This window comes from Anopheles arabiensis, chromosome 3, assembly GCF_016920715.1.
Source record: "Anopheles arabiensis isolate DONGOLA chromosome 3, AaraD3, whole genome shotgun sequence".
Classification (NCBI taxonomy): domain Eukaryota; kingdom Metazoa; phylum Arthropoda; class Insecta; order Diptera; family Culicidae; genus Anopheles; species Anopheles arabiensis.
Genome location: NC_053518.1, coordinates 43,447,280 through 43,505,253, shown reverse-complemented (window position 1 = coordinate 43,505,253; position 57,974 = coordinate 43,447,280). Strand labels below are relative to the sequence as shown.

The following is a 57,974-nucleotide window of genomic DNA, read 5'->3' as shown; positions in this document are numbered from 1 at the left end:
TAAGATTGGCTTATAGAGGTTTGGTCAGCTCAAGCTAAATTCAAAAGGCATTATTTCATTGATAACTTTACGATCTCTTCTTCTTTAAAAACAAATGAGGATGTAACTAAAATCTTCATGTTCCTATTTTGCGCAATATTCTTATTCGGTCTAATCCTGCCTAAGCCATTCATAAGCTTGGCTAACTGTGACTTGGAGTAGTCATAGCAGGAGAGTCAGCTCAGTCCAAAAAGGGCTTGAACCCATGACGAGCATCTTGTTAGGCACGTGCGAGTTGACGGTTACTACTCGAGACCGGCCTACTCATCCTGCATACTGTTCCATTCAATTGGTCTACTATTACTTTAATTACTTCAACAATTCAAACTTTTGAGTAACCTCGTCACTAAATGTCATGCGAGTTGCTCTTCTCTACTTTGAATATGTAAAAATTACTCATTCGAGGTGGTTCCAACAACAAAAACTGAATTTAGAAAATCCTGCCTTATCCGTTAAATCAAAGCTTGCACTCTGGAATTCAAAATCCCCCAGCGATAAATACCATGTGGAACCGGAAGCTGGAAATATCTCCCCATCTGTGCCGGTATCTCCAGAACGTCCCAACAGCAGAATATTTGGTCTGTGCTTTTCAGCCCCTATCTAGATGGGCAATTCTCACCTCTCATTGCGTCAGATCATCAGCCGGGCGCCGGTGACCCATGTCGCATAGCATTACAACTGCACGAGTTGTATTACATTTATCGGAACCCCCCCGAAAAAAAAGCCACCCGTCATCCACCACGATGACGCTGAAGATGATGCTGGAGCCGCCCGTGTAGGTGACAGGCGTGACTCACCAAGGCGCTGTTTTGCCGTTTTCCGTACATTAGCGGTAGCGAATTTCACCATCCCTCGTGGAACATGCTCGCTCGTGTTTGCTAATCTCTGCCGCCGGCACACTCGACGGTTCGCGAACGCAAACAGACTTATAGCGAGAGATAGAGGGGACACGCACACCGGACGGTCATACCGTGAGCGAACCTGTTTGAACGAGATACGACGACGGTTTTTGCGGAACAACACAACAAGCGGCGGCAAATCGAACCGAACACACACACAAACCGTCAAACACACCTCCCCGGGGGGGTAACCAAGAAGATGATGAAAAAAGTGATAGAAAAAAGTGTACTGCACGCTGTTTGGGTGTGCAAGGGGGGGGGGGGCAAAAAAAGCGATAGAAGAAAAAACTAACATACACACACAGAGTCCGCTCACATTCCTATACACTCATCCATTCCAATAAGCAGCAGGCGAAACCGGACGTAACCTAACTATAGCCTGGCGTCCCATTCATGACAGCTAGCCATTCGATCTCCCCTCCCCCCTCCTCCCAGCGTTTGGTACCCTTTTGCACACACCCTTACCCACAGCCTGCTGCTGCACACCGTTATATGAGGTGAGAAAGCGGTGCCAGCCTCAAAAAACAGACAAACAAAAATGTGAGCATGAGTGCGACAGAGCGAGAGAGAAGGAAAGCGCTCTCGCGCAAGTGCGACGAACCGAATAGCAACGCAATCGACGATAGAAGCCGCCGGTGACGTCACTCACCCGCCCGTGTTCGCACAGTTCCACCGCGCGGTTCACCTTGAACTGCCTTGGCGCGATGCCGGGCGACGACGACGACGCAACGCTGCCCGAGCGTGCCCCGCTTTGGTCATCCGCTGTTCACGTGAACACTTGCTGATGCGCGCGCGTTGTAGGGGAGAGCGGGCACTGGAGAATGTACGGGAGGGGCGGGGGGATGACGGGAGCAGCAAGGTGGTTCCGATTTGCTAGCGTTTGGCCGCACCGCGCTCTGCTCTCCAAACCCGCCCCGAAGCAAACCAACTCAAGCGAACGTTGGAGAACGACGCGTCGACCGACCGAACCGAGCCCCCTTGTTCCCATTGGTTGGATGGCTGCTGTCATTCGACGTTGCCGCGCGCTTTACTCAGAGAAACTACCCGCCCGGCAGGGGCTGCTACACTGTGTCAGTGTGTGTGTGTGTGTGTGTGTGGGGTAGTTGTGTTTACGAATGGCAGCCACTGTTCACGTGAACAGCGAGTGATGCCGGTCGTTCGATGCGTGATCAGTACGCCGCACACTGCACGTACCTCCCGCCCGCTCGCTCTACACTCTCTCTCTCTTACATTTTCTCTCTCTCTCTCTTGCTCTGTACTTTTGCAAGCTGCATTAACGTTGGTGCGGGAAGGGTACGTAAGCTTGGAAGGAACTTCAGTGGAATGCCGTCTCGAAAGGTGTCGACCGGGGGATGACGAAGCGAATGAACGACCGTCACACAGTAAACCGTGGGGTGTGTTTCCTCGAATTCGCTTCCCACCACAGCGCACACACAGACGCACACGTGGGCGCACCAGACGCGCGCGCGCGCACACACACGTACACTACAGCCGGTACGGAAACGGAGACAGAACAACGCTTGGGCCGCGCGCACAACCACCACCTCGTTGCGAAGGTTCACGCGTTTGGATGAGCGTGCGCGCAGTCTCTCTCTCTCTCTCTCTCTCTCTCTCTCTCTCTCTCTCTCTCTCTATCGTTCTCTTTCCGTGGCCGTCTGGGAAGAATCAAAGAAGAAACGAAACAAAAAAAAAGCAAAAAAGCAGAACGCGCCGTCCGTAGGTTGCTTGGATTAGCTTACTTTCAGGCACAGCATGTCTGTACAATCGCCGCATGGAAGCACACACATAGGCACACACCACACCAGAAAGACACCCTTTGGAATGTTTGGAATTGTTGCTCTCAGCGCCACAACCTGGCGCCCGTTTCGGAAGGATGGACTTTTGAAGCGAACCCAACCGCGGTGAGGTGCCTTTTGTTCTGATTTCCTTCTGCCTGTCTTGCTTCTCCCGAAGGTACATCCACCCCGAACTCCCCGAAAACTGCAAACGCGTGGTCGTGGTGACGTTTGGGGGAGTAAAGTGTTTGACGTCACATTGGATATGGCTGCTTGGATGGATGTTGTTTTTTTTTTATTATCAGTATCTATGCCGGCAAAAACTGACGTCCACAACGGGTTTATTGGACTGCGCAAACACACAAAAAAACCTTTCTTTTGTGAGCTTCAAAAGGAATTAGGGGTGAAAAAGTCGCGAAAGTAGATTAATGTATTTAGACGCGTTAGCGCAATCTAGCCTGATTCGTGTCATGTGACAACAGTGCGTAGTCCGTATATGTCTACGACAAACACGTCATTGCAAGAAAAAAAAGCCTTTTATTTTTTATCTTCACTAGACCAAAGTCCAATCTTCAATCTTAGAAATTCCCTTGCCTTGGGCCAGTGAGCGAGACTCCCCCTAAACGGGGATGACGACATCTGGCGCGCGCAAACACACACACAGGGCTGCCCCTGGTTTAAGCCGGTGGGCTTTAGTCTTCCCCCACCCCGAAACCGGGCGACTGTGAGGCCTAAAAATAATCTTGCAGAACCTCCCGCCGTGTTTCTGTGTGCGCCGGAACCTTTTCTCGGAATTCCCGTGCAGAGGGGGTTGCGCATACCCTTTTTCAGTTCGTTGTGTACTTGCTACAACCTTGCGCGTTCGTCGCGTGCAAGGGTTTGGTTACATTTGAACCCGTTGCCTCCCCCTCTAAAGCCATCAGAGCGAAAATGCACACGCGCGCGCCTACTTTATTTGCAATTCGACTCATCCCTGTGGGCAGATGAGCTCACAGCTTCCTTGCAACCCACCCTTCATTCTTGCCTCCCCCCATTTCTTCACGCACCACACCCCTACGTCGAACAAAACAACGCACAGCCTACACGAATCGCATTCCCGCACACACAGATTCTCCCAAACACACACACACACACACTCACACGTACGCGCGCTCGCCCTGATAGCAAAAGTTCGTCGATTCTCCATGGGGGAGAAGGCAAAGCGTGCGCGTGCGCACACACGTTCGCCTGCAGCACGTTCGTTCCGTGTAACTCACCCCGTACCCCACTCCACGGTTTTCGTCATCACCAACCGAGCCCTCTTTTCTAACCTCCCCTACTCACACACACAGTCACAGTTGTGTGAGGAGGAGGAGGAGAGGGGAGAAACGGGGAGAAGGGCGTTCGAGGTACGACGGTGAGTCCCCGTAGACTCCGGGAATCGCAACAGCATCGTTCGCCGTCAATCGACACGACGAGCAGCAGCAGCAGCAGCAGCGTGCCATTCAAGAGTACAGCGAGCCACAAACAAACCGCTTACAAAGTGTTGTGCCGCCGAAGCGAACGGACGTGTATCTCTGTGCGAACGGGTCTCATTCTCCTGTGTGTGCCTCTTTGTAAACCGAGAAGCAGCAGCAATCACATACTGCCAAGTGAACTCCAAACACACACCCAACAGTGTCGCGAGACTTAGAAGGAGTTTGCAGAAAGGATTCACCTGAACCTTTAACAAGAAGTGCGGAATAAAATAACCGTTTTGTGTGTTTGTGTGCACATTGAAGGCGGAGTGAGTGAGTGATTGAGCATTTGTAACTGCAACTTGGTGCCATTTGTGCAGAGCGGAAGTTTGAAAGTTGGTGTAAAGAAAAGCCACGTGAAAAGCAACGTCTGGGCAAATACCCCCCACCAGACAGTGTCAGTGAGTGTGAGACAAACGGAAAGCAAAAGACGTGAAAAATCAAATCAACCAGCCAGCCAGACAACAAAGGGTTGTTTGTGTTTTTGGGAAGGTGGAGAAAAATCAGAAACAGTGTGAAAAGCAGGCAGCAGTCGTGTGAGTCGTGTGTTTATCACATGCAAAGTGCGGTGAAGTGAACTTGCCCGTTTGGAAAACGGAAAGTGAAGTCTTGACAGTTATTTTTAGGGCCAATATCTAATAGGCCCGGAAAAGTGAGCAAGTTTTTGAGTTTGAAAAAAGGGTCAAATCCAAAAAAAAACAGTGCAATGGAAAACACAGCGGCAGTGTTACTATCGCCACCGGCAACGCCACCATTGCAGGATACCAGCCAGCAGCAGGACCAGCAACAGCAACAGCAGCAGGATGATCTTGTGAAGGTAAGGATTTTTCATGAATGGACACGTTTCCATCATAGTAGTCGAGGACAACAGAAGGGTGTCAGTGGAGGGCAGTTCCTTTGTGTTGGGGCAGTGCAAAACAAAACCAGTTCATAGTGCGATGGAAAAGTTTTCGAGTTAGTGACTAAAATTCTCCTCTCCACCTCCCCCCAACATCTTGCTAAAAATGCGAACAGATGATGGTCCAACGCGCGCGCCCTTCCAGAAAGATCAGCCAGACGTGAGGAGCAAAAACCTGTCTGGGGTTCGTTGTCACCCCCAGCGAAAGAACAAAGTGACCGTGGCTCTGGGCTGGGGTTGTTAGGTAAAGTGGTGAAATGTGTGTGTGTCTCTTACCCCTTCGCACGAGAAAGAATTGTGTGTAGGTATGTGTTGTGAGCCAACGGATTTTGTGGGAACAATTTAAGAAGTTTGGAATTTCACAACTCGTCATTCCATCCCTTCCACTGCCTAGAAACGTGATTCATTGGCGGTAGTACGCAAAAAATGGGGTGGGAATCTGGACGCCTGATAAAGATTGGCTCTCAGCTCAGGCGGGTCCCCCGAAAAAAAAATTGAGGTGCACGTGTCAGACACTTTTTTCCTCAACCGTTTGCTGCTCTATTTGCCCCATCAAAGAGCGTTGGGATGGGATTGGGATACATCGGTGGGGTTCGCAAAGAGTGCATTGGAACACGCGTTCTCAAGCACCGATGGGGAGGGGGCAGGCAGATGGGCAGCAGTCCAAGGTCCCGCTCGACTTTGCCCCACATATTCGGTCGAGAAGGCGCTGGGCTAAACGCTCCGACAATTCTGGTGAAATCTGCTTTTTACTATTTTTAAAGCACGGCAAACCCCCTTTCTTCGTCTTCCCTTTTTCGCTCCCTTTCCTCGCTTGTTGGTGGTCCGCCTGATGCCAGATGGTTCCCCTGGTGTGTGTGTGTGATGCCTATCACGCGCCACCATCGTGATCATTTAATTCTTGTGAAATTTCGGCCGAAAACAAATCTTATTACACCCTCCAAGGGGTGGTGCCATTTTTTTTTTGTTTTTTTCGAGCGAAAGATAAATTGATGTGCTTCCTGGGGTAGTGGCAGCAGCAGTAGAATTAGCGACCATCAACCCCCCTTCCCCATGACAAGCAAAGCAGATGTTATGACACATGTGGGGCGTGTGTTAATCGGGGTGTGGGCGCTTTTTTGCAGTGCCGCTCGTCGGTGTCAAGTGCATTCGAGATGCACTAGAGTTTGGGGCGTGTGATTGTGCTGCTAAAAATAGAACACATGCTCTGTGCAAATACACACACAAACACACACAGTTCATTCCCTTGTTCTCAGCTGCCCCAACCGAAGAGAGGGGTGTGTGCGCAGTGTACTTTGATCGGTGGCAAAAAAGGTGTGTACAATTTTATAAAACCGCACCGCTGCTGTTCTTCTCGAAACTCCGGATGTGCTTTTTAAAAAATGTTTTTTTTTCTATTTTGCCCCCTTTTTTAATTTCAACACAATTACCTCAATTTATATAATGTTGAGCAAAGTGTTGTTTTTCAAAGAGAAATACCGTTTTGTAAATGCCGCCACCCTCCTCTGTACGCAGGAATGGGAGAAAAGATTGCCTCCCTGCATGTGTGTTTGTGTATGTGTGTGTGTACGCGCGCGCGTACGTCAGCAAATTCCAAGCCTCCCGCATCGCGAGCGTGACGCGCCCAAACCGCGCGCACACCAAGCCTGCAAAAGCGCCAAGCCCCAATGGCCCTCGTGCACGCTGCGAGGCCGTCCCGCTCCCGCGCCCAGCCAATTTTGAACACAAACAGCGTGCCGTCGCGCTCGCACACGGCGATCACGCTCGGATCACGCAGCGACCCGGCCACAATCAGCTGGTGTTCACGTGAACACTCGCCCGCCAAGCGAACTTTGGACCCGCGGGCTGCGTGCTACGGTGCGCGTACGATCTCTCTCGCTCTCTCGCTCGCTCTCACTCACTCTCTTTCTCGCTTGTTTGCGCTACCGAGAGATGCGGGCGCGCACAAACGCTGGTGTAACGCGCGCGCCTTTTACACTCGATGACGTCTGTGGTTGGCGGCGAGACAAAAAGAGAGAGATAGAAAAAACACACACACACAATCAGACGCAGCGGTGTAAGGTGTGCCCTCGTTCGCACCCTTCCGAAGCGGAGCGGCTGTTGTTGGGTCCGGTGAACCGGATTTTTTCGCTTTTGGCGCGCTCACGCTACATTCGCTGATGATGATGATGATGATACAGCACCTCCTCCACCACTACAGCACCAGGTGCTCCACACCCCTGCAGCGAATTGACGATGAATAATACCGAACGGTGAACGGTGTGCGTGTGTGTGTGCCAATGGCAAGATTGCGTGTTTTATGGCAGCTCCTCCAGCAAAGGACGGTCAGGAGCAAGGAGGTTGGGGGATGGTATGTGACGCACGGGGCTTTGGTGGGAAAATATTTGACATTCACGCGGCCGCACGAGCCTCTCTCGGATTCCCCATCCCCTCCCCTTTCTCAACGCTCAACTCAATGTCTCGTGCGCTGATCGGTCTGATAAGCAGAGGGAGGAAGCAGGCGGCCCTGTTTCTTATCACTGGAGCTGAAGGCAAAACTGGTTCACATCACACACCCTAATGCTCCACCCCACGATAAGAGAAGCTTCCCAGTAATCTTGCAAATAGTACTCAGTGTCCCGTAATAGTTGCAAATGACTCGAAAAGTATTTCCAAAACTGGGCCATTTTCTAATCAAACTTGTTTATGTTCTCTTTCTCTCCAATAGACAACAAATGCCATTCGTCAGGCCCTGAAGCGGAAGCTTGCAGAAAGCACGGCAGAAAAGGCAGCCCCAACAGCGGCCGGAGGTTCGTCGCCACCGTCGTCCAGCGGCAGCTTCGTCACACCGAACCATTCGGACGCGTCCGAGGATGAGTCCGATCTGCCGCCCCGCAAACGGCAGTACGTGCGCAATCCGGATCAGCTGGAATCACACGCCGCCCTGCAAAAGCAGCTGCACCAGCTACATCACAAGCAGGAACAGCGACAGCAGCAGCAGCAACAGCAGCTTCTCAACGGTTCCGGTGCCCCAACGCCACCGCCGTCGGAGTTTTCCGGCTCGGAGGACGAAACTACCAAGTCCGGCTCGGACGAGGAGCGCTGCTACTTCCAGGGTGGTGCGCCCCCGCGCGAAAGCGTCATCATGCGCATCAACAAGGACGGTTCGTGCACGAAGACGCCCGCATCCGGGGAGGAGTCGGCCTGTGCCGGAGCGCTCAACATATTCCGCAGCTACAAGTTCAAGATGGGGCCGCGAATGTCGCCTCCGCCACCGACCACAGTATCTCCGCCGCCGGCATCCAGCATCTCCTCCTCTTCGTCCTTCTCACCCGCGGACACCAGTGCCAGTGAAAGCCGAATGGTGCAAGATCTGTCCACCAGCAGCAGCTGCAAGTCGCCGGCTCCAGTATTCCCGCCCAGCAGTTCCAACAGCGCCGGCAAGCGCAAGAAGAAGGAACCCACCAGCGCCGCATTCAGTCAACCGATCCTGCCGAAGGCGGTGCTGCCCTCAACCCCCATCCACCCCACCACCACCCTTCCTGTGATAGCGCCCAAGCTTACCGCCAGTACCGCGCCCGCACCCGCCCAATTCATCCTGGCCACCCAGAACGGGTACATCATCGTGCCGCAGCAAATGTCGCACAACCTGCTCGCTGTCTCTACGGCTACCGTCCCCATCCCGCCCAAATCCACACCAGCGGTCGGAAAGGAGGACAGCAAAGCCGCCGAGCAGCAGCAGCAGCAGCAGCAACAGCGTGCAGCTGGCCCGACCGCGGCCAAACCGGAACGCCGCCGCATCTACGAGTGCGACCATCCGAACTGTGGCAAGAACTACTTCAAGTCGAGCCACCTGAAGGCGCACCAGCGCATCCACACCGGCGAGCGTCCGTTCAACTGCAAGTGGCCCGACTGTGGCCGCCGGTTCAGTCGCTCGGACGAGCTGTCGCGCCACAAGCGCACGCACACCGGCGAGAAGAAGTTCGTCTGTCACGTGTGCGAGCGACGGTTCATGCGTAGCGACCATCTGTCGAAGCACGTCAAACGGCACAACAAGGACACGAGCGGCAAGGTGACGTCATCCGCTGGCCAGTCCGGTGGACGTCGGGCGGCTGCGAATGCACCGACGACGACGACGACGACCGCCATCCTTCCGGCGGAGGGTGCGGCTGCGCGAACGGGTGGTGCCGCCCTGTACCACCATCATCATCCACAGCTGGCAGCCGTGTTTCAACCAGCGGCTCACCCGTTTGCCACCACCGTACAGCAAGCCTCGGTGTACTAAAGAGCGCGGTGACGGCGGTTGAGGAACGCACCTCGGCTCAGCTTACTTGTGTCATATGGACAGTCGCACGGTGGGGCTGCCAACCATTCCAGCTATCTGAGGGGAAGAGAGGAAGGGTCAAAGAATGAGAGAGAGTGAGAGAGATTGAGCTCAGAGAAAGAGTGAGAGAGAGAGGACAACGTGCGTTGGCGCCCTCAGCGGGACGGGATCCGTTTTATGAATTTTCCTCCTTCTCCAGTTAGGTTTAAACAATTCTTGCGCGTGTGGGCGTCCCCCGGGAAGCGCCCTTTGCGCCCCACTATCTGTGATCGTTTTGTCTTACTAAACTACCGGACTACAAACTCTACGAACTGCAAACAAGCAAACATAAAAAAAACACGCAAGGCAAGGCTAAGCCTAATCCCTTCTCACCCTTCTTAGCATACCCCGCTTAGCGTTGTAACTCTCTCTTATCCTTGTCAAACAATCACTACTATATCTAGATATACTCTAGCAGTAAGGGAAGGGAGCTAGCAAGCCAGGGCTAAGGGAGAACAGTACTAGGAGAAACAGAAAAGAAGACTCACCGCTTGGTTCTACTGTCTGTTGTAAGATACGTTTAGTGTTTTGTTTTTGTTTTTTTTCTATTATTTTGTTTAATATTTGTTCCATGTGTTTTGTGATGATTAGCACCTACCTGTTAGCACGCACGTGATGCATGTTGTATCTCCCATGTTTGGAACTACGAGGAAAAATCGCGAAAGCGTAGCGCATTACAACTTAGTGTAGCGGGGAGCTGGGTAGAGCGCGAGTAGGACTTATTTCTTTCGTTTTGTTCCATAATAATGTGTTTCGTTAATTTATTTTAGCCCTTAATAATCGTTTCTAGCAGTGTAAACACCGAACAGAAATGCCACAGTAAGACAGGAAATGCATTGTTAACAAACAGAGAGAGATAGTGACAGACAGAAGTGCGATGCAAAGCGAGAGACGAAGAGTGAGAAAGAGAATGACGATCAATTGAAGAAAAAAAAGAGGAGAAAGCTGAAAATGTGTTAAATAATTAGTAGTACCATATTACTATTATCTTGTATCTATACACACACACTCTCACATACTGAATAATGCCAAAACAAGATGGTTAATGTTGGATATGCAAAAGAAAAATGAAACAAATCAAATGCAATTGCAAACATCTACATACAAAAGAAACAAACAAATCAGTAATATACATTCTTCTGAATTGCTCTAAAATGAACCTTTACCTGTGTGTTGGTGCGTTTTATTTTTGCTCTGTGAAAAAAAAAACTTTGAAAGAAACGTATTGGTTCCAAATCGATGCGCTGCGTCGTTTGTCCACTTTTGTCCACTGTTGTCCACGTTTCGAGTTGCTCGCAAACTTTGCCCATGTTATTTTATTTTTTCAAAGACTCAATGTCACACAGAAAACACCACTCCCTCGCGCGTCGATAGATGAAACACACGCAGCTACACGCAGCGCAAGGGCATGCGCAAACATAAATACCGGCACCGGGAGAGAAGCTACGGGCGCGCTCGCACACGTTCACGTGCACGTTGTTGCGCAGGCACGGCCAACAGTGGAAAATTCCCCACCGGTTGGACGGTTGATAAATTGTTGGCCAAAGGTTACATGCGCTGTCGGTGTGTACTAATACACACAGTTTCATGTAAAATGTTTAGTATTTATGAAAGGAAGCTACCCTACCCAAGGCCCAGCTTAGCTTCAACGTCTCGGTGCGCATTTCTTCGGCCCAATCGTTCAGCGGGGGAAGGAAGTGCAGGGAGACGGGCACACCCCCGTGACATCGAGTCACCGACAAAACCAGCTGCGATGGGATTTTCCCAATTGCCCGCTAATGGACAATTGGAGAAACTGGTTTCACTAGCATGCCAGGGCGCTGGGTTGCGCTACCATGAGGCTACAGATGCGTTATGCGTACGCACCTGGGAATGGCCCACATTTTTGCGATCGAAAATCCCCGGCCGAGTCGGTACCGGGCCGAAGATTACCACTCTAGCCGGTGGGTGGAAAGTCAGTGACGCAGCCGGGTGGCTTGCTTCCAGGAAAATGTGGTTTATTTTTTGCGGTCGTGTTTGTGGATGCAAAACAGATCAGCGGACAAAATTCCGTGAAACATTTGCTGTTTGGATAGTTTGTTTTGCCAATGAATTCATTAAAAATACATTTTGAAAACAGAGTTTCAACAGTGATTTCCTCAAAAATATTACAATAAGATAGTAGAAAAGATAGTTAGAACAAGATAGTAGATTAAATCAACGAGTCGATTTAATAGATGATAACACGCAGCTTAACCATTCTAGAAGATGTGATATTGATTTATTAAAACTAGTAATTCAAACAATCAAACTTGTAGAGGAACACGGGGCCAAATATGATCCCTTTATGTATTCATTTAGACTCAGGCAATCTTGAAGACTCATAATGTATACTTTAGAGTGTTATATTAACACCATGTATGTTTCATAACTTGTTATCCAACAAGAATCAAGTAGAATACGAATTTATATTTATACGAATGATTTTATGAAATAATGTTATTATTTTCACCATTTCGAGAATAAGATTGAAGTAATATTGCATGAATACGTGGTACAATTTTGTCTACCCATGGTACAGTCTTTTCCCGAGTAACGCCAATTTTGTAACTCGGATTTTCGCGTATGTCATATATCACGTTTTACAGCCAAAATATACTCAATTAATAATAAGTTTTTGATTGAATTTAGTTCATTTGTATTTATGTTTAAATGAAATTCGTAAAAAATCGGTTATTTATGTTATTTTAGTAATTTCAAACATTTAGCAAAACTGCATTTTATTTGGAATTTGGTAATTTTAAGATTAAATTGTTCCAATTTAACGCATGAACTGTCAACACTAACTTGTATTCGTGAAACTCGGGGAAAGACTATATTTCTATACAATTTAAGAGAGTAAGATCATTTATACGTTTATTTAATAATATAAAAAATAAAGAAAATAAAAAATACATAATGCAAAATATACATGCATTAGCTACTTCTGGCATATGGCGCTTGATGAGGTTATGGTGTTGTATTTGTCTACACAATAAAGCTGACTAGCTCAGTTTCAATACATCTGCTTGAAAACATTGTAATTGAATCGTTTAAAAGGTGCTTTAGTTCTGAGAGGATTTTTTTCAAAAATGTAATACAAAAGCAGAACATTGGATCATATTTAAACATTTCCGATCGCTTGGATAAACGCTGTAGTAGTGGCCCTTTTTACCCACAATGTTTTGACGTTAAATTTGTTGTTGCAGTATGCCTGGTTTTGCTTATTGATGTGTCCATTTTGCCCAGCATGACAAATTAGCATCCTGTGAAACATCGAATTTTATTTTACAGCTTTTCTTAAGAATCTTAAGAATTTGGTATGAAGGTCTTTTATTAAATTTAATTCGTATATAGGTAGATTAACAGTACAATCAAACGAAAACGTATTTTGTGTTTAGTGGTAAATTGGAAAATGTATTGATTAAACTGCTAAACATATTCGTATTGTCCCCGTAAAGAATACTCATCAACAGAGAAAGAGAAAAACCCATTCCTCAGTCCCGCTCAAGGAAGTGACGTTTCCCGCACTTAGTGTTTTGGCCTCGATCGGGTCGAGTAACGCGCACGCGAAAACATGTTTACTTCCTGTTTTTTTCGTGCCAGTTCGTGCCTTCCCAAAAACAGTCCCCAATACCTTGAAGAACGCCACCACAATCAGCTGCCGATCCCACTAAATAAGTCCGGAAGGTCACAAAATATTGGTTTAAAAAAAGAACCGGCCCTTTGATACGCGTCCATCATACGCTAGACCCAACCCCCTCCGGACTCACGGAAGCACACACTCACAGCCTCCCTTCATACAGTGTGGCAAACAAACGGCAACAGCGAAGATACGCGATGAGCGATCACGCACTCGGTTCGTGCAGAAAGGGCGGAAACGTTTCGACCCACAAAATACGGCCCTCGCGCAGGGACTTTGAACGGGTTAGTGCGTATTAGTGCACATGTAGATGGTTGTTGTGACCAAAAACCGGTGGAAAGATAATTGTTTACCAGTTTGCAGGAAGAGGCATTCGGGGCAGTGACGCTTCGAAAAAAAAAGCAAAATAACCAAATCAAGGATCATTGGCATATCAGATGGTCAATCCGGGCAGCGCTTGGCTTCAGTTATTCTTTCATGTCCAGTTTTGTTTATCAACGGTTCAGTCCGGTTTTTTTCCTTCCCCACTCTCGCAACACCAACCAGTCCACCCCCCATCAAGCCTATCAGCTGATTAGACGCAAATAGCGTCGTTGCATTGTTTACCTTCCTTGAACCGCCTTCCCAGACCGAACGTGGGCCAGTTTCCCTTCACACCTCTCGTTGGAGGGCGTGTGACTGTTTAGACTGGATGATATGACAGTATTCGCGCAAGCTCATCGCCTATCGCAAAGAGAGAAGGGGAGCGTTTGAGACCACGACTAAGTGTTTCATACGAACATGCAATCTCCAAGCAAGCGAGGAGAGAGAGATAGAGGGAGAGAGAGAGAGAGATAGAGAGAGAGAGAGAGAGAGAGAGAGAGAGAGAGAGAGAAGGCACTCCGCGATATAAACACCACACTCACGGGTATGATAACCGATCACGCACCGTCCGGCTGATGTCTTCATGTTGACGGAGTTTGGCCAAGTAACCAAGAGAAAAACGGTGACCTTCTAAAGACTATACCTGGATCTGTGCGAGTGGCGCCTGGATAAGATATGGAAGGGTAAGGGTGGTAAATTAAAAAGCGACACGCGAAGGTCCTAAATATAAATATTGTTTACAATGAATAAAAAAAGTTCTAATTTTTTTTCTCAACTTTTCTATGAATATTTGTTTATTATTAGAGGTGAAAGAGAGACTAAGAGATCTAAAACCTATATAATCATGTACACAACAATAACATCTGTTTGTTATCTTGGAGTTTTCACTAACACTCTGTTGATACTATGGTTCACTGGTACTAGCAAGTGGCGCTTTAGCATATATACAGGCACAAGTGAACCCTAATCGCAGTGACCCAATGGTCTAATAGCTTACGCGTCCGCTCCAACAACATCAGACAAGGATCGTTTCCCATCTGATACATACTCCAGTAGCGGTAAGAGATTATGTATTATTGATTAGTTTTACGGGTTAAAGTTAAGTATTTTATGACTAGCGGTGGTGATCTTCCAATATCATACTACCAAGAATATAGGCAGATTATTCATAGGGCAGGTATGTAAGCGTAAGTGGGGTTTCTCTAGTCGTTTTTACGGTTCTAACAGTCATGAAGAAGGCATATTATTCAGCTACAGTCTTGTTTACGTAATATTGACCTACATTTTGTAATGTAGTTGGTAAATGTAAATGTGTGTAGTTGGTCAAATATTTAATAAGTTTAGTTAATAGGTATGTTGTTAAGAATTCAATTCAGACAGCAGTTAAGTAAATAAATAAAAAAATAAATAAATAAATAAATAAATAAATAAAGAAAAAATATGCAGTTACACTGGGCTTACACAGGCCTCTGAGATTTACTTCCTATTTGGAGTCTGTCTTTTTGCTAGATAGTGCATATAGTAGTGACATATATTGTACTTACAGAACATTATTTATTTTTCCTTTTAGCAACTCTACAAAAAATAGTTCCTGAAACTTGGTGTACAAGAAATAATCATTTCTTAAAGATGTATGATTATATTTATGTAGTGTTGGTTGCCTCTGAAAATAGGCTGCGGTTAATAAAATGTCTGAAATTCAAAATTACATACAATAAGTTAAATAAGTAATGGAATAGAAACTTCACATTGTGATTAAAATTGTAAAAATGTATGCAAAATTCTTTGAGAATACACACAAACTAGACTAAAATATTGTTTTTTATTGTAAAAACATTTACTTTCAATTATTTCTCAGGATCCTGTCAGTATACAACGGCAAACAGCTCATATTCCTCTACTGACCAACAAGAAGAAACCCCAAAATTGACAATGAAAGAGGTGTGATAGAAGTAAACATGTCTTTTCACGATTCCGATCCTTCGAGATCATTCGCTAGATCGCAACACTAAAAATTCAAGCCAGATGTTGCTGCCCTCCAGCACATCTGAATGCGATTTTTGCAGCGCAATTTCTTGACGCGCTCAAACAAACACGGCGCGCATCTCACTTTCCCTCTAGGATTCGTGTTACTCCCTGCCGGGCGTTGCATAATTGCCGATGTAAACTACCGATCGAGAGCCGGTGGCCGTATGACTAATGGTTTTGTTTTTCTAGTACAAAGCTGCCATTTTACACAACTCTTAATCAGCAGTTGAGATGGTGAAGAGCTTTCCAATACGCAGTTAAGTCTCGTTCCCGCCTGCATTGACCTCTACCGTGCAAGCAAACGGAAACGGTTATAAATGTGCAGTAACAACAGCATACACAAGCACCCATACATACATACAAAAAACCCCATCTTCAACAATTGCAGCATGTGATAAAAATAATAGCCCGCAACAAAAAATACCCACCGCGGGCAAGCCAGGGGCGTCCAGGCTGATAAGCGCGGAGTAAAAGTCACCCCAGCAAAGTTGCAATCGCCTTCACCACCATACAGTGTAGCTATCGGGCGAAACCAGTCGTAACCAGCGCTCCATCGATGGAATGGATCCACCAGGGCTCGGTACGGACGTGCCAAACAACATAAACAAATGGGCAGCATCCACCAGCCGGCCGGTACCGCACCGACTTACCCCCCACATGGGACTCTGCTACTTAGAACCGTACGGCGGCTACTGACGTCAATCGGTCGGTCGGGACCCACGGTTCACCCTGTGATAGTGGATTGGCCCCGGCCCCAAAAGCGTGCACTGGAAACGGGGGCGGGCCATTCCGGCTGAGGATGGAGCAGAGCCTTCACCACTAGGTAAACGCGTGGGAAAATCAACCAATAAGCTGGAGGATTCATGCAGAGGGTCGGGAGCGGAGCGAAGGATCGAGTTCGTTCGGGTCGAAATAATAAGCTGATAGTGGTAGTGGCAGACAAGCGGACCAAGCCGTGTGGCTAGAGCGGCAACGCAATAGAGCTCGCTCGGAGCATTACGCTAAACGGGCCCCTGATAAGCGCCCGCATGGAGGTACATCCAGCCACCAGGTGATCCCAGAGGATAGTGGGTAAGGCAAGGAAGGTTCCTTGCCAGTTTGTTTGCAAAACCACTCCTGCTCCGGTTTTCCAACGCGTACAGAGTGGAGAATGATCGACACAAAACACCCGAGCTCTCGCTGCCCGGGTTCACATTCCTTCGATGGCCTACGCGAGGTCGTCGGTTCGCGAGCGGCGAAAGGTGATGCAGCTGATATGTAGAGGCGGGTGGTGGATGGCCACCCAATGTCCGGCTAGTAGCGGCGGAGTGCACGAGACGCCGCCGATGAGTCGACTACCGTTGCGCGGGGGAAAGTGGACCGCACAATCGGTGCTGGGGCTCGAGCAGTGGTAGCAGCTTGTGAGCAGTGATAGCATCGTCGTCGTCGTCGTGGTCGTCGTTGAGCCCTACATTGCTCCCGTCGAGGGTGAAGATCCTTGTGCGGTGATGATCACGCGTTCAGCACGTTCCCGGAGCGTGCTCGATGACACTGAGCGCAGAGACAGAGCGCTTGCTGGAGGCCCCCCAACCGACTGACCGACCGATAGTGGAGCGTACCGAGTGGAGATGAATGCGAATCTTACTACCAAATTGTATACAGCTTGCGGGCAAATTTGAGCTGGTACAGCGACGGGTGTCTGTGTGTACTTGACCCCGGACGCAATGTTCCAAAATATGGAGTACAAGCGATACGACGGGTGTTGAGAATTGTTGTGAAATATATTTTTATTTAAAAATTCAATACTTGAAGGTCGGTAGATCATTTATAGAATGAGATAAATTTATATAGTTCGGGCGAAATATTGTGTTGAGCACCGTGAGTCATACTTTTTTTGGGAATAAGGGTTATCACCCAAGGACGGACTTATCATTATTTCAGATATGTTCTGACTTTCCGGAAAAATCCTGGAATCACTTATCGGAATACATCGATAAAGATAATCTTTAGTTATGATATTGGACAAAAAAATCGGAAAAGTATCTGAGAAAAAACTCATGCAATCTCGTGCATGAGTGTAAAAGAAGGCGTGTGACGCCAACAATTATTTTTTTAAACTGCCATGTAGCTAGCAGTTATGAACCAACATGGCACTGACATTGAATTATTCAATTTATTAGTCATTAATTGCTGCTACATAAATTTTTAATTCAATTATTATTTTTACGCTGCTTCGGTAGCTTATTTGCGTATTGCCTAGCAAAGTCTAAATCAATAGCATCAGTTTCGAACCGTATGAATATGTATAGATCAACTTTTCCCAGAATCCCCCAGAATCTTCAATATTTAGATCTATATTTTTGCTGTTATTGAGTATCCATAGTATCCATACATTCATTGCATAGATCAAGAGTATCCCCATCGATATGTGAAGGCGATACTCCGATGTGTGGTTCCAAGAGCTGTCCAGAGACCAGAGAGACCACAGAGGTAGTACAAAGCTGTGGTAATATTCCAGCAAAATTTTGATGTTTAACTTTGGGTCATCGCCAACATACATTAGCAATTAGTGATGGGCAAAACGGCTTTAAAGCCAGAGTCCGGTTTCAAACCAACGACACCGTACCAACAGGCTCCTGAGTCAGGTATAACACAACGCACCAAAATCATTAATTTGCAATGCATTTTCAAACGGGAAGTTAAATACTAAAAGTGAGACTTGGTGTAATATCTCGGCCGGTAGTGCCCGGAACCGTTCGGGCTCTAGAATATACTGTCAGCTGTTAGCTTCAACACTCACGAGAAGATAGATTGTTTTTTTGCCTTATATTTTATCCTAACTTCGGACATTATGCTTCCTAAAAAGTTCCCAAGATCACTAATCATAAGATATTTATACTAGATTTACTTAAATTGCAATGATGAACTTCTACACGTCTACTTGGCGCAACGTCCTACGTGGACATGTCGGCCTATACAGGCTTTCGAGACTCATTCAGTACCACGAAGAAGGATGGTCCTGTACGACGGGACTGCCCATTTGGACCTGCTAAACTTGAATTACGTTCTGTACTACGCATTACGCAACTCGGCCAATCGGCCAAAAATGGCAAGCTGTGTAGCCATTGCAAGCTAACGAAGGCTGTGGACATTGAGTGGTCGTTATAAATTTTACGTCTTTGGTTTTCCGAGATTTTTTAAAGACCGATCTGAGCAAAACAAAAGTATCCTCAACGGTATAATAATACAGTTTTCCGTGAATTAGTTTACGGAACTACTCGGGAAGCCATAGATCAGAAGATCACAAGATTAAATTGATGGTACAGTAAAAAATTGTCGAACTTGCAAATATCTTGATTAACCGGTTCTAAAGCTAGTCTGAAAGCTGTCTATTCTATAGATAATCTTTCTGCGTATTGATTTGATTTCTAACATGAAAGGTTATCATTCTTTGTCCATTACATTTAGTGTTCTTTGTCCATTAGCCAAGGTGTACAAAAATGCCTTAATTTGAAGTCAAACTCAATGTGCCACATTTGTGGTCATAATGACCTGCTCATGCTTAAGCTTATTTCACGAACAAACAGGGCATACAGGCTCCTCAGGCTACATATGAGGCTACAATGAAAAAGGTCTATTTTGATCAATCGTTCTTTACAAGAATGTATACGAGCAGGAGTCAAAAGGAAATAGTGGTAAATTGTCCTATGCCATACACTCGGGCCGTTGATTCAATTGACTACAGGAATGAAAATATAACTTTTACAAAGAGTACAAGCAGAATCCCACTGAGACAGCACAGCACTGGCTGATAGCAAACATAAAACCACTGATAGTGTGCAAGAGGAAATTGACACACTTTTGCAATTCCAAAAACATCTTGGATCATGATGACTTAAGGTGAATGTAAAATTACCCAGCAAGATACTGGTTGCTGGGTTGCTGTCCAAGGTGTATACCCATGCGCACACTGCAAAGAGGGGGTGTGAACCTGCAGCTGAAGGATACGCCCGCGTTGAAGGCCACACCGACACACCGGGTTCAGTGGAGAGGATGGTCCGATTCAAGTACTTCAACGCGGTGGTCCATTCTCTTTGTCATCGGAAAGCCCCTGTTCACTCCCAATGGGGGATGTACTGACACAGTGAACTTGCCCATGAACAGGGTGCATGGAAGCTTGAGCTATCCAAGGCGTTCATCGACCGACCGACCGACCGACCGACCGACTGACTGACTTTGATACTGCTGCTAACTCAAACGTGTAGGATGAAGATCGTGCAAGAAAGCGACTCGGATCGACGACCGGCGCCAATGACAAACCCAGCCCCCGTTCAAGGACTTCTTTCGATTGGCAACCCTCTTCCAATGTTCCGGAAGATCCCGCCAACGCGACAGAGTGAAAAAGAGATGCCAATGTGTGTGTCTTTCTCTGGGTGATTCGGCAACCCACTTGCTAGTCGGCTACCTTGGTGCTGGTCATTACACCCCGTTTCCGCACTCATCGTCATCGGGAAGCGATGATGGAATCGAGTCGCGTACATGCCCCTCCCGCCTGGTGCACACCCGACACCGGAACCTAACCTTCGGGCGTCACAATGCACCAACCTGCCCCAGCACGCGCGCACACGCCCGCCGTATGTGTGTGTGTCTTTTAATGGGATGGGGGTCCGGTCCGCTTGTATCTTGCGACGTTTCTGCGTGAGCGAGGATGTGCACACGAAGGCTTCCCCCACCTCTTTCTTCTTCTACTGCCGGCTGAGCAGTGAGTTCGATTTCAGCGAACGTGAACGACCTAGAAACGGGCGCACACCTCGCGTGTAGATAACCGCGAGTGACTTTTGCGCAAGTCCATCTCCCCGAGGACCGGACCCCAAAAGAAGGCCAACCCGCAAATCCCCGTACTCTCCTCTTTCCCGTGAACCGATATAACGTGAAGGCCATGAATTTGGGTGAACCCGGCCCCGGCTTAGCACGGTGTCGGTGATTTCGCACGATCTTGCGTCTCGTGCAGGGAAAAACAGGGGAGTAGATTATTATTGCTAAGTAGCATAAGAGGGGTTGGAAAGGAAGAACACAACATTCGGACACAATCACGAGGCTTGCGGGGCAGATAAGATTGGTCCCCGGGCGTACGGAACTGACAATGTCTGCCGACAAGGCTGTTGCTGCTGCTGCTGCTGCTGCTCCCAGTTTTGGTGGCATTGGGCCGGCCAATGGTCTAGCAGTAGGGCAGTGGCTTACGCGTGCTTATCAGCACGCTCCGGTACGGACCGGCGGATGACACTGAGCAAACTAGGGGCGAGATTTGAGAAATTACCTTTACCAGCTCACGGGGCACGTGCATGGTCACTTGCGCTTGTAGGGGAACTGGGGGTAGTTTCGACACCTTAAGGGTTTCTGATTGCAATACTTTTGCCAATGTAAGCTTATTAGCAGACATCGAAAGAGCTTTTTTGATTCATTATATCCAATCTCATGAGAAACTACGGTTCCCGGATTGATTTTGATAACATTTTGATATAAAAAACGTGTTTTTTGTTGCATCAAGACTGCAGTGCGGGTAAGATCGACACCATGATGGAGTGATTTTGACACATTGGTTATAACTTTAAAAAAAAACTCGGATGTCCGATTGTTTTTTATTGAAGTTTAACAAAGTGTTTCGTACCAATTTTAAGACAAATTGACATTAAAATATTAGTGAAACATGCGAAAGAAATGAAGTTACAAGCAAGAACAAAAAGTTTCGTTACAAATACCATGGAACCAGGCTCCACATAGTAGGAGCTGCGGAGATAGCATCTGGTTTACGGAATGAATTTCTTCAGTTAAGCCTAAACCGGCCTAAAATAAACCTAAAATACGTGCGAACCGTAATAATATTAATTTTAAAATTCCTAAACCAAATTTTAAATACATTATTTATGTCCGAGTTTGGCTGACGTTCTATGTGATAATGCTAGCAAAATTCCATAATTATAAGCTGTTAGGTTTGTGGACATCTCGGGTTTTGTAGCTTCTGATGTATTTTAATTGAGTCCAGCGTTTACCGCATATAGTTACGGGACATCTGTAGAATATAAAGGCTCTTTCAGATTACGATATAGATTAAACGTTAACATACTACAAATAAGCATTTAACTGTTTTAACCAAGTGTGGAGTCGATTTTACCTCAATAGGCCACAATAGTTTTGGTGACATTTTATACTACATAGTTTAATATCAAAATTACGCACTTTGATACAGAACTAATCGATAGTGCTTATAAAACAATACTATTAACATGGAAACTGCAATTTAGTTGAACTTACGCCACAATTCCGTAAGTCCCAGAAGTAAAATTTTACATCGGTTGTCAATCAGAACCATCATGTGTTTATTTTGTTGTTTTTTGACAATTGAAAGTTTTCTGATCAGTGAAATGTGACTCAAATATTTGAAACAGTTAACATAAATAATGTGTACTAGTTTTTTTTCTTTAAAAACTTCTATAAATACAAAAACGGCAAGGTGTCGAACTTACCCGCAGTGTCGAACCAACCCTGACTTCCCCTACCTTTTTTGCCAGCGTAATACGCGGTGGTGATCGAAGCCCGATCAACAACAATGGCCCTTGGATGAGGGTGCTAAACACTATGGACAACAAAACCGTGTTGTGGAGGTTGTATGTATGTGGAACTTCCCTTCGATGCCAAATGAAAACGGTAGAATCGGCCCCCGCAGAGCCCATTTCTTAGTTGCGTAGTAGCCCGGGGAGGCGTAGTGTACGAGCGCGATAAGCAATCCAAGCAATCCGGAGGGGTTATTTTTAGAAACTGTTGTGTTGCGCCTAGCAATGCCGTGGCCGTTGTTGCTTGGAGATTTGGTCACTACAGCTTGTTGCTTACTTTGAAGGGAGATGTTTGCGAAGCGGAAATAAAGAGGGAAATTTTGGACCATTTTAAATCCCACCTTGGAAACTTTCCTTTTCATCGGACAAACAACCGACAGACCCCCCCCCAGCACAACTAACCACAAGAAGCCGGGCCCGCTCTGGCCACGGTGCGCGGTACCGCCAGTCGATGGACGACCTTCGCCTGCTGAGACCTTGCGCCCGAAGTTTGTGCCGCGATGTGCCGACGTGCGCCACTCCACGATGCCCACGCGTTCGTTCATCCGTGCGCGCACACTGCACCAAAACAAAGAGGAAGAAAGAAAACAAAAAAACACCGATACCCAACCCCCCCAATTGGAAAGAGCGCGCGCTCCCACTACACGCAACCCCTGCCACACGGATTGACACTACTTCCGCTAGACAACACACAACCGCGCGACGCAACCGGTTCCAAAGATGACGCGCTGCTACACCCCTCCCTCCGTTGATCTACATAATGGCGGGCGCTTCGAGCGCGAACTGGCGCGAACCGGGTACGACCCTGCCTACCCACACACACACACACATACACACACCAGTCGCAAGCTGTCGACTGTCAGGGCGGGGTGCAAACACCCATTGCCGCATCAATTGCATCCACTCGAACCTACCCTGCCGGTCCCACTGTGTGCGAACTATTTACGAAAACAACAACCCCCAGCTCCCTCCACACTCTTCTACCCCATTGCGGGACGTTGCCGACGCGTAAAAACCACCCCGCGATGCAAAAGACCATGAAGAAAATCGAATTAAGCCTGGCGCGGGTGATGTGCGGCATGTGCTGGTGTCTGTGTGTTTGTGTGCGTGTGTGTGGGGTCGCACAAATTGATAGCACGGAACAAAAATAAACGACTCCGTCGTACCGTCCCCTTCCATACCCTACCGGTGTTCCCCACCGGGGGGAGGGGTTGTTGTGAGCCGGTTCGGCGAACCAGTGCGAACCGGTTCGGTGTTTTTAAATCGTCTTCATGTTTGCGGCGCGTTAGCCCACTTCCTCCACCGGCGTGAGAGTGTTTTTCTTGCGTGTTTTTGATTTTTTTTTGTTGGATTTGTTTTGTTTTGTTTTCGTTGTTGTCTGCTTTGTTGATCCAGCACCCGCACACACACACACATTACGTCTATGGGAAGGGGGGAGACTTTGTATTTGCGGTACACTGGTTTCGCCGGGGGATTTGTTATGAGGGTGGTAGCAAAGAGTGCGATTAAGCATTTGCGTAGCTGCAGTGTCTTGGAAGCATTTTTTCGGCATTGTGGATTTTATATGTTTATAAAAGATTTCTTTCAATTGCTTACAAAATGGAGACGCATTGAGAATCTGTTTTAAAATAGTTACTTCTCCAATTACTTCTACTTCCAGGCCACTTAGATTAGGGTACATGTCTACTCTGAATCGTTACGGCGCATTTTTCAAACAACTGCCGCGAGGAATGGTTCATTGACCAGTGTGGTTGTGGAATCAGTTGCAAGATCGAAGTAGGTGCTGTATCTGTTCCTGAACCGGGACAAGTGCGCAATCCGTTCCATGATTCATACAAATTAAGAGTTACAATTTTTGGGCCGGAGTAGAAACGGGAAAAGTTTACGGACAACCATTGGTTCGGGAGCAATTCCAGGAATGATTTAAATACGTTGTTCCAGAAACGTTATAGATACAAGGGATATGTTCCAGAACCGGTATGATTTCGCGATCAGTTCCAGGACATATATGTGATTCGGGATAGTTTCAGAACCGGTTAGGGTCCAGTACCCCGGAATTTAGTTATTATTGTTGTATATCTTTGCTGGAACTCTGGGGTTCCATTAGATACATCGGAAATCATTTACCTAGAAGTCGGACCTAATTAACTAGTTTACAGTATATTCTGAATAAAGAGCTGTGTAACCCGATCGTTCATATTGAATAAAAAAAGGAATTAAGGGTTACATTCACGGGTTCTTGTCATCGAGATTGTACTGAATTGTATTTTTAAAGATGTAAAGATGCATGTACATGGAGATACACTTAACTTTCATTACCAAAGGCGTCATCCATTAAATACGTAACGCTGATAGGGGAGGAGGGAGGGGGAATTAAACTTGTATTACGAAGGCAAAATGAAACGTTTGATTTTTTTATTAACAAATGAGCAATAACAAACGATGATCAACCCTAGTGTCAATGACTGAATACCTCGGTGATTTTTGCAATTTTTATTTCTCATTGTCTTTTGATATATAAGTCGTACATACTTGAAATTCATAGAATAACTGGAGAAATATGTTTTACACTACTTTTTAAATATTTGTTAACTTTTTTTTTCTTCGATTTGTGCTCTTTACATCTAAGACCGCCTATCCGTGTAAGACCATACATTTTGTATTGTAGATTGCAGTTTTTCGGATTCAAAAGGTAATATATTTTTAACTTTTTATTCATCTTCTTCTTCTTTGGCACAACAATCGTTGTCGGTCAAGGTCTGTCAGTACCACTAAAGGGCTCGGATTTGAGTGACTTATTGATTCCCCCTTATAGCTAGATAATCAAGTCCTACGAATAGCGGCACGGTCCATTCGGTGCTTGAACCCATGCATGTTGTTAAGTCGTACGAGTTGACGACTGTACGACCAGACCGGCTCAATTTTTGCCGTATAGTTCATTCAATATTCATTTAAAGTAATATTAAATTACTATAAACTCAGAAATAGAAAAAATATTATTTATAAGACACTTATCAACGATATCTTGGGTCTTGGATCTTGGATCAAAGGTCACCAACGACAATAGCATGGTAGCAAAGTTGGGCGCAAGGATGCTGGCTGCCAACCGGTCATTCTGCAGCCTGAAAAATCAGTTTACCTCAAAGAACCTGTCGCGACGGACGAAGCTGGGACTATATAGTACTTATATCGTACCGGTACGCCTCTGAAACATGGATACTGTCCAAATCTGACGAAACCCTCCTAGCCGCGTTCGAGAGGAAAATGCTCAGAAGGATACTTGGTCCCGTATGTGTGGAAGGACAATGGAGGAGCCGCTATAATGACGAGCTATACGAGATGTACGGCGACCTCACTGTCGTACAGCGTATCAAGCTCGCCAGGCTCCAGTGGGGGCTGGTCATGTTGTACGCATGGAAACGGACAACCCAGCCCATAAAGTCTTTTTAGGCCGTCCACAAGGACAACGGAGGCGTGGTAGGCCCAAACTGAGTTGGCAAAATGGCGTGGAGGCGTCCGCCATTAAGGCCGTAATAACGGACTGGCAGACGAAGGAGCGGTTTCGGACACTCCTGAGGCCGGCCTAGACCACAAAGCCGCCGGTTGTAGCGCCTGAGAAGTAAGTATGGAAGTAAAGATAAATGTACGTGTAGATAAACTTAACTTTTATTATCAAATGCGCTTCCTTGCGTTCAATAACGCGCAGTATACAATTAAACGAAACTGACAAACTAAAGCCTCTTTGAAACTGACATTTTTAATGCAATAAGAACGGCCGTACAGCTTTGGAGCCAAACATGATTCGATAAAAAAAACAGTAAAATACGAGACGAGAGGCATCAGTGACACGATGCACACATTTATTTATACAAAAGACAATGCGACCACCACATATTGGGCCCTTGCGAATGAACACCGCACATATTAAAACTGAAACACCCAAACACACATGAACTTCTTTCCCAACCATTTACACAACCAATATGTACGACTTGTTCGTTCGGGAGATCGTTTTAAAGTCATAGAGTTGGCCACCGAGGAATCTACTGCATGAAGGGAGGGAAGATTGGTTTCAATTTAGGCTACCCATATACCCATTGCATCGTTACACTACTTTCAGAGAACATACCGCGCGCGCGCTCGAAATAGTATTGCCGGTTAACATCCAGTACTAATCCTTCGGTTCGCTGTAGTAAAAATCATCCTCGTTTCACCCGGCCACTTCTTCCGTGCCCGGTTCGAACTCGAGCTTCATTTCGCTGGAAGCCATTCCCTCCACGTCTGCCTCGTGTTCCTGCGTGTTTAGCCGGTTTAGCGTCATCGAAATGTCGGCCGGTTGGCAAAGCAACCCGCTCGACTCGGTATTATCGTCCTTTATGACCGATTCGATCACCATCGGATGTGCAATTACGGTAGAGGAAGGAACTCCCTCCTCGTAGTGTGCAGAGGACGTAACAATGATTTGCTGCTGCTGCTGCTGCGCTTGTTGCTGCAGGTGATGTGACTGTGTGGAAGTGGGTTGCGTTAGCTGCCTGACCGGTAGGCCAGCATCTTCGAACGCTTTCTTCTTGAGCGTGTGCCGGATTTGCGATCTAAAAAATGGTGAAGCATGTGTGCGCTGAGTTAATGTGACTGTTCCAACATACACCTTGCCAGCGGTCGGATCAGATGAAGAAACGATCATGCCACCAAAACCGGAAAGCGACACACTTACACCGTACGGCCTTTGATGCGCTGACTGATTTTGCTCAAATCCTCACTGAACCGTGTGACTGCGGACCGAAGCATCTCTATTTCTTCATCTGTCCATTTGCTCCTTGAGTGAATGGTAGGGGTTTTAAAATTGGGCCACTTTAATACAATTTCACACATTTTCTTATCATGCAAGCGCTCGCACGCTGCGAGATCTGCTTACCCGGTTGGAGAATCGGACGAAGGGTGCAGTTGCATCGTTAGCTCTCCCAGGCTGTTGAATGCAGCACCGGCAGCGGTAAAAATCTCCCCTACCTAAGAACGAGCAGAAAGCGTGAGTTTCACTGTGAGCCGGTAAAGGAATGTGCACTGTCGTCGCTTACCTTAGTGGCAGAATTCATGGTTAAACCTATTTTATGATGGTTTTTGGGCAGAATGTTGATGCAGCACGGAATAGACTCGTTTGTAAACAACGAGCTGTGCCAAGTCAAATGTCAATTGAAACTGAATGGCCTCTACTGTTTGTGTCAAATCGTTTTAAAAATACGGTTAAAAACAGGGTGACCATAATGTTTACAAATGAGATTACATCAACAATAATTAATGGATGATAAATCCGACCATTCTTCAGAACATACGCGTTCATAGGCAAACAAAACTACACATATATTTGTAAGAGCGTAATTTAAACACACAGGATACCGCTCTCACTTTCTGAAAGCGAAAAAGCCAATTTTTTTGTAATGCAGACGTTATTGACCTCAAACCCAAGTGCCACAAATCCACTGAACGACCACTAAACGGCTTCTAAACGACTCAAGTTCTCTACCTAAACGGAATATAAAAATACTTCGTGTAGCAGACGACAAAGAACTCTTACTTACTTACTTATCCGGCGCTACAACCGCTTTGCGGTCTTGGCCTGCCTCAGGAGTGTCCGAAACCGCTCACGGTCTCGCGCCTTCGTCTGCCAGTCCGTTATCCCGGCCTTAATGGCGGACGCCTCCACGCCATCTTGCCACCTCAATTTGGGCCTACCACGCCTCCTCTGTCCTTGTGGACGGCCTAAAAAGACTTTACGGGCTGGGTCGTCCGTTTCCATGCGTACAACATGGCCAGCCCACCGGAGCCTGGCGAGCTTAATACGCTGTACGACAGTGAGGTCGCCGTACATCTCGTATAGCTCGTCATTATAGCGGCTCCTCCATTGTTCTTCCACACATACGGGGCCAAGTATCCTTCTGAGCATCTTCCTCTCGAACGCGGCTAAGAGGGTTTCGTCAGATTTGGACAGTGTCCATGTCTCAGAGGCGTATGTGAGTACTGGTACTATATAGGTACTATATAGTCCCAGCTTCGTCCGTCGCGACAGGTTCTTGGAGGTGAACTGCTTTTTCAGGCTGTAGGGTTGGCAGCCAGCATCCTTGCACGCAACTCAGCTTCCATGCTATTGTCGTTGCTGACCTTTGATCCCAGATAGGTGAATTGTGGGACGACTTCAAAAGTGCGTTCACCTATCTGCACATCACGCCTACGTAGATTCGGATTATTTATTGGTAGGTCCGCTGATGTTGCCACCATCAGTTTGGTCTTTGCCTCGTTTATCTGCAATCCGAGGTTCTCTGCCGACTGCTCAATCCCTTGGTAGGCTTCTGCTACATAGGAGAGCCGCAGACCAATGATGTCTATATCATCAGCGTATGCCAGGATCTGGGTTGACTTATAGAAGATGGTTCCCGTAGTCTCAACCCCCGAGTCGCGGATGGCCCTCTCTAGCGCCAAGTTGAATAGGAGACAGGCAAGCCCGTCCCCCTGGCGCAGACCCTTGGTGGTAGCAAAAGGTCCTGAGAGTTTTTCTATGGATATTCAATTTTCCAGTCGTTTAAGCATAATGTGTAGCGCTTGGGATGGGATGTATTTGGGATATATGTAAAAAAGGGATTTTCTCAATGAAATCAATCTTTCTAAAAATGATTATAACCTCGCGTTACCGCGCGGTTACATGAGGTGAAATATACAGCGAAATGAACTATTTGACAGGCGAAATATCTGAGGCCGCGGGGCCATGGGGCTTTCTCAAGCTGAGAAAACATTCTCAAACACTCATTTAAGTTTCTCAAGCACTCAAAACTTGTTCTCAGACGCGAGCTCGTGGCCGTCGTCAATTTTTCTTACTCTGAAAAACTGATAAAGCCACTCAAATTTTATTTGGAGCTTTAAATAGAAAATATATTTTTGGTTGCATGTTTTTTAAACTTTTTCAATTATAAATATTGAATACATTTTCCAAAGTGATTATCGAAAAACAAATAGCACAATTGCTTATATTTCAGTAAGCCGATCGCTGCATCGTCAACTTTCTCAAAGATTCTCAAAGATTCTCAAAACCGATTTTGTTCCGATTCGACAAACGCTGAGAACGAGGATTTCTCAAAAGCACTTATGAGTGCTTGAGAAAATGAGCGTTGAGAATCCCCATGGCCCCGCGGCCTGACAGGTACAGCTAAAGGGTCAGTGGCGGATCTAACGGTAGGCGGACTAGGCGGTCGCCTGGGGCCCCGCCGATTTGGGGGCCCCGAAGTACGCCGTATGGACAGAGGAATAGCGACAAGGGCCCCCGGAAGGATGGCCGTTGGGGCCCCAAGGCTGGGGAATCATTTGCACCCCCCCCCCCCGTCAGCAAAAAATTTTATCCAGTGACTGATGATCGAAGGGGCCCCCGACTGCTCAATCTCGCAACAGCACGTTTAGTGCCCCCCCCCCCGCCACAACAACATTTACCATTTACAGGGGGCCTCAACACGTCATTCCGCCTAGGGCCCCCGATACCCTTAATCCGCCGCTGTAAAGGGTTGGGGGAGACACAACACCCGCCTTCGAAATTCTATCAAAAATAATATCTTCTTGAGCAGAACATACCCTAATTGGAAGAAATTGTGAACTGTATATTTCACCTCATGTAGCCGCGCGGTTAAATTTTAAAACTATTTCCTTGTCCCTCAAACGTAGCACCATCTGTCATAGGTCATCCCTGACATTGCATAAACTCCCCAAGATCTATTGAATAGTCTTGTAACCGGGCCAATTTAACTAGTAAATACAAATACATTGAGACGTGATATGTGTAACTCGGTCTGATGAATTCTTTTGATGTATTTTCAGTTCTTACAACTTCATGACGAGCAGTTACTGTAACTCATTGCAGTTCCATTAACAATTCAAATATTCTCAGTACGTTCAGTCCAAATATGAGCATATTTCATGATTTTGGAAGCATTCAGGCATGTCAAGTTTGCTCAGAATGTCATAACAAATAACAAACAATAAAGTAAATTTGTAATACAGCAGCAGTTCCCTTAACAATTCAAATATTCTCAGTGCATTCAGTCCTTTTTCAGGCACTCCTAAAGCGTTATTGGACGAATTCCAAACAGCAGTTCGAAAGCTTGTTTCAGTTTTTTTCCCGTAATCTTACTCTTAGCTGTTAACACGTTGGTTATTCGTGTTAATGCACTTAATGCATACGTATTTTTGACATACAGTTCAAATAAACAATAACGATAACATATTCTTAGTACACAGATTTTCCATGAAAATAAGGCACCGAAACGTCGGTATTGAAATGCGAAGCACATTTAGGTCAAGCGAGGAATTTTCTTTCCTTCCCCAGCTTTGTCGCTGTTTGTGTTGCGCTTCAGCTCGCCGGAAATGATTTGCGATATGTCGTCCATGTTAATAAATCGCAACTGTTCCATCGGTGCGTCAGCAAACATGAGATTGCTTTCAGAACACAGCGGCTAGAAGTTATAGAAAAAATATAATTAAAAAATATATATTCAGTCTATTTACTCCAAACGAAACATTATCCATTAACACTCTCAGAACTCGAGTTCTAGTTCGGCTTACGCGCTACACACTGTCGTTTCGTCTAGTGATAGAGGTTTGGAATCGTACCGTCACAACCGTCGGTGCTGTTGGAGCCGTTCGGACCAACCTGAAACCATCGGAACCGTTATAACTAACGGGGCTGCGATGGCTTCAGGCAGCTTCGAATGACTGCAACAATATCGCAGGCGGGTTCCAACTATCACTAGTTCCATCTCAGTTTATGTTTACGAGAGTGCGGACTCCGATTGTTAAGGGGGCACAGCGTTTGAAGACACTTTCATACCGGATGGTGTGTGTGTGTGTGTGTGTACGTAGGTTTGTGGTTTGGAGCGTACAACACGCGTGCTTAGGAGAATGCCATATCTCCGCATCGCTCCCTGCCTCACAATAAGGGACATCCAAGTAGTCTTCGCTGTTTCGCCTCCCTTAGGAGTCTGACGCATCAATCTCGAGTGAGGACTGTACATGAGAGGAGTTGAGTATCGACAGGAGCGGAGCAATACCATTTGCCTGCACAGTGACCGTTAGTCGCATGATGCACAATTTGGACAGCTTTGGCATTGAATCTCCATCGGAGTGCGTTCGACTAGAATAGCTATGGATCGGGCAATCAAGTCTCGTCTCGGTCGGTATGCTCTTACTGCGAATATGTATAAAGATTGTTAATGGAATAGAATTGCAAGAAGAGCAAGCTTTTCTTTTATAATAATATCTGCTTTGTAATATTATATTTATAAAATTATTGTATTTGAAATGTTTTGGTTTTGCTATCAACTCAACCTACCTTACAATTGAGCATTCGAACAAAATAATCAACCACATTGCTGTAGAATAATTCGCCCTCGCCGAAGATGAAGCAGTCATAGTCCGGGTTTACCAATTCGAAGGTACTCATGGTGCTGCCCTTGATCGTTTGCATATTGCTGTTGGCGATCGTGATTTTAGCCTTCAGCCCGAGCGCCGTTGCAATCTTGTAACACTTTTCGCGCACCGTTTCATTCTCATTCAGCAGGAGCTGGCGGGCCTCGTCGATTCGTTCCTGGGGCAGCTCGAGGAAAAACGAATGCCTGTCCGCAATGGAAACTCCAAGCTTTTTCTTATTGTCCGATTGGGTGTACTCGCGGTACGTTCTTATCACATTCTCGTTGTTGTCCTCCGCTTCTTCAATAGCCTGATCCAGTGAAAGCACCTGCATGCTGTGCTCCTCAACCGGCATCTATAAAGGTAAATAGAGAGAGTAAGAAAGAGAGAAAAAACAGGATTATTGAAGGAGAAGCTCCCAAACCGGATACTACGGCCAATTCAAGCACAACCTACCGATTGCAGTGTTTTAATCATCTCTTGGCAGGCAATCTGCTTGGCTCCCTTTTTGGTAGAGTGCGCCCCACGTCGTACAATCTCCCGGATGCGGCACTCGAACTCGAATACCGGCGCATGAGACGGGCCGTAGCTGCGCACCTGCACGATTTCGGGCAACGGGAAATTTCGCTGAATGCAGATGTCTCGAACCTGATTGACGCGATCGGTGCCAATCTCTAGGGCCGCCAGCGAACCACGCTCCTCGGCGGCGGTCGCAACCATCTCGTCTTCCTCGCCGGCCGGTAGCTCCAGTGCCAACCGGATCAGTTGCCAGGCGGATTCGTGTTTGGCTTCCTGCTTCGATCTACCAACACCCGTAGCCTGCTTTCCCAGGGCCGTCACCATGTAGGAGAACAGCTTCACATTGACACTGTGGGGTGAACATTCTTCGCCCAGAAACTGATAGATCGGCAAGGTACTTTTCACCTTGAAGCACATCTCCTGCAACATGGTAATGGGCATTTTGCCCTTCAATATGTCCGCCTTGGACATGGTTCTGCCGTTTATCGTACGATGCTTTATTAGAAGTCTTATAGAGAGATTTGTTTCCGGTAAATCACTTTGCATTCGTGTGCGTTGAAAGTGCTACAATGTTGCAATTCCGATTGCATCAGCAATATCACAGTATGCGCTTTGTTTACAAAAGACACATTGCTACAGTATCATCACGAGATACGCGGATTCAAAGCAACGCGGTTTTCATACACAAATTGCCTTTTCAATTAAATTTATAGATCATAAGACATGTGCATCATTTTTACAAAATATTATATGCAATAGCTTATGTTGCGTCCTACTGGAATTTATCTCATGAATTTAATTTTTTAGTTAAAGATCGCGTTTTCCTATAAACGCTGACATCTTCGAAAAAAGTTAACTGCATAACTCGGGAATACACTGTACCATATGGTACGATAATGTTTACACTGTCTCATCCATTACTACACAGTTAAGCACAACATTTAAAATGAACGTTTATGCAATTATTTTAAAACATTTTTAATTATGATAACACAGGAGTAGCGCAATTCCCTATCTGAATCGTCCTTTCCAACGCAGAAATTTATAATGTTGTATGGCTAAACTAATCTGTTAGCCTAAGCACAATTAGTTAGTAGCTCCAAGTACCACAAATCCACTGAACGACCACTGAGGGCCTGTGTTTCATCGCGTGTGCTGTCAAATGCTTTTTCGGTTCATATTGCGATTATTTGGATGTTTAACAAGAATAGTTTAACGATTATAAAAAAAATAAGTTGAGTTTGTTCCTACAAAACAACACACGATTAGCTTGACAGATAACATCGGATGCGGCGTCCGACGAAATCATTTTTTATTCCGTCGTTTCAGCAATTCCGTCACACGTTCGACGTTATCGGTCAAATCTCATATAAAATGCTCTCAAACAATTCAATCACACCAGAAAACAGATTTTGCATCAAATCGATAACATCTCTATTTGCTTCCCGTTTTTTCGTACCGGCGAGCACGATTTGTTTACCAATAAACGAGTTTGACATTTCGGTTTATTATTTCGAAAATATTCCCCTTTTCGAACATGACATTTTGACAGCTACTCCTTCGGCAATCTTCGGCTTCTCTGTGGCTGCTTCTCTTTCCCACCTGCGCCTTCCCTGTCACGCTCTGGCAGTGCTGGCGATTTGACACAGCAGAGTGCGTCTGGGCTTTTACGCTCTCGGTGTAGAGTTTTATCACAGAAGCAAGAAATGAATTGCAGAAGCTACTAAGTGCATTTGAACGTTAATTAAATCGCGTAGAAACGTGAAGACGAGTGTGTGCAACTATCCATCTCCATCATCATGGCCGAGGACAACTCCTGGAAGACGAGCAACTTTCGCCAGAGCGTCGTTAACAAGATGTACGTACGATGCGGTGTGCGGGGTAGACCGCGCGGATTGGTGTCGGTGGGACTTTCGCGTGAACGTATTTTTCTCTCTTTATCCTCTCCTTTCCACTGTAGCAATGAGGCCATCCAGCAGACGGGCATGACATCGTCGAAGAATGGCATCGAGATGGAAAACCATGTGTTTCACAAGGCTCGCAACAAGGATGAGTATCTCGGGTTTGTCGCCCGCCTGATACTGCACGTACGTGAGATGAGTAAGTGTCATTTCTTGGGTGATTGAACACACACACACACGCGCGGTTGGTCATTTGGGGACCGGACGGATACGCTAGCCTGTGTTTTGAAGTTGCCGCTTATTGGGATTTGCTTTTTCTGTTGTTCATCCTCTATCCCGTTTAGACACGAAGCACAAAAACCAACAGAATGCGGCAGCAGCGGCAGCGGCGGCCGCACAGCAGGCTCAGCAGGACGGTGGAGGCAACAGCAGCCAGCAGGGCGGTGGTGGTGGAGGGGGCGGTAGCGGTATGCCCGATCCCATCAATGCCCTGCAGAACCTTGCGTCGCAGGGCACCCGGCCACAGATGATGGGGCAGATGGGCGTAGGACCGGGCGGTCCCATGGGCGGACAGATGGGCGGTGCTGGGCAGGCGTCCAATCTGCTGCACTCGCTGCGCCCGCAGATGCAGATGGGTGGCATGGGTGGCCCGATGCAGGGTAACCGGGTGGGCATGGGACCGGGCAATCAGATGGGTGGCATGATGGGTGGCCCGAACCAGATGCAGGGTCCGGGCGCCGGGATGGTCGGTGGAATGCCGGGGCAGATGGGTGTGGGGATGGGGCCGGGCGGCATGAGCGGTGGCAAAATCGTGGGAATGGGCGGCCAGCAGCAGCAGATGGCCCAGCTGAACGCAATGCAGGTCAACCAGATGCAGCAGGCCCAACAGCAGCAGCAACAGCAGCAACAGCAGCAAGGTGGCATGTCACAGCCGCAGCAGCAGCAGCAACAACAGCAGCAGGGAGGTATTGCCCAAGGACAGGGCGGACCCGTGCAGCAGATGGGCGTAGGCCCCGGCGGGCCAAACCAGATGAACCCGATGGTGATGGGACAGATACAGGCGCAACTGCAGAATCAGAACGCAATGGGTGGACAGCAAATGGGGTCGGTTGGCGGTACGATGAACGCCGGCAACCAAATGGGCCAGATGGTTGGTGCGAACGCAGGCATGAATCCGCAGGCAATGGGAATGGCCTCGAATCAGGTGGTTCGCCAGCAACAGCTACAGCAGCAGGGCATGGGCCAGGTGCAGATGGGCCTTGGGCCCGGCCAGATGGGCCAGCTGAGTGCGGGCGTGCAGGGTGGCGTTGGACACGGAGGCCCCGGTCCGAACATGGGCCAAGTCCAACAGCAAGTAGTCGTGCAGCAACAGCAACAACAGCAACAGCAACAGCAACAGCATCAGCAGCACCAACAGCTGCAGCAACACCTGCAGCAGCATCCCCAGCAACATCAGCAGATGCAACAGCATCAGCAACAAATGCAACAGCAGCAGCAGCAACAGCAGCAACAACAGCACCAGCCCCAACTGCAGCAACAACAAATGCAACAGCATCAGCAACACCAGCAAATGCAGCAACATCAGCAGCATCAGCAGCACCAGCAACTGGCCCAGCAGCATGGACAGCATCCCCAGCAGCATCCGCAGCAACAGCAACAACAGCTTCAGCAGCTGCAACAACACGGACATCCACAAATCCAGCAGCAGCATCAACAGCAACAGGTGCTGCTGAATGCAATGGGACAGGGCCCGGGCGTTGGTCCAGGCGTCGGCTCGATTAGCGGACCGATTGGTGGTCCCGGAGGTCCGGGTGTTACGCTGCAACAGCAAGCCATGCAGCAGCAGCAACAGGCTGGCGGAATGGGCCCTGGTGCCGGCCCGAATCAAATGAACCCTGGTGTAGCGATGGGCCCTGGCGGAGTGGTGGGCCCTGTCGGCGGTGGCGGTGTGATGGGCCCCGGCCCGAACCAGATGCTCGGAGCGGGTGGTGCCGGCGGACCGGGAGCGGGCCAGCAGGGCAACTTCGTTGGAATGGGAGCGAACGCGATGGTGCGCAAGCCGCCGGAAATGATGCCGGGCGGAAACGTGTACCCGGGCAGTGGTGGAGCGGTGCGCAGTGTGACGCCCAATAACTTCCTGCGCCAGTCGCCTTCCCCGTCCGTGCCGTCACCGGTCGGTCCGGGAGCGCACGGTCCGCCGTCGCACCCGGGACAGATGATACCCTCGCCGGCCCTGATCCCATCGCCCAACCCGCACATGGGCGGGGTGGCCCAACGTTCCACGATCGGCCAGTCGCCCGGCGGCTCGTTAAACACGCCCGGCCAGCCGGGTGGCGCCGTGCCCAGCCCGCTAAACCCGCAGGACGAGCAGCTGTACCGGGAGAAGTATCGCGCCCTCACCAAGTACATCGAGCCGCTGAAACGGATGATCGCAAAGATGGAGAACGACGATATCGATAAGATTGCGAAGATGAAACGGTTGCTAGAAATTCTCAGCAATCCGAGCGTTCGCATCCCGCTCGAGACGCTGCACAAGTGTGAGGCCGCGCTAACGAGCCAGCTGGGATCGATCCGCGAAACGCCAACGAACAACCCGCTGGTCGAGGCCGTCTCGAGCAGTCTGCAGGCTGCCACGGGCAACCACACCCTGCAGCGTACCTTCCGCCCCTGTCTGGAGGCGCTGTTCGGGCCGGACATTAAAAATTTGCCCCCGCCGGCAAAGCAATCCCGACTGGCGCTGGACGATACGGGCGCGGCCGGTGGAACGGGTGGCGGAGTGACTACCGGTGGTGCGACTACCACCACCACCAGCACCACGACAGCGGCCGCTACGACTGGAAGTGCATCGTCTACTACCAGCACCACCGCCAGCAGCACCACTGCACCGCAGGAGATACCGCACATTCTGCAGGGCGAAATCGCTCGGCTGGATCAGAAGTTCAAGGTATCGCTGGACCAGTGCGCCATCAGCGGTACGCGCACGATCAAGCTAATCTGCTGGCTGGACGATAAAAATCTACCCTGCGTGCCGCCGGTCGCCGTCACCATCCCGGAGGACTACCCATCGACCGCCCCGAGCTGCTCGCTTATCGAGCAAGAGTATAACGCGACGCCATTCCTGATACTGGTGCAGAAATCGCTGATGGCGCGCATCTGCAAGCTGCCGGGACTGTTCACGCTATCGCATCTGCTCGACACGTGGGAAATGTCGGTCAGGCAGGCGTGCTCGCCGAATCCAACGATTGTAGCACCCACCGGCACGAGCGTACTGCTGGGCATGTAATGTTAAGTAATGAAGCCGACCGCCGAGCAGGAGAGTGCACAATAGAAGTGAATTTTATATTACCGCCCACAAGAATACGCAAGTGTATGCAGCCAAACGGATTTATTGTGCATGTAATATAACCGATTGAACCATTTTTAAATTAATATCGACAAAAGGTTAAAGTAAAGTAGAGTGCATTACTTAAACGGAATAGCTCTAAGTGAATAATATTACTACAACTACCTTCTAGTTAGTTTAACATGGGGCTCGTCACACTGGCATCGGGTCCGTAAATCACCTTCCATAGCTCCTGCGCCACTCGGCCCTTGTGCTGTTGCTCGTACTGAACTTTGCACGCCTGGAAGATGGTTTGCAAATTCTTCTTCTCGGCTCTAACCTTCTGAATGAACTCTTGATCGCGCTGTGCAGCTTGCATTCGCTTCTGATTGAGGGTTTCCTTTTCATTACTGCAAAAAAGGATAAAGAACATACACACACACACACACACACACACACACACACACACACACACACACACACACACACACACACTGTACAATGAGCCGATGTTGGGCTAATGGCATTAGATGCTTACCTATTTCTTATCATGGCCATCATTTTACTATAGAGGATCTCAAGCTCCTCTTCCAGCTCTTTCGTTCGTGCACATATTTCTTTGATACCATTGTACTCCTTACAGTTTGTGTTTTCCAACGCTTGCGCTTCGTTCAATGCTGTGCAGATTCGTTCACTGTTGTAGCGCCGGAGGTCTACGATGAGCGGCTGTACTTTTGATTCGATCATCGTCTGTACTGTGGTGCACGCCGGCGTGGTCGTCGTCGGTGTCCGGTCAGCGTTTACGGGATTTTCATAAACTTCCATTCCCATCTGTATCGTTTCGTCGCCGTTCCTGTTCGACGAACGTAAGGGGGATGCAACAGTTTCTTGCAAAACAACCGCCGTCGGGACAATGGAAGAGCAATGAGTCGGTGACTTGTGTGCAGTAGGCTCACTGCCAACGATTCTCTCGGAACAATTGAAGCTAAATGAGTTTGCCATCCCGTTCGTATAGGAAGACTCCTGTGCCGGTTTCCTTCCCAAGGGATGTTTAACTTCTCGGCTTTCTAAACATTGTTTTCGCGAATCGTTCAACTGTGGCTGTTTGTTCAGTGTGTTTTCTTTCCCGCGGTTGGGTTTCATACCACGTGAGGTTGGATTTTTTTGGGCTAAAAAACAAAGCAAAATAAATTAGTCTTTTTGTGTGAAATCCCTTACTAAGGCATCGTTCACTAACGTTGCAATGTGTTATTAGCTGCTGGCTGTTTCACGTTCACGTCCCTAGCTCGCCCAGACATTTTACGCGCAGCAGTCATCGATTGTTTACGCATGTTTTCTTGCTTCTTGCTCCGGTTGCTTTTACCAAGTCCCGAAAGCATGGCGTAGGCTATGAAATCGCTATCATCAGCGTCCGAATGGGTATCATCGCTTATGCTGTAAATTGTTGACAGTTCTTCCAAATCTTTGGGAACTGTTTTCATCGCCGTTGCGCGGGTGCGTTTGGTCGGGGTTGACGATTTCATGTACGCTGGACGCTTCTTACTATGTATCTTGGTACCGTTTGTCGGTTCCTCAGCTTTCTTGCTATATCCATTCGCCTTTCCAGCGCCTTTAACGTTCTTGTTTGTTGCCCGCTTATGCGCACGTTCTTCTTCGCGTAGATGGGCAATGTCATAAGGGTCACTGTTTGGAGCAGCTTTCTTATGATCGTCCGAAAGATCGATCAATTTGAACGGCCATTTGGCGGTCCTTAATGGTACGAATTCCTTTGATTCCGACAAATTAGAAGTATCTGCGACGCCATTGTACACCGACGGAACTGCCGACACAACTGGAGCCTCCAGTTCTATCTCCGGCTCTGTCCGACATTCTGGTGTCCGAGTTCTGTCTGGCGTTTCGTTTCGAGCAATCACCTCGCCCGTAACACTGTTTTCCTTCTGCGGCGATGGCGGTGGCGGTGACGGCAGTGACGGTGACGGCACTGGCGGTACCGACGGTCCATTGTCCGTAATGTCCTTCGTATTGTAAAGTTGCTCACAGCGAATGAAAACCTCATCTTCCTCGGCGGCCGGGCGCAGAGGTTTGTAGACAAGTTTTTCTGGATGAATCATAGTTTTTACCAGCTGTGCCAACACACCTAGCTCTTCGTTGTTCAACGCGTTAATATTCAAATCGTACGTCACGATAGAATCATCCGTAATTTGGATCTTTTCATAGGAACACTCCACTCGCGGTGCATATAAATCCCTAGGTTATAAAAAAATTGATATATTACTCCTGTCACGTTCCTTTTTTTTTTATCAAAAGCTTACTCAACAATCGTTAAACTTTGAATATCGTTTAGCTCAATACTCGCTTCGAAGGATCTGTTCAAATTCTCTGCTAACGAAGCTTCAAATGAAAGCTCTGGTGGATTGGAATTCCACTCGAATGAAATAAAATTCTTGCCCTGAAAGCACGGTATTTCTCCATTAGCGAAAATGGCAACGATAATTTCAACGGTGATATACAATTACCCCTAAAGGACATATGGCGTTGCTGCCAATTGCAGCCGAAGTAGCAGCTAGTGAGTAATATTTCCTTTCCGGAATATTGTTCAAAAAGGTACGACAATTCTAGTGCATAAAGGAGATACAAAAAAAAAAAAACGATTTAAAAGCTTAAAAGTTAATAGGGTTAAAAGATTAAAAGTTAATAGGTAACACGCGAACCACGCAAGGCATATGTACTTACCATCGTAAACGATTCGGGCGTCCAGTGTATTATGCTGCCCAGGTTACGCGATGGGTCGGTAAAATCTTCCATTACATCCAAAAACACATTACGTCTATCCTCGCTCGCGCACTTGTGCACATATTCATAAAGAATTTTGACAACCGCGCGCATTATTGCGAAATGTTCCATTTCACAGAAAAATTGGCTAAGATAGGAACTGAAAATAACGAGCAAAAAATGCACATAAATCCACGCACACATTCCATGGTGTAAAGTTGGAAAGTAATAGCCTATCCTCCTCCATTCCACGCATCGTACTCACAGCTTGTTTTTTATTTTATCATGCATACTCATCACCTCGCTACGGTCCAGATTGTGGATGATCGAGTGCAATGTGTGCAGGCACGATATGACTACCTTTTTGCACACACACGCTAGCTTCATAATTTCCAGCACAGTTATTAAAACCTCGTCCACGGAGCAGTTGGCCCGCTCGGCCACACTGCATTTGCTGATGGCGGTCTGGAAAAAAACAAAATCAAGCAGTTTATGTAACGTGCGGAGGGACAGGACACAACAAATATTAGACGCTGCGAGTTCAACGGATTAGGAAACTAACCTCACAAAGGTACAGCGTTTGGAAAAGATGCTCATCGTAGGAACAGCCGAGCGAGAGTAGATGGGGAAAGTGCGTCAGAATCTTTCTGGTCTGCTGCACCAGCGACGGCATTTCCTCCGTCGCCCCTAGTTGGTAAAGCCGTTTTTCCAACGACTTTTTGCGATCCTTTTGTTTGCTCATTGTTGCACAAAGTTTTTGAAGGTTTTTTTTTGAAACGATTTGTCTCTGTATCTCTTCCTGTGTAATCAGCGCACTAAGAACACCTGTTTAGGTCGGCTACAGATTTTCAACTAAACTGTCCAACACCGGTCTGAGCCCTGGCCAGTCGTGCGATGATGCTGCACAAAAGATCACAGTTACTCTGGTTACCATGAAGGTTGCCATGGCAACGGAATGAACGTAGTTGGCTATGCAACCGGCACAATCCATTGCTCCTCAATCCTTTTTGTTCAAAACAGGCTATCTAGCGTGTGTATGCTTGTGTGCGCGTTTTTAATTAGCTGAATGAAAATGCCACTGCAGCAATACGGCCTTTTTGGACAGTTCCTCGTGAGTGAAACAAAATGAAAATATCATTGCATTATTTTGCTTATCAATGTAGTACATATTTTGGGTTTAGTAGATGTATTTGAAATAGATTTTTTTAGCAAATCACCTCAGGATGTGATTGTTAGATCAAACCGCTGGTGGCATCAAGGGATATTTGTATTAAATCAAGCTGAAAAAATTGACCCAATAGTAGACGTAAATTTACTTTTTCGAGGATTAACGAAAATTTGCTGAAAATGGCGTATACGGCCAAGAACGCTAGCGAACAATGCATCGTGTCCGGTAGGGACGACCATTGTTCATAATTTCGCGAAACGTCATTGAAAACCCGAGAAATTTCTTTGGAAAAAAGAACATATGCAATCATAACAGCAGCGCTTTTGCCAGAATTGAGTCAGTCACTCGTCCGCTCAGTCGACTAATACGAAAATTAAAACAAAACAAAGTTTAAACAAAGTTTCTTTACAGAAATTGTGAAATTCCCATAGCTTCGCGCATCGAAAAACTGTCGCCTTTGTTTCGAACAAAAAGGTAAGTTAGTTGGCCAAATGCCAATAGTGCAATCGATTCTTTCCGGTGCTTTTCATTTGTTATGATTGCACCAAATTTCATCATGCTCCTTGTTGTGTACCGTGATGGAAAACATCATAAACACCGTCGCCATCGTAGTTTATCGCAATGCCGAGAACAACGCTGCACGGCAATTGAGCAAAAGCTTGAAACAGTTTTTCACATTTTCTACATTTACTTTTACTCCCCTCCCCCACCCTAGCTCCGAAGATGCTGTCCCGTTTGGCCTGTGGTAGACCCTTCGTCTCGTCGGCATTGATCAAATCGGCCCTGCAAACAGTTCCAAAGCGCCCGCAGCTCCAGCCAGTGTTCCGCCAGTACGCACGCGATGTGAAGGGAGGCAGCAGCCCGGGCAGCAGCAGCTGGACATCGCGCGCCGAGCGAATGACGTTGCGGGAGCGGGCAATGGCTCCACCCGGTCCGAATGCGTACGCGATCGGCAAGGGAGCGGTGGCGGGTGGTGCCGCCCTCGGCCTCGGTGCGCTGTGCTTCTATGGGCTTGGGTTGGGCAGTGGTACGAGCACGCTGGAAAATTCGCACCTGTGGCCCGAGTTCGTGAAGCAGCGCATACAGGACACGTACCTGTACTTTGGCGGTTCGCTCGCAATTTCGGCTGCCAGTGCCGTGGCCGTGTTTCGGTCGCCCCGTCTGCTGAGTCTCGTATCGAGAAATGGTTGGATGGTATGTTGCAGTGCTACCAACGGTCGGAGAGAGTAGCTTATTAAAATAAATGGTTTATTTCTTTTCAGTCCGTTCTCGCCACATTCGCGCTCATGATCGGTTCCGGAATGGTGGCACAGTCCATTCCGTACAGTCCCGGCTTGGGCGCAAAGCAGCTCGCATGGGCGACCCATTCGGCCATCCTGGGTGCCGTGATCGCACCGATGTGCTTCGTTGGAGGGGCCATCCTGACACGCGCCGCCTGGTACACGGCCGGCATCGTCGGAGGCCTCTCCACCGTGGCCGTCTGTGCGCCGAGCGACAAGTTCCTGTACATGGGCGGACCGCTAGCGATTGGCTTGGGGGTGGTATTCGCTTCGTCGCTAGCTTCGATGTGGCTTCCGCCGACGACCGCTCTCGGGGCCGGCATTGCCTCACTTTCGCTGTACGGTGGGCTGCTGCTTTTCAGCGGGTTCCTCCTGTACGACACGCAAAAGATTGTGAAGCGGGCAGAAATGTATCCACTCTACGCTCCCCGGCCGTTCGATCCAGTTAATTCGTAAGTATAGGGAACTAAAATTTATCTCAACGAACACTTTGCTAAAAGAACGCGCTTTCATTACAGAGCGATTTCGATCTACATGGACACGTTGAACATTTTCATCCGAATTGTGACGATTTTGGCCGGCGGTGGTGGAAACCGTCGCAAGTAAAGTAGTGTTGCACAGTTTCTGCATTAATGCTTATGGTTTATCTGTAATAGGGAGCTGTATTTTGTTTAGCTAAGAATAGTGCATAACTTATGAATTCGACAACCTAAAAACATCCCAAAACATGTGCTTTTTCCACAGAGAGAAATAGAACGCACCCGTTAGAGAAGATCCCTCAGCTAGCAGTTCAACATGAAAGTTTCCGACTTTCGTGGCATAATTTCTAGTGGATACAAAACTCTCTTTTTGTTTTATTGGTCCAAGAACTTGTATGGTTCGGCTTTCCACGGATTGGAGCACTTCATGAAATATGTTCTAAGAAACATCTTAATTATGTAAATAAATTGTAACGGTTGGATGTTTAATTGCATTGATTAAAAAATAAAATAAACGTAAAGCCAAACTAAAAATCTTACTTTTTCCTCTTATCGCAGTAACGAAAAAAAAAAACAATTTTAATTGCTACAACTTTGTGCCAACGCTTGAGAAACGCTGAACTGCGCAACGTGCCGGTAACTGTCAATGGCAAATTTGACAGCTCCGCGAACAAGAGACAAAAGATGCAGTTTTCAGCGTTTTTTTTCTCTTCGAGTTAGTTTGTTTATTCGATTGCAAAGTACGGGCTGGGTGTTGTTGCGTGCGTGCGTGCGTGCCACAAATCGTAGCATTATATCCACTCATCTCAGAAAGTAATCGTAGCCGGCAGTGAGCGGTCGTTTGGCGGAACTGCTTCTTTCCCGTGTGCTTCAGTGACGATAGTACCGAGCGACGCAATGGCCGATGCAAAGTCTGAAATCGACAGCGATGCCGAGCAGAACTACTCGCTGAACAGCAACGTAGACCCGAAGAACATGCAGGAACTGACGATATACGTAAGTAGTGTGGTAGGGTGGTAGAGTGTGCATTTGCAAAACAGTTGCTGATAAGCTAACTTTTTTCCTCCAAACCAGGTGCAAAACCTGCTGCAGAATGTGCAGGACAAGTTCCAGACGATGTCGGACCAGATCATTTCCCGCATCGACGATATGGGCACCAGGATAGATGACCTTGAAAAGAGTATTGCCGATCTGATGCAGCAGGCCGGCGTCGAGGGGCAGGACAAGTAGACCGTTGCCCGCTGCCCGCATTCGTAACAGCAAAGCCGTGGCATTGCATGGCCATTCCGGGGTCTTTTTACTCACTTTGCATTAAATACCTATATACACCCGTACACAAACACACACACACACACACCCCACCCACCCCCTTGCATTTACGCTTGAGTTACAGGAGCGGAAGTTTTCATTTTTATCAGAGTTGAAGAGTGAAGAAGCTTAAAATGTACCAAACTTACTGTAGGCTGGTAAATCGGTTAAAGAGATTGGTGTAAGGCTTGTTTCAACGAGCAGCAAAAGAAAAAAAAGAATATGTTTAAGAAGTATGATTTAATCGAAGGCAATCGGGGTGGAATACAACAGTTCAGGCATATTTGGGACTATCATCGGTAGCATACTTTCGATTGTGTACACACGTAAGCACTAAGAACGAATCTATAATATAAAAGAGTAAAATCGATTCTCCGCTGTACGGCCTGGGAGGGTAGGGTAGTTGGAAAGAATCGTGTACGAATTGGGGTGGATTCTAAACATGAAGGTATATTACTCATTGTAAAAATGGCACGTAAGTAACATTGGGTTTGTTAGCAATCCCATCAAACCATAGTAACCGTGCAATTCCTTCACCGACCCAACGCACCCATAAGCATATGGTACGTTTTAAGCTAGTAATAACGGTCCCTATCTCTAATACGGTTCGATTCGATTCAACAGGCCTGGTTGCTAGGTAACGATCCAGTAACTTCGACGGAGAGCAACCGTCCATCCTAATCGTACCGTAGCTTTCGAATTGAAACTTGCGAACCGAAACGATACAATTCTTGTGCTGTAATGAATGATAAATTATCTGTTAATCGAACGTGTCTCATGCGTCCCTTACAGCCGTCAGCACTACGGATTGTAGTCTTTAAGCTTGATTATTTTAAACGACGAATCAACCTGGCTCTTTTTCCCATAATCGCTTAAGCCACCTGCTGCCTTTATCGTCTTTATCGGAGTGTCCGAGTTTTCGTCCGTTAGCGTTTCACTGTCCTCGGTGTCGTCTTCCTCGGAAGTGCTGCCCGAGTCGGAAGACAAGTTACGCTTCAATGTGTCCTGCAAAAGAGATGATGAGGATTTTTTTTAAAATCAGTCTGATTATTATTACCTTAGATTTGTTATTTACCAATGATTCCAGTGATTGGATGGACGTTTTGTTCGAACGTCTCGAGACGGTGGCACCCTTTTTCTGCGTCCGCTGCTGTTCGCTTGATTCTGTGGCAATCTCCTGTTCCTCTTGTTCCTGGGACGAATTGAGCGAGTTTGAGCTGAGGCTTTTATTTTTACGGCCAGTGTTAAACCCAGCAAGGGTAGCGTTCAGCGCACCCATGGACTGGCTTTTGATGCGCTGTAGGAAGTAACGGTCAGGGACGGTGTCTTGTTGGAGGATTTTCTTAAATTGCTGGAAGTAAAGGAAAGGAGCTACGATAAATATGCATTGCTTGGTGGCATTCACGTGCTTTTATCTTTTACCCGATTCTGTCTTTTTAATTCCTTGTGAACGCTCTAACCATTCCAGATACGTTGTAGAAGCATGTAAGTATTTAAAATTAAATAAATGCTTTCCTTTACCTTTCACGCGATATCCCTCACTATTTGTAAGATACACTCTCCAATTGTTCTTACCTGCAAATCCTTCGACTCGTCAATATCGCTGATGTCTTGGTACGTGGCCGAAAGCACCTCCACCGCCTGGGTGTGCATCTTCAGCTCAATCAGCACAAAGCTTAGCAGCAGCTCCTTCAGGTCGTGCAGCTTCTGCTTCTCAAACCGCTCCACCTGGTGCTCGATTTCTTTCAACGCCTTTTCCACCTCTAGGTTCGATTTGATGATTTCCGTATCGTTCGTGTTGCGCTTTAACCTTCCGTTGCGACTTTTGCTTTGCTCGAGCTGCTTCCGCTTGGCCAAATCTTTGTCCCGCACTAGCAGCGCTTCCTTCACGTCTTCCTTGCAGTGCTTGCAAACCATTTCGTACTGTGCCAGCTCGGAGACAATCTTCGCCTCGAGCCGCTTCACCCGTGCGTCGTGAAAATCGCCCAGCAGCGTGACGGCCTTGGCCATGCTGGACAGGGCACCGGTCAGCGTGGGATTCAGCTTTTCCGTATCGCAGTAGTCCTGCGTGGTGTGAGCCAGCTCGTCCGTCTTGTCACGCATTCGGGCCACCTTGCGCGTGTATTCGGCAAACGCACCGCACAGCTCGCCGAAATGTTTCTCCACCGTGCTGATACGCTCCAGGATAAACTTGGTCTGCTCATCGCACAGCAGCGTGGTGGTATTTCCGCTGCGAAGCATTTCCTGGCCGATTTAGTTACCTTTATGTAGTCGTGTATTGCTGTTCTGCGAAGAAAGGAAATGGTTTGCTTAGAGAAAAGATTTGTTGAGAAAGTGTTGTTGCCTAGCAACCGGCCTGGCACGCTTTGTGACCGATGGCCAAGGGTGGCATAAAACTGTCACGTGCGTGTGTGTGGACAGTGGAAACGTATAGTAACAATAATTTCTCGTGCGAATATAATTTTAAATCGATTACCCAAAAGAGAGATATTTTATTCCTTCATTCATTCACATCGTAAGAATCTTCCATATGGAACTCGGGCATGTCGGAACTTTCCGCCAGCTCGCTGGTTCCTGCCTCTTCTTCCTGCTCCTCCTCCTCCTCCGCCATTGCCACCTCGATGCGCTTGGAAAGATTCGTTTCGTCCATCTCCATATCCTCGCCGTACGTTTCCGCCGGAACGCCTTCCGGTGTTGGTTTTTCCTCCTCGGTAGATTTGCCCGCTCCGGACGGATTTGTTGCTGCCGTCGCAGCCGACGTCGTTGCCTTGTGTGCACGCTTGTTGGCAATGCTTTTCAGCAACGATTCGGCTTCCCGCTTCATCTCCTCGTAGTCCAAGCATTTGTACGCAAAGTATGACGCTTTGTCGAGGTCTTCGATTTTTTCGTAATAATTGCCGAGCGTCATGTACGCGTGGCAGAGCGAAGCCTTGTCGGCGATGAGCTTCTCGTCCGAGCAGAACTTCAAGAACGCAGGGATGGCTTTTTCGGTTTCGCCCTGCTTTTCGTACAGCTTGGCCATACTGTACAGTGCCACGCCCTCGATATCGCCCACGTTGTACGCTTTCTGGTAGCACTTGAGGGCATCGGCTACCTTGTTCAGCTTTTCGTACGTTTCGCCCAGCGCCACCAGCATGCGGCTATCGTACGGACGGAGCTGCTGGGCCGCTTTGTAGTAGTACAGGCTGTAGAAGGTCATTTTTAGTATTTCGTACGCCTGGCCCAGCCCGTACCACGCGCGAAAGTCGCGTTTGTTAACCTCTGCGAAACAGAAACAGCGCATTCCTCATTAAGTGTTCTGGCTAAGTAATCACACCCCGCTCCATATACTTACCGACCGCTTGGCGGTAGCTTTGGATAGCCGCGTTCGTATTTTTCATCTCCATAAACTCGTGCCCCATCAGCGTCCAGGCGGACAGGTAGCGCGGGTTCAGCTTGAGCGCCCGTTGGAAATACATCACAGCTTTGTAGTGATCGGACCGTATGCTGTAATAGTTGCCCACCACGCAGCACGTTTCGGGGCTGTACTTGTTGATCTCCACCACCTTGTGGGCCAGATGGGACATTTCCGTTTTCATATCCTTTACGAACAGCAGATTCGAGTACGAGTCGAGATTGTCCAGCCGGTACGGATCGACACTCTGCAGGTGCTGGAAGATGTCGATAGACCGGTCAACGTCTCGTTTGTTCGAGTAAGCGATCGCGAGCAGCGTAGGAATGAAGATACACTTTCCGAAGCCGTTCTTCTGTAGATTCTCAAATATTTTAATTCCCTCGTCGTTCTGGAACAGCTCGATGTACGTGTACCCCTCGAAAATGCTTTTCATCCAGTGGTTCGGCAGCTTCAACCCTTCCAGCATTCTTTTATCGTTCACGAGCGGGGCTAGCTCTAGCCAGGCACTCCAGAGCGTCGGTTCGGCATTAATTGCTTCGACAAACACCCGCACCGCGATATCGTTTAGATCCAGCTTCTTCAGTATCACGCCGTACAGATACAGACAGTAACCATCAAGCGAGTCTTTGCTGTGTTCCGTTCGCAGGATGCACAACAGCTCGGCGAAATCCTTCGCGTGGCTCACCGAACTAACGACCGAGCTGTCGGTCATGTTGTCTAACCGTTTCTTCTCCTTCGACATGTACGTAGCGTACAGATGGAGAAACTTCGGCACCGGCGAAAGGCAGTTCCGCGTGAAGTAAGCAGACCGGTCGTACTCCCGGACGAGGAAATAGCTTTTTGCCAACAGGTAGCTATCGTACTCGGACGCCTCGATGCCACTGTGCACGTTTTCGAAGGCGCTGTTGCCGCGCAGTTCCACCGGTGTATCCGCAAGGCCGTGGTTCAATTCGGCCAGCCATTTGGTACACTGCAACAAGCAGCGCTTTTCACACTCAACTATCCCAGCTAGGATGTCTTGCTTTACCACTTTCAAATCGACTGGAGGATCCATATTGGGAGCTACAAATGAATAACGATCGTTTTCGATGTGCCGGCAACAGTTTTGGGCAACACAGCATTGGAGCTTTTCTAGTTGTTGTTATGGCGCGGTCTTGGCGAAGCTGTCAAAACCATTGTTTACGATTTAGCACCGCTGACAGTTCACGAAGGTAGCGCGGTTCGTCAAAATGTGTGACATATTTTAAACATACAGTTTAGTTTTTTTTAATTTGCAGTAAAAGCAGTGGATTAATTTATAACGAGCATAAATCATCTTATCATTTTGATTTAGAAAATAACAAGATGCAAGCCTATCCATGGCGAGAATATTGTTCAATTCTAGGCAAGAGCGCTTGTAGAGTATGTTCGACAACCCTGTCCAAATGAAAAAAAAACAGTTGTGTGTGAACAACTTTGACGGGTATTTTGGTAGACAGGTGATATGGTGTGTCTACAAAACGGCACAACTTAGAGCCCCTAAATGTGGTTGTTAGAAGGCCGAAGAATGTATTCATTGGCAATTTTTGTTTGCAATTTGAAGGCGAGAAACAGAACTGTTTGATGGTAGCGAAAGTCGATTGTACATGAACAGTAAGAAGCAGGCTAAATGCTTTACCTATTGTGCAGTTCACCAAACCACCAAACACTCTGGTAAGACAAAAGATTCGTATTTTCCTTATGCCACTACCTAAATAATCGTCCGTAAGAGGTCAAACTAGTCATAAAATCTGGTCATATAACATGGTAGATAACAAATGTATTTAGACGCTGCATAGCGGCAACCAACAGCTTGAAAGTGAAAATGAAGATGCCATCATCTTAGCTGAGCTGAGTGGACGGTAAACTGACTGCTTGTCCATGGGCCGGACTCGTAGTATGACTACGACTGTTACCACATAAATACATGTACAGGCGGTCCCCGAGATACACGGTTAATGGGGACCGAAAACGGTCATAAAATACCGCGTATCTCGAATTTCCGCGTAAGTCGAATCTCGTGATTTCCAGCTAAAATATCACTGATTTTCGTGTAATTTCGCAAGTAGGGGGTGGTTTTAGTTACTTTATGAATTATTTGATATGATTCTGACAGATTATAACAGTTTCAAAGCTTTTGGCATAGTTTTTAACATTCGAACGAAACGGAAATTATTTGGCAATTTGCAATTGATGTGTCAAATCAGTACAATTTGCTCAAAGAACTGTCAAATTTAGAAAACCGCGTATCTCCGAATCCGCGTATAAGAGGTACCGTGTATCTCGGGGACCGCCTGTACCTCCTGTTATTCCTAAAATTTTTAATATAGAGACTTAGAACCTACTGGCTTTATTCGCCTCTGATGTCCGTCATGGGTCCAAGTACTGTACCGATTGAAAGTCTTATACGCAGCACATCTAAAGCGGAAACAAATAAAAGTCACCGATAGTCAAATTAATTTCTTGGCTAAGGCTAAGAGTTGATTGCCCCATAAAAAGAATCCAGTTAGAATTAGCTTACTCCAACTGACTTCTCTTAGTTTGAACAAACAGGCCTGTAAAAGTCACTGATGGGCTTAGCTATCAGTAGTAGTGACGGGTAACGTTAGCAAAAATCCCGAGTCATTCGGAGTCGTCCAGATTCGTCAGAAGTCGCCCGGAATCAGAGTCGTCCAGAGTCGTCCGGAATCGGCCTGAGACGGTGTCGGCCAGAGTCGGAGTTACTCCGACCGACTCCGATTCTGTTGGACTCCGAACGACACTGGATGACCCCGGACGACTCCGATTTCGAAAGACTCCGAATAGTGATGTGCTCTTTGAAACGCAACCACGTCTCTGATACGACTCCGGCTATTGTTTCTGACTCCGACTCCGGTAAAATCCAAACCACTAGTTCCGCTCGGAGTTGGAGTCGTCCGAACTCATCCGGAGTCGTTTGGAGTCGTTTGGAGTCGTTTTGAGTCGGAGTCGACCTGAGTCAGAGTAATTCGGAGTCGTCCAGATTCGAGTCGGAGACGATCGGAAACGGAGTCGGTCGGAGTCAACAGGAGTCCGGACGGCTGTACCGGACGTACAATATGCTTGTGACCGGGCATTTAATTTAGTTGTGTTTTTTTACTTTTACTTTGTGCGGGAACTTCGCAAACAGGCCATTGTTTCGAAGGTCGACTCCGGCCGATTCCGAAAGTCTCCAACTCCAACTGAATCCGCACGACCCCGAATGACTCCGGAAAATTCCGGATGAATCCGATTCCCAACGACTCCGGACAACTCCGGGTGATTCTGGACGATTCCGAACGATTCCGGATAATGCTGTACGGACCTACCTTCCGGAGTCGGTTCCAAAATTATCGGAGGCAATTCCGGATTTTTGCCAACTTTACCCATCACTAACTTGGGGGGGAAGAAGTGATTCTCATTTTGCGCGAATCGGAATCGGATCAACAATAGTCGGAGTCGGATCGGAGTCGGATTGGAGTCGTGGCACTTCGCGCTCCAGAGAGTACATCTCATATCAGTAGCTTTTTGGTGCAATCATAGCAAGATATTCCGTCCTGCATTTGGGGGACTCTGTCTATACGGGACTTGTGATCTTAAAATCTGTAAATGAATACGCTAAGCACTGAATAACATACTTTGAGTGTGTAGTGAGTAGCTATAGAATACAACCACAGGATTGGATGTTAAGAGTGAATAAGCTTGTATATTGCACGGAGCAGTGCCCAGTTCAATAATAATAAAGATATCGATAAAACAAACATGTCTGTCATGAGTTCAAGCCCCGAATGGACCGTGCTCCCATACGTAGGGCTGATTATCCTGCTACCCATAGCCAGTGGCGAATTAATACGAGTAGAGGCCCTAAGCGGTCACACGAATGTAGGCCTTTCTATCTGAAGTGTTGAGTGAGAAATTGTAAGAGAAATTCTAAACTAAAGAAGGAGTGAGAAGCTAATTTACTTGTGAGTGGAGGTGGGTCCCTTTATTGGAGGCCCTACGCCGTGGCTAAGTTTGCTTAGTGCTTAATCCGCCCCTGCCCATAGCCACTGAAACATCAATAAGTCACTGAAAGCCAAGCCTACTTGACTTACAGACCTTGACAACGGTTGTTGGGTCATGAAGAAGAAGAAGAATTTAAACAAACCGTAACGTTTTGGTTAACATGTTTAGCTAAAAAATAGACGAATAGTACATTAGATCCCCTTAGTTGATACTGTACAGAGGTAATCGGGATGTCAAAAGCTACAATGTATTATTTCAGTATTAATTATGCATTTATTGAAAAGGTTTAAAGGGAATTCAGATGCACGTTTTATGACAATACTATTAGCCAACCAATATCAGCACGTCGTTTTAAACTTGGAACATGGAAACACATTAAATTAACAATTATCACATAAAAAAGGTTTATTATATGTTTTATCTAACAAAAACAAATCAAAACATGCTTAGCTAAATAACAATGGTATAAATAGTTGTACAATTTTTCACTGTACAATTAAATGGACAGTGTTTAGTGGCAATTTTGAGCTGTTCATACACTCTCATTTCATCTCCAACACGTTACATAGTTATGTACACAATTCAGCTGCTAGCTACTGATTGCACCTTCATGTCCAACTTCCGGATCGATTCCTCCATTTTGCTATCCTTATCTTAGTTATCTTAATCGAAGCCATACTATAACAATCACTTGGTTTGGTTTTTGTACACACATTTTGGCAGGCACTGTTTCGTTCGTCGTTGGGAAGCGCTTGTACTCCACTTTGCTCATCCGACGATGCCCGGTGGTGCTGGGAAGAACTTACGCCGTGGTTTTCTCGTAGCGATCGGTCTGTTAAACCGAAACGGCGAGGGATGATCGTCGTACGTTGGGAAGCCGTTCGAGCGCTGACCAGCGACGGCATCGAACAGAGCACACAGCAGGACGAGCAGAACGAGGACGCTTCTGAGCTGCATTGCGTTGCACACCGGAAATGCGATTTAACAGAGCCAACGCTGTGACCGCTAGTAAGCGTGTGACTTGAATGAATGTACCGCATACTACAGCTATGATTCAGTTTATATAGATCTTCGTGCTCGATCAAATTTACGCTAAACTCGTGATTGGTGCTAATCAAATTTACGACGAGCATGGTTCAATCGATTTCGCAGACACGCACACAACCCAAAGCTGGAGTTTCGGGCCGAAACTATTTGTTGAATGTTTCAGCAACGCTTATGATAAGGGCTCTACGTACTAAATGGTTTCGCCTCCTATTGGTTACTATATTTGGCCTCAAAGGTGTTACTATTATCCAGTAATAGCCGGCGGTGCTGGGAAGAACTTCCTGTGATGTCCTCGCTGCCGAATTCGATGTCCGGTTTGGAACGGGCCTTGGTCGATGGCATCGATGGTTCGGATTGGATTTTGAGGCACGGGAGATGGTAAAACTTCTACGGGAAGTAGTAACAGCATTGCCAGCACAGCACACAGACCCTTAAGCATATTGCTCACTATTTTCATTTTCGCAACAGGAAAGTTTATCACGAACTAGCTCAAGCAAAATGTTCACTTTCAGCACTGATGTCAAGCCGGTGGATTTTGAATATGGAAACGAGCGACAGGTTCTCTTTTATATATAGAACCGATCGGCCTATTGACACACCCCGCGCCTGCCGAAGCGTAGCTGGGGTGCATATAATGCACATAGTGTAAATTAAACCGTATGCTCCAATTAGCACCGAATTATCTATACTATGTTGTTGCGTTCGGTGGAGCCAGCTGCAAATAACAGCGGGTAAAGGAAAACACATTTACTATGAACTATAAACTAGTAGCACGTACTACTACCGTAAGGCCTCCGTCCTGCAGTGGGGTTGTCCGTTTCGACGACCCAACCGAGTAGCCTTCCAGAGTACATTACCCATTGTGCAGCTTATTTTCACCGGCATTTGCTGATCGGTAGTGTACACACGGCTGATGGTCCGTGCTGATTAGCGCCATCTATTTCCCGTAAATGGTCGTTGCTGACAGAGAGCGGCGAGGGAGGAAGAGCAGGAAGTGGCAAATGGAGGTGACACGAGATTTTGGAGAACGTGCTGGTAAGGTCGACATAAACAGTTCAGCAGCGGAATCGCAAAATAAGTGGTTCAGGTTGATGAGTAAATATTTTTGCTGCTTCCAGCTCGTTCGTTGTTTGTTTTTTTTTTTTGCTGGCTGTGATTTGCTGTACACAAAGAGTGAGATAAAGAGCTGTAAACAAGCATATTGTGCCATTGTGGGAGAAAGGGATGTTTGGAGTGGTTGGTACTGTGTTTAAGTGGTCTGATTTTTTTTTATTTTAGTGTAACGAGTAGTTTGAATGTTAGATAACGTAACGCGATTATATCGTATCAGTAATTCGTATAAGATGAAAAGGATGATTTTAGCTCATTTCCGTCCAGTACTCACTTGTCAGATTAAGTATGATTTATTTATTTATTGAAGATAATGGCGTGGCGCGCGCAGGGGCCTTTGCTATATTAAAACTTGTTATATATTTGAATACAGACATGAAAATTTTAACGTGGCAACGGTAATATTGAAGTCAAAAAAGCAGAACTTATTGAAAGCTTTACACATTGAGGTAAATGGATCATGAGCTCCTCTGTAGGTACGAGCCCGGTCTATTTTGATCAGAAAATTCCGAGGATGTAGTGCGTGGTCAGGAGCGTACAAATTAATCTTAAGAAGCAGTTCGGGAACATCAATTTCGCTTTCAATTAACTTTGCTACAAAGAATGCTTGTGCTACCTCCCTACGTCCCTCTAAGGACTGCAGACCCAGAAGAAGCCGTTTAGCCGATATGTTAGAGGATGGATGATGCTTATTCATGAATAAGTAGTTACAGATTGCTAACCTCATTAATCGTAAAGATAGACCTATATACAATACTGTTGCACTAATAAGGAAAAATAATAATTGGACTGGAAAGTAAATTGCGAAAAAATGAGTCTTTCGATTACGTCGGTGGCATTTTCTTCTCTTTCTTGGCACTACGACCTAGTAAAAAACAATTAACAATTATCCCTCAGATTGTTGGATTTGGCTTAGTAACTGGTTAGTAACTGGTGTGCATTTAGAGTTTATTTGTTGTAAATATTTATTTATTTTTACTGTATGGCAATCATCCAGTCGACTAAGACATATCATAATTTATTTGAAGATTTTTATCATTCTTAAAGATAGCTTCGTCTCATCTCAACCTTATGCAAGCATCTAATGTGGGTATACTTATCTTCTGCTCCAATAATGTTCGACGGTATAGCAAGTTCTTACAGAGTTTTGCATGCACTAATCTAAATCAGATTCACGCACAGAACCATGGGATATTCGGGAAGGGAATCAAATGCCACATCACATCAAACGTTTTTAGCTCGAAGACGCAGTTGCGACTTCTTTGTATCTTCTAATCAGTATCTGAGTTGTTATATCATATGTTCTCTTTGCCTATGCAACATTGTAGCCTCTCATTCTGCGTATTTAATTTTACAAAAGCTTTCGTTCCGATAAATCTGATCATCATCTTCCTTCCCATTGCTTACAAATGTTTGGCTTACAGCGCTTCGTTAATGGTTTATTTATCGTAGTAATTAGCGCTTAGTGTAGTAGCCGTATGTCGATCGCTTCCTCGAGATTGCGCTGTGTTGCAACACGAATTGGAAATGGTATACTAGCAACCGGTATTGAACACAAACCACAGTCCTGGCCAAAGCTGGGAAGCGTTAGATCACCTGGTGAGCTCGTCTCGCATCACATACAGAATGTTACCGGTTTGGTTCGTTCGATTGATTGGTGGGCCTGCGTGGCAGCCGTGGTGCGTTATTTTTTAGCAATCACACAGCTGGATGAGTTTTAGCACCTGGACATAAAGGTATCACGTTAATTTTGTGCTTCATTCCAGCAGGTTCATATTCACCACAGCGTAACGAAACACGTAAAACAGTTGTTTGGAGACTGATAGAAATGAGTGAGTCATGGAAGCGGATCAAATTAGCATGAGTTGTAAGATGGCCTGGTTGGTATTGAAATATAGTAAGTCAACTAGCAGGGTTCCTTCAGTCAGTTAAGTTTTATCTCACCTTTACCACAGTACATGGTACCACTGGCCGCTCTAAAGTATGTGTTAAAGTGTATGTGGAATATGTAAGGGCTGATGAATAATGGTTTTAATCTGTCTGTCAGAATAGACCGTTTACTTGTGAGTGATTCGACAAAAAATAGTAACAATCTAACGGAAGAGACGTCAAGAATTTGTTTTAAGTGTATTACAATACTTATTACGAATAGTCTATTACAGGGGTTTTCAAACTACGGCAAATTTTAAATAGTTTAAATTTAATGACAAAAACTTAGATTAAATAATATAAATTTGTAAAAAAAATATACAGTAAGTTAGTATTTTCTTATAAAATTTAACGATCACACGTTAGCTACAGGTAACGCAAAAATGGCTTACAACAGCAATACGACTCGCGAAGGGAAAAGTTTGGAGTTTGGTCTATAATATCATCAAGTTTGTGGCATGATCCAGATCAGATGATTGATCCATATGCTACTTCGAAAGATTTTCTTAACAACTGTATGCCCGTGATGGTCGACAAAATGAAAGATGTTTTAAACAATAATGAATGCTAGGTAAATACCCTTGCAAAATGAGTCATTCAGAAGAAACCACACTATCTATTACTTACATTCATTAAACCTTTGACGCAAAGAGTTCTTTCTTCGTTAGTCATCTTGCAAAACAGAACAGAGGTCAGGTGGGTTTCGGTGTGGCCTGTTTTGTGAAGGCTGTTGCGTGATTTATTAAAATCGGTACGTAATACAATATTCAACTGCAACGTGAGCAAACGAATGGATACATAAACAAGAGAGTATACTGGCCCAGCCAGAGGCGGCTGGTCAAGCGGGATGGGCATAAAGTTATTTTACAAAAGTGCTTGTACAGTCCGAACCGACCATCATTAGGCGATCATGGTCCGTCCGTCCACGCAGGGCTAAATGTCTTGGATGTCGCACCGTGTACTATCCGCACACGGCACGGCGGATGCTTTACCGCGGTGTCGAAGTGTCATGGTTGGACTTAAAGGTGGTAGCCGTGCGGAGCAGAAGCATTGTACTACAAATCACGGGTTGCTGCTGCTGCTGCTGGGTCTGGCTGGCTAATGGCTATTGGATGGAGCTCGGGTGAGGTGGAAGGGTGACCGATCAGTATGGAAATGGGTAGATGGGAGGACGCAGGTCCTCGTAGGTTGGGCGACAGGATGGGCAATCATATCATTACGGCGTTTTAACCGAAGGGTACGAGTGATCTTTAGCAGCTCGATCTTTTAGCTAATAAATATCACAGACCCCGCAGATCTTGCGCGCTTTGTCACCCTCCGGTCCCCTCAACTGGGTCCTTACTGGGAGCGTCTATTGGTACTGGCCGGGATAGCGCGGGTTGTACCGTGGGGCGGATGGGATGTGCGCACCCTCGGCACGGTATCCGTTCTCGTCGGCAATGTAGTTGATGGTGTAGACGACACCGTCCGGTCCGGTGTAGGAGTACGAGCCCTGCATCACCTGTGCCTCGCCGGGCGTGCCCGGGTTCTTCAGGAAGCCGCGCTGATCGGCCCGGATGCCGTTGCTCGTCTCGTAGCTGTAGACGTACGAGCCGTCCGGGTTCGGTTCGTACACCTGGTTCAGGATAACAGCGCTCGCCTCGGGACCACCGTACACACCCGGATTCCGCAGCGGGATGGGCAGCGGACGAATCTGGGCCGAGGTAGCGGCAACCAGTGCGGCAACGAGCAGTACGACCTGTGGAGAAACACGCCAGCGGTACGCTGATTAGTGGAACCGTGATTTGATCGATGGTAAGCTTTATGGCACCCTCCGGGAATGCGATCATTTCATTGTTGCAATGCATCGGATCGGTTCTAAAGCTACACATGCCACACACCCACACACACTATACCCATCCTTCAGACCCGCATCTACCATGGCGGAGCTTCTTTGCGCAATTTCCATACACAATAAATTGGCAGATTTGATGTGTCAGATAATGGTGGCACTGATTTAGAGGTATTGCCGTTTACCGCATCCGCGAATGTCAATCGTCATCGGGGGAGTTGTAGACCAGTACGCAATGCAAATTCAGTCCCAGCTACTAGGGGTCGGTCGCTCGCCAGTATCGTTAGGAGCGGTTGTTTGCCACTTTTCTTTGCGTACGGCAATCGTACGATCGATCGATCGATCGATTCAACGCATGGTTT

General features: G+C 47.0%; 11 protein-coding genes and 1 long non-coding RNA gene across 22 annotated transcripts in view; 5 read left to right on the top strand and 7 right to left on the bottom strand.

Moving 5' to 3' along the window:
• The first annotated feature begins 4,142 nt into the window (after positions 1 to 4,142).
• On the top strand, positions 4,143 to 10,608 carry LOC120900848 (dendritic arbor reduction protein 1-like). Its single transcript, XM_040308357.1, has 2 exons — positions 4,143 to 5,026; positions 7,815 to 10,608. The coding sequence occupies exons 1-2, from the start codon at positions 4,916 to 4,918 to the stop codon at positions 9,369 to 9,371; spliced, it is 1,668 nt and encodes a 555-aa protein (XP_040164291.1). The 5' UTR covers positions 4,143 to 4,915; the 3' UTR covers positions 9,372 to 10,608.
• Positions 10,609 to 13,354: 2,746 nt separating this feature from the next.
• Positions 13,355 to 17,283, top strand: LOC120900849. Of its 2 annotated transcripts, none has more exons than XR_005739248.1 (2): positions 13,355 to 14,531; positions 15,332 to 17,283. It is a non-coding gene; the product is annotated as an uncharacterized LOC120900849 (long non-coding RNA). The 2 variants fall into 2 exon arrangements; XR_005739247.1 differs by lacking the exon at positions 15,332 to 17,283 and adding an exon at positions 15,044 to 15,286.
• A 1,099-nt stretch (positions 17,284 to 18,382) lies between these two features.
• Positions 18,383 to 23,054, bottom strand: LOC120904543. Of its 3 annotated transcripts, none has more exons than XR_005739787.1 (3): positions 22,494 to 23,054; positions 22,005 to 22,367; positions 18,383 to 21,550 (listed from the first exon to the last, which is right to left on the bottom strand). XR_005739787.1 is itself a non-coding variant. In XM_040314631.1 (2 exons), exons 1-2 carry the CDS (start codon positions 22,634 to 22,636, stop codon positions 22,115 to 22,117), a joined length of 396 nt encoding a protein of 131 aa, XP_040170565.1. In that variant the 5' UTR covers positions 22,637 to 23,054; the 3' UTR covers positions 21,576 to 22,114. The 3 variants fall into 3 exon arrangements, 1 of the variants encoding a protein (XP_040170565.1); XR_005739786.1 differs by having other exon boundaries at positions 22,038 to 22,367; XM_040314631.1 differs by lacking the exon at positions 18,383 to 21,550 and having other exon boundaries at positions 21,576 to 22,367.
• Positions 23,055 to 25,914: 2,860 nt separating this feature from the next.
• On the bottom strand, positions 25,915 to 27,702 carry LOC120903946. 3 transcript variants are annotated; one of them, XR_005739677.1, is made up of 5 exons: positions 27,167 to 27,702; positions 27,007 to 27,098; positions 26,806 to 26,907; positions 26,221 to 26,683; positions 25,915 to 26,137 (listed from the first exon to the last, which is right to left on the bottom strand). XR_005739677.1 is itself a non-coding variant. In XM_040313629.1 (4 exons), the coding sequence occupies exons 1-4, from the start codon at positions 27,182 to 27,184 to the stop codon at positions 26,302 to 26,304; spliced, it is 594 nt and encodes a 197-aa protein (XP_040169563.1). In that variant the 5' UTR covers positions 27,185 to 27,701; the 3' UTR covers positions 25,915 to 26,301. The 3 variants fall into 3 exon arrangements, 2 of the variants coding, with proteins under 2 accessions (XP_040169563.1, XP_040169564.1); XM_040313629.1 differs by having other exon boundaries at positions 25,915 to 26,683; positions 27,167 to 27,701; XM_040313630.1 differs by lacking the exon at positions 26,806 to 26,907 and having other exon boundaries at positions 25,915 to 26,683.
• A 2,189-nt stretch (positions 27,703 to 29,891) lies between these two features.
• Positions 29,892 to 32,683, bottom strand: LOC120902900. Of its 3 annotated transcripts, none has more exons than XM_040311980.1 (3): positions 31,989 to 32,683; positions 31,456 to 31,887; positions 29,892 to 30,580 (listed from the first exon to the last, which is right to left on the bottom strand). In XM_040311980.1, the coding sequence occupies exons 1-3, from the start codon at positions 32,595 to 32,597 to the stop codon at positions 30,419 to 30,421; spliced, it is 1,203 nt and encodes a 400-aa protein (XP_040167914.1). In that variant the 5' UTR covers positions 32,598 to 32,683; the 3' UTR covers positions 29,892 to 30,418. The 3 variants fall into 3 exon arrangements, with proteins under 3 accessions (XP_040167914.1, XP_040167915.1, XP_040167916.1); XM_040311981.1 differs by having other exon boundaries at positions 30,449 to 30,580; positions 31,461 to 31,887; XM_040311982.1 differs by having other exon boundaries at positions 30,463 to 31,311; positions 31,989 to 32,682.
• A 987-nt stretch (positions 32,684 to 33,670) lies between these two features.
• On the top strand, positions 33,671 to 37,404 carry LOC120900067 (mediator of RNA polymerase II transcription subunit 15). Its single transcript, XM_040306587.1, has 5 exons — positions 33,671 to 33,909; positions 34,012 to 34,151; positions 34,297 to 35,306; positions 35,589 to 35,596; positions 35,735 to 37,404. The coding sequence occupies exons 1-5, from the start codon at positions 33,851 to 33,853 to the stop codon at positions 37,233 to 37,235; spliced, it is 2,718 nt and encodes a 905-aa protein (XP_040162521.1). The 5' UTR covers positions 33,671 to 33,850; the 3' UTR covers positions 37,236 to 37,404.
• Positions 37,321 to 41,042, bottom strand: LOC120900062. Its single transcript, XM_040306578.1, has 8 exons — positions 40,609 to 41,042; positions 40,312 to 40,511; positions 40,008 to 40,206; positions 39,791 to 39,889; positions 39,587 to 39,723; positions 38,512 to 39,521; positions 37,813 to 38,443; positions 37,321 to 37,684 (listed from the first exon to the last, which is right to left on the bottom strand). Exons 1-8 carry the CDS (start codon positions 40,786 to 40,788, stop codon positions 37,468 to 37,470), a joined length of 2,673 nt encoding a protein of 890 aa, XP_040162512.1. The 5' UTR covers positions 40,789 to 41,042; the 3' UTR covers positions 37,321 to 37,467.
• A 410-nt stretch (positions 41,043 to 41,452) lies between these two features.
• Positions 41,453 to 43,507, top strand: LOC120900065 (growth hormone-inducible transmembrane protein-like). 2 transcript variants are annotated; one of them, XM_040306585.1, is made up of 5 exons: positions 41,453 to 41,550; positions 41,626 to 41,688; positions 41,930 to 42,408; positions 42,477 to 42,946; positions 43,013 to 43,507. In XM_040306585.1, the coding sequence occupies exons 3-5, from the start codon at positions 41,938 to 41,940 to the stop codon at positions 43,098 to 43,100; spliced, it is 1,029 nt and encodes a 342-aa protein (XP_040162519.1). In that variant the 5' UTR covers positions 41,453 to 41,550; positions 41,626 to 41,688; positions 41,930 to 41,937; the 3' UTR covers positions 43,101 to 43,507. The 2 variants fall into 2 exon arrangements, with proteins under 2 accessions (XP_040162519.1, XP_040162518.1); XM_040306584.1 differs by having other exon boundaries at positions 41,477 to 41,688.
• Positions 43,508 to 43,666: 159 nt separating this feature from the next.
• On the top strand, positions 43,667 to 44,651 carry LOC120900066 (heat shock factor-binding protein 1). The gene is made up of 2 exons (XM_040306586.1): positions 43,667 to 43,969; positions 44,048 to 44,651. Exons 1-2 carry the CDS (start codon positions 43,871 to 43,873, stop codon positions 44,201 to 44,203), a joined length of 255 nt encoding a protein of 84 aa, XP_040162520.1. The 5' UTR covers positions 43,667 to 43,870; the 3' UTR covers positions 44,204 to 44,651.
• Positions 44,652 to 44,713: 62 nt separating this feature from the next.
• Positions 44,714 to 46,648, bottom strand: LOC120900064 (protein FAM92A-A). Of its 3 annotated transcripts, XM_040306580.1 has the most exons (5): positions 45,857 to 46,648; positions 45,704 to 45,736; positions 45,357 to 45,632; positions 45,131 to 45,286; positions 44,714 to 45,017 (listed from the first exon to the last, which is right to left on the bottom strand). In XM_040306580.1, exons 1-5 carry the CDS (start codon positions 46,520 to 46,522, stop codon positions 44,739 to 44,741), a joined length of 1,410 nt encoding a protein of 469 aa, XP_040162514.1. In that variant the 5' UTR covers positions 46,523 to 46,648; the 3' UTR covers positions 44,714 to 44,738. The 3 variants fall into 3 exon arrangements, with proteins under 3 accessions (XP_040162514.1, XP_040162515.1, XP_040162516.1); XM_040306581.1 differs by lacking the exon at positions 45,704 to 45,736; XM_040306582.1 differs by having other exon boundaries at positions 44,900 to 45,286.
• Positions 46,649 to 46,739: 91 nt separating this feature from the next.
• LOC120900063 (cell division cycle protein 23 homolog) lies at positions 46,740 to 48,851 on the bottom strand. Its single transcript, XM_040306579.1, has 2 exons — positions 47,616 to 48,851; positions 46,740 to 47,542 (listed from the first exon to the last, which is right to left on the bottom strand). The coding sequence occupies exons 1-2, from the start codon at positions 48,727 to 48,729 to the stop codon at positions 46,782 to 46,784; spliced, it is 1,875 nt and encodes a 624-aa protein (XP_040162513.1). The 5' UTR covers positions 48,730 to 48,851; the 3' UTR covers positions 46,740 to 46,781.
• A 7,631-nt stretch (positions 48,852 to 56,482) lies between these two features.
• Positions 56,483 to 57,974, bottom strand: part of LOC120904428 (cuticle protein CP14.6-like) — a 2,740-nt gene continuing 1,248 nt past the window's right edge. Inside the window, exon 2 of the mRNA XM_040314391.1 lies at positions 56,483 to 57,519. Coding sequence (XP_040170325.1) covers positions 57,133 to 57,519 — 387 coding nt within the window. The 3' untranslated portion in view covers positions 56,483 to 57,132. The remainder of the gene's footprint in view (positions 57,520 to 57,974) is intronic.

Excerpts from the sequence above, each read along its gene's own strand:
- LOC120903946 (XM_040313629.1), bottom strand. Across the intron at positions 26,908-27,006 it reads TCGTCCGATTCTCCAACCGG|GAGCAAATGGACAGATGAAG; the intron begins GTAAGCAGATCT and ends CATTCACTCAAG. Across the intron at positions 26,684-26,805 it reads CGCATCAAAGGCCGTACGGT|ATCGCAAATCCGGCACACGC; the intron begins GTAAGTGTGTCG and ends ACCATTTTTTAG.
- LOC120902900 (XM_040311980.1), bottom strand. The coding sequence starts at position 32,597 with ATGCAAAGTGATTTACCGGAAACAAATCTCTCTATAAGACTTCTAATA. Across the intron at positions 31,888-31,988 it reads TGATTAAAACACTGCAATCG|ATGCCGGTTGAGGAGCACAG; the intron begins GTAGGTTGTGCT and ends TTACCTTTATAG. Across the intron at positions 30,581-31,455 it reads TTCGAATGCTCAATTGTAAG|CCGCTGTGTTCTGAAAGCAA; the intron begins GTAGGTTGAGTT and ends TATAACTTCTAG.
- LOC120900064 (XM_040306580.1), bottom strand. The coding sequence starts at position 46,522 with ATGCTTCGCAGCGGAAATACCACCACGCTGCTGTGCGATGAGCAGACC. Across the intron at positions 45,287-45,356 it reads TCCAATCACTGGAATCATTG|GACACATTGAAGCGTAACTT; the intron begins GTAAATAACAAA and ends TCTCTTTTGCAG. Across the intron at positions 45,018-45,130 it reads ATTATGGGAAAAAGAGCCAG|CACAAGAATTGTATCGTTTC; the intron begins GTTGATTCGTCG and ends CATTCATTACAG.
- LOC120900062 (XM_040306578.1), bottom strand. The coding sequence starts at position 40,788 with ATGAGCAAACAAAAGGATCGCAAAAAGTCGTTGGAAAAACGGCTTTAC. Across the intron at positions 40,512-40,608 it reads AAACGCTGTACCTTTGTGAG|ACCGCCATCAGCAAATGCAG; the intron begins GTTAGTTTCCTA and ends GTTTTTTTCCAG. Across the intron at positions 39,890-40,007 it reads CGCCCGAATCGTTTACGATG|AATTGTCGTACCTTTTTGAA; the intron begins GTAAGTACATAT and ends TTTATGCACTAG.
- LOC120904543 (XM_040314631.1), bottom strand. The coding sequence starts at position 22,636 with ATGAACGAACGCGTGGGCATCGTGGAGTGGCGCACGTCGGCACATCGC. Across the intron at positions 22,368-22,493 it reads AGCGGGCCCGGCTTCTTGTG|TAAGCAACAAGCTGTAGTGA; the intron begins GTTAGTTGTGCT and ends CTCCCTTCAAAG.
- LOC120900067 (XM_040306587.1), top strand. The coding sequence starts at position 33,851 with ATGGCCGAGGACAACTCCTGGAAGACGAGCAACTTTCGCCAGAGCGTC. Across the intron at positions 33,910-34,011 it reads CAGAGCGTCGTTAACAAGAT|CAATGAGGCCATCCAGCAGA; the intron begins GTACGTACGATG and ends TTTCCACTGTAG. Across the intron at positions 34,152-34,296 it reads ACTGCACGTACGTGAGATGA|ACACGAAGCACAAAAACCAA; the intron begins GTAAGTGTCATT and ends TATCCCGTTTAG.
- LOC120900063 (XM_040306579.1), bottom strand. The coding sequence starts at position 48,729 with ATGGATCCTCCAGTCGATTTGAAAGTGGTAAAGCAAGACATCCTAGCT. Across the intron at positions 47,543-47,615 it reads AAGCTACCGCCAAGCGGTCG|AGGTTAACAAACGCGACTTT; the intron begins GTAAGTATATGG and ends TCTGTTTCGCAG.
- LOC120900066 (XM_040306586.1), top strand. The coding sequence starts at position 43,871 with ATGGCCGATGCAAAGTCTGAAATCGACAGCGATGCCGAGCAGAACTAC. Across the intron at positions 43,970-44,047 it reads TGCAGGAACTGACGATATAC|GTGCAAAACCTGCTGCAGAA; the intron begins GTAAGTAGTGTG and ends CCTCCAAACCAG.
- LOC120900065 (XM_040306585.1), top strand. The coding sequence starts at position 41,938 with ATGCTGTCCCGTTTGGCCTGTGGTAGACCCTTCGTCTCGTCGGCATTG. Across the intron at positions 42,409-42,476 it reads TATCGAGAAATGGTTGGATG|TCCGTTCTCGCCACATTCGC; the intron begins GTATGTTGCAGT and ends ATTTCTTTTCAG. Across the intron at positions 42,947-43,012 it reads CCGTTCGATCCAGTTAATTC|AGCGATTTCGATCTACATGG; the intron begins GTAAGTATAGGG and ends CTTTCATTACAG.
- LOC120900848 (XM_040308357.1), top strand. The coding sequence starts at position 4,916 with ATGGAAAACACAGCGGCAGTGTTACTATCGCCACCGGCAACGCCACCA. Across the intron at positions 5,027-7,814 it reads AGCAGGATGATCTTGTGAAG|ACAACAAATGCCATTCGTCA; the intron begins GTAAGGATTTTT and ends TCTCTCCAATAG.